The 72,089-nt window shown below is 33.2% G+C and overlaps 4 protein-coding genes across 5 annotated transcripts; 2 read left to right on the forward strand and 2 right to left on the reverse strand.

Annotated features, from left to right (window-relative positions):
• Nucleotides 1-7,001: 7,001 nt before the first annotated feature.
• On the reverse strand, nucleotides 7,002-41,764 carry LOC135137297 (uncharacterized). The gene is made up of 3 exons (XM_064066919.1): nucleotides 41,719-41,764; nucleotides 41,588-41,659; nucleotides 7,002-7,480 (listed from the first exon to the last, which is right to left on the reverse strand). Exons 2-3 carry the CDS (start codon nucleotides 41,607-41,609, stop codon nucleotides 7,002-7,004), a joined length of 501 nt encoding a protein of 166 aa, XP_063922989.1. The 5' UTR covers nucleotides 41,610-41,659; nucleotides 41,719-41,764.
• LOC135137705 (ATP-binding cassette sub-family C member 4-like) lies at nucleotides 28,942-33,626 on the forward strand. The gene is made up of 7 exons (XM_064067423.1): nucleotides 28,942-29,079; nucleotides 30,379-30,535; nucleotides 30,591-31,802; nucleotides 31,855-32,179; nucleotides 32,234-32,384; nucleotides 32,441-32,671; nucleotides 32,722-33,626. Exons 1-7 carry the CDS (start codon nucleotides 29,010-29,012, stop codon nucleotides 33,624-33,626), a joined length of 3,051 nt encoding a protein of 1,016 aa, XP_063923493.1. The 5' UTR covers nucleotides 28,942-29,009.
• LOC135137520 (ATP-binding cassette sub-family C member 4-like) lies at nucleotides 41,631-47,141 on the forward strand. Of its 2 annotated transcripts, XM_064067205.1 has the most exons (10): nucleotides 41,631-41,823; nucleotides 41,883-41,982; nucleotides 42,033-42,257; nucleotides 42,315-42,745; nucleotides 43,865-44,021; nucleotides 44,075-45,295; nucleotides 45,342-45,675; nucleotides 45,727-45,877; nucleotides 45,934-46,164; nucleotides 46,213-47,141. In XM_064067205.1, the coding sequence occupies exons 2-10, from the start codon at nucleotides 41,903-41,905 to the stop codon at nucleotides 47,106-47,108; spliced, it is 3,726 nt and encodes a 1,241-aa protein (XP_063923275.1). In that variant the 5' UTR covers nucleotides 41,631-41,823; nucleotides 41,883-41,902; the 3' UTR covers nucleotides 47,109-47,141. The 2 variants fall into 2 exon arrangements, with proteins under 2 accessions (XP_063923275.1, XP_063923274.1); XM_064067204.1 differs by having other exon boundaries at nucleotides 41,631-41,982.
• A 19,301-nt stretch (nucleotides 47,142-66,442) lies between these two features.
• LOC135137298 (ATP-binding cassette sub-family C member 4-like) lies at nucleotides 66,443-71,003 on the reverse strand. The gene is made up of 9 exons (XM_064066920.1): nucleotides 70,835-71,003; nucleotides 70,562-70,786; nucleotides 70,076-70,506; nucleotides 69,532-69,688; nucleotides 68,256-69,476; nucleotides 67,875-68,208; nucleotides 67,673-67,823; nucleotides 67,387-67,617; nucleotides 66,443-67,338 (listed from the first exon to the last, which is right to left on the reverse strand). The coding sequence occupies exons 1-9, from the start codon at nucleotides 70,912-70,914 to the stop codon at nucleotides 66,443-66,445; spliced, it is 3,726 nt and encodes a 1,241-aa protein (XP_063922990.1). The 5' UTR covers nucleotides 70,915-71,003.
• Between the last annotated feature and the right edge of the window lie 1,086 nt (nucleotides 71,004-72,089).

Consider the following 72,089-nt stretch of genomic DNA (forward strand, 5'->3'; position numbering starts at 1 on the left):
GAATATTCCCGCTTCATTCAATGGACAAACGACAATTCAGTAAAGACCGTAAATGAAACCGTTCTGCTTGCTTATTTTCAAGAGCTAACTGCGGATTTTTCTCCGAATTCGTTGTGGACTAAATTTTCTATGTTAAGGAAAGAATTAATGGTTAAAAAAGTGGTGAATAGTGCTAAAAAGTTTTCCCAATTGGAGGCCTATTTAAAGCAACGCTCAAAAGGCTACCAACCAAAAAAATCAAAGGTACTAACACGGGAACAGGTCTTAACGTTCCTTAAAAACGCTTCAGATGAATCTTTTCTGATGATTAAAGTCGCTTTGGTGATGGGTGTGTTTGGAGCGTGTAGAAGGGATGAGCTTGTAAAAATGAAGCGCAGCGATGTTCGTGATATGGGTGAACACATACCTACTCGTCAATATACCAGCTTCGCCACAGTGGCAGAAGGATACGTGGATGATAGCGCATGTTCCAAACGGAAGAATGCTCGTTTAGTTTCTGGTGTAAACAAGTCATTTGACATCAAAACGTCAAGTCAATTTTCAGGTGTTACAGATTCCAAAGGTGTTAATTTTTCAGGTCACTTTACTAATTGTACTTTTGAAATAAAGCAAAAAGAATAAATTTATATAAAGTACGTTATTGTTTCATTTTTATCATTACTGTTACTATAATTTCTGAATATTGAAAAATAACACCCTAGGACCTATTAATTTCAAAAATAACGCCCTAGACCGTTATTTACATTGTAACGCGTATTAAATAAAGGTTGTTATTGAATAATAATAATAAAGGATGACATAAATAGTATATCATGATATTAGTTTATAATGCAAGGGATTATGGCATGAATGAAAGTTTAGCGCATGAGCGCAGCGAATGAACTAATTTCATGAATGCCAGAATCCCGCATTATAAACGAATGTCATACGCCATTTTGTGGTCGAAGTAGCTATAATGAAACCTCAATTCCAATTTGAAATCTCAATTTTATTTTTAGTTTAATAAAAATACAAATGACAATTCATGTAGGTTGCTAAGACGTTTTTTCAAACAATTTCAATGTCTCGTGAAAAATCCCTAGTGTGCTATTTTGTTTCCATGACACCACTTTATGGCACTATAAATCGTGTAATAATGAAATCGTACTGTAATGTGACGGATTATAAACAAATTTTAGTGTGTCAAAAGGCAATTATAAGACTACGCGACCACAATAGTATATTAAAGAACGAGTTTCATAAGGCAAATATTGAGGCACAAATCTAAGTTTATAGAACGAGCGGCGAAGCCGCGAGTTATATATAAGGATGAGTGCCACAATGGCCTTATGAACGAGTTATTTATACTATTTTTTCTACCGCGCAGGTTTTTTCGCAAAATTTAATTGAAATTTGCATTTTTCTAAATCTGGGGAATTTTGTAATGGTTGGTGATGGGTTGGTCTGACACTAAACCAGGAAATATGTGAGGTGCGAATTTTCACAACAACTGTGTGAAGAAGTTAGTGAAGTCCTTACGCCTCCGGAAATATGGGAAATTTTAGTTTGACCTGACCTGACCTGACCTGACCTGACATTACTCGTCATGGCTACCAAAAGTATCACTTTCAAAACTAGTTGCACAAATAACTATTTTCTTCAATCGTCAGAAAAACGGACCTTTGTATGCCACCATACAGATAGGTAGTAAAAGACGCATTTCAATGTCATGTCTATAAAATTTTATATATAACTTTTTCTGCTGCCTTTGTTTCTGCTGTCAATAATCGAGATTATCACGCGTACTATAAAACGCAGAGACGTACTTGGAAGATTTTGTATAAAAAAAAAGAAAGTACCTATATACGCAATTAATTGTACTTTTCTCTGAAATCGAATATAGATCCAACTTCTTGAGTTTCAACAAATTTATTGTAATACAGAAAAATATTTATATTGTAGTGTGTTTTGCTTTGTTAAAAGTATCGGGTTGTGCAAATGATTTATGGAGGTTAGGGACGCACTCCATTATTAGTGGTTAAGAACTGTCTTGCTGCCACATAACCTTAGAAAATATGTTTTACTTACTATACAAGTTTCTGTTTAATAGGGAAGGTGTGCTAAGCAAATAAAATTTCTAGAAAATGTAAAAGTTAATGAAGGTGCGGTGTTTATGTATGCAACAAGTCACAGCATAAAAGTTTCCTAAGTGAGTCTCGTTGTTTGAGTTATTAACTTTGGATTTTTAAGGTTTTCAAATTTTAAATGTGATCTAAACGTAGAAACACAGGACGTTACATACCTCGGTGTACATTAGTGATTCAAAATGTATGTATATATTTATTTCCTACTTTTATCTATTATTATCGCGGAATTTCCTGTTCCAGTTCCAGACTTGTTCGTTTAAATATGTACATATTTGTGGCGACAAATTTAGTCGCACTTTTTCCGCGGTCGTTTTGTTTATATTTGAATAAACACACGAAATATTGTAATAAGTATGATAAAATAAGTCTCCCGGTTCCGTTTGTCTATCGTCCGTCTGTCGTCTTTGTCAATATTTTATTAGAGGGATAATTTCCGAAACTACTGGAGTGATTCTTGCGAAATTTTATGTGCATGATAGAAATATATAGATAGTAAAACGCTAACCGAAACTTTTCTGATCGTCTCCACCATCAATTTGATGACGTCAAAATTTTACATGGTACATGTTATCTAAATTTTATAAAATAACATAATCTTGTACTTGTAGTTTATGAAGTCATCTTGATTTTTTTTAAATGATTATTTTAATTTTTATTGTTTAATCGATCTAACTATAAAATTGTTCTGTACATAGAAAATATGAAGCAATATGAAGAGTAGCTTGCACTTTGAATATGAATATGAAATATGAAAATTGAGAAACCGAAATAGGCCAAAATCGAAAAGTTAAAAATGGAAAAATAGATAAATCAACAGCTTGAACAATCAAAACACCAAAACATCCGAATCTCGATAAAGCGGGATTTCAAAAAATTGAAAAATCGAAAATTTAAAAATTGAAAAATTAAAATATCGAAAAGTTGAAAAATTGAGTAATCGGAATATAAAACGGTCGATAAATTGAAAAATCGTAAGTTTAAAAAACGAAAAACTGAAAATCCAAAAAATAAAAAGTCCAAAAATCCAGAAGTAGAAAAATCGAAAAGTCGAAGGATCAAAATACTGGAAAATCCCAAAACTGAAAGAAATAGGCAAAAATTGAGAAATTAAAAAAATTGAAAATTGAGAAATCGAAAAACCAAAAAAGCAAAGTCGAGAAATCGGAGAATTGAAGAACTGAAAAATCGAAAGTTCGAAAAGTCGCGAAATGGAAAAATCAAAAATAGATTAATTGAGAAATCGGAAAACTGATAATTTAGCAACGTCAAAATTTGAAAATTTGAAAAATAGAAATACTGAAGAACTGAAAAATCAAAAAATCGGGAAATCGAAAAATCTAAAATTTAAAACATTGAACTATTAAAATATCGTGAATTGAAAAATCGAGAAATCCAAACATCAAAAACTCAGAAAATAAAAATTCAAAAACTTAAAATTTAAAATCGAATAACTGTAAAATCGAAACATCGGAAAATTGGAAAATCGAAAAATTGAAAAGCTCGAAAGTAAAAAATCGAAAAACCGAGAAATCCAAAAATCGAAACATCACAAAATTCAAAAAGTGAGACATCGAGAAATTGAGTGAGGAGTCGGAAGCCGAGAAGAAATAATGTTCAAAATTGATATATCGAGAAATTGAATAATCAAAACATCGAAACATCTATATTCAAGACCGAGAAATCAAAAAATTGAAAAATCGAAAAATTTTATGAAAAAAAAATAGGAAAACTCGAGAAATCACAAAAACTTAGAATTTTAAAACGTGAAACATTGAATATAGAAGAACCGAAAACTCGAGAAATCGCAAAAACCTAGAATTTTAAAAAGTGAAAAATTAAAACATGGAAAAGTTGAGAAATCTAAAGTTTAAGGAAACATTGAAAATCCAAATAGTAAAAAATCCAGGAGTCCAAAAATCGAAAAGTCGAAAAACCGAAATATCCAAAAATTTAGAAATTAAAAGATTGGAAAAGTACGAAATCGAAAAACTAAAAAAGCAAATTCAAAAAATCGTAAGCTTAAAAAATCGAAAAATTAAAAAATCAAAAAACCTGAAAAATTGAAAAATTCAAGAATTAAAAAAAATCGATAGTTTTGGAAGTCGAGAAATGGGAAAATAAAAAAAAGATTAATTCAGAAATCGGAGAACTGAAAATTTAGAAACGTCAAAATTTGAAAAATTGAAAAATCGAAATAGATATTTAAAAATCGTAAGATTGAAGAGGACAAAAATTGAGAAAACCAAAAATAAAAAATCGGAAAATTGAAAATTTCTAGAACGGAAAATTTGAAAAAGCCCAAAACTGAAATATTGAAAAATTGAGACATCTACACAGTTGAAAAATTGAGAAATTGAAAAGCCGAAAAATCTCAATAGCGTATTTATAAACCACAAGTTCAGGACTATGCTACTTTTTAACATTTAAATAACATTTATTCAATCAAATTGTAAGATGACATCATTCAATTCCTGGGGGCATGGACAGATAAATTTTAATAAACAAAAATAACTATAACTTGGAAAATGTTGATTCTTTTCATAAACCGTAAACGGAGGATATAAAATTTAAATCACATCTACTATTGTAAAATTTGGAAATGACGTCATTTCATTGTTGGCGACAAATTTTGGTGAGCGTCGTACCATTTGATAATACAATTTGAAATGTAAATTTTGTCATTCGGGAACATTATGTATTAAATCGTTAAGATGTTCAAGAACTTTGTTCACTTATTCGTCGTATAGTCTGACCAGATGCTTGAAACGATATAAACGAGATAAATCGTTTAGAGTCGATATTGGCCTGAATGCGCTTTGGTCTGTGGATCAAACAAGTTCTCAGGCGACGAAATGACATTTCGTTACCTTACCGATTTTAACAGCATACAGTTATGGCTTTCCTACCAGCTAACTTTTATAAATGTAAACAGGCATTTAATAGACAGAAACTGATACAATATTTTATCGGTTTCTGTCTCTTAAGAAGTATTTCATATGCACAAAAATAGTCTGGTGACTATGGCATAACCTAACAGTACCTATAAATTATTACAAATATGTCAATTTTACAATAATACCAAATTTCACGACAAATCAACTGAAAAAATTCTTCATTGCTTAAACAAGAGCATTTACTAACATTTCAATATTTATTAACATTTATTCTTTCTTAACGTATAACAATTTCATATATAATTTCTCGATGAAAAGACAAAACAAAGTCGTAAGATATCTAATACAAATTAAGATGGGAATTTTCTTTGCTATTATGATAAAAGTTAACGACGGTGCATCCGGAAAAGTGAATTCCCGATGGTGGTGTCATCAGTTCGTCATATGTTATAGCAATAACCTAAAAATTATTTATAAAATTACTTTCGAATTAAAGAATCATAATTACAAACCTCGCATAAATACTGTTCGTCGTCTGCTTCAGATAAAAATCGTCTAAACTCCTCTGCAGTTAAAACTTGAGCCTACGGTTTGCTTTTTAACAAAAGCGAATTCTAGCTTATTAAAAATCGAGTAATACGTCCATAACATGAGGCATTGTATTGTATTTCTGCGACTAAAAGAAAGAAAAAAAAACAAATAAATACACTAACACCACGCATGAAGACTTACCAGTTCATTGAAATATGCCATCATAACATCTTCATTAATAATTGAAACTTTATTTATACAAAACTCATTACATACACCTTGTGAAACTTTTATGACTTAAGCGACTTAAGCTAAATCACCAAACGCAAGGATTATTACTGTCGTTATTATTATTGTTGCCATAATGGAGCTGTAAAGTTTTACTAGGTACATGTGAACTGAGTTAAGTTATACAATAGCTAGTTTGACTTATAAGGGTGCTTTGGCTTAAGCCGGTTTAGTCATAAAAGTTTTACAAGGTGTATGTCAAGTGAGTTTTGTATAGAATCTGCCACTTTTTGAATGTATCGTAGCATTTTCGGTATCTGGCTTCTGACTTTTCTATTATTGAGCTTTTCAAAGCTTGTTTTACATTATTTAATATATTTTCCGGTAAAAAATCGCTCGGAACACCGTTTGAACTCATTTTACAAATTTTGATAATCTCCCGGACTGACATTAAATCTACAGGATTCACTTTTGCGTTTATGTGACCAATTCTAGAAGACATACTTTTCTTGTATCATAGTCACTTAAACCTGGACTTTTTTGTAGCCTGTAGACAGATTTTACCGAAATTATCAATATTTCTGCGGCCAGTTCTGTCTTCCTGTTTTTCTTAAATTCCTAAACATCTTGGTTTCTATCAAGATAGTCCACCACGTTTGAAATTATTTGTTTTGTTTGGTGGCTTCATTTTTGACTGAAGAATTCAAAATATTCGATTTGCAGATTCAAAATTAGATTGCTAAGTAAATGTTACAAAATTTTGATTTTTTTTCCAAAAATCTAGATATCTTAGTTATTTTATACAATTTAAAACTCATTTACTATGTAGAATTTTGAGGTGAACTCATCACATTGTTGTTGGGGATGACCAAACAAAATTTGGTTAGCGTTTAACAATCTACATGATAATCGTAACATAAAATTTGACATAAATCGGAGATGATGGGTCTAACAAAAATTGACACAGAGACGTAGACACTGAGACAGACAGATTGACAGACAGAAACGAGAAACCAATGTTTTTGTATTCTAGAAATCATGACACATCGAGAAAATATGAAAGTAGCCAGTCGCCCAATGGACGTAAAAAGGGCAATGTGTGACTCGATTAATATTTTTATGCGAATACATTTATTAAGAAGCTAAGTTAAGGTAAAATCAACATTGTTACTCAAAGCACTTTTCTTCGATAACACAGGATCTCAGTACTAAAAGACTGCGTTCATTTATTCCAGCTGTAATCTCCAAAGAATTGTGGCATCGACCACGCATTGGAACCATCAGAGAAGTCTTCGTCACTTTCACCAAAAATTCGGTTTGAAAGCAGTGCACTTGGAAGTTTAACTAGTGATGATAGTGCTGAGTTTTGGAAAAAATTCAAAACATGCCTTATGAGCGTATCGCCGATCTTTGACCAACTTGTTGGTGCCATTCCTAACATTCGTAGAATTGGATTTATCAAATCGACAAATAAGTTCTTTAATGCCTCTGTCAAACTGGTACTAGTGGTAACGTATTTTATAATTTTTACAACATCTTGAAATATTGGAATTGGACTTTCAGTATCTTCGGAATCAAACGAACGCATAGTTAGTGAGTTTTTCTCTGGTAGAATCCAACGTTCTCCATTCGCGTCGCTTTCATAATATGTTGGAGGGATTATCCGTTTACTGAACAAATCCATAAAGTTTTCTGGGATTTCTGAAACATAGCAAAATTTACCATTACGTAACATTTCTTATTATGATAGGATAATTTTAAGCAAATCAAATGTCATTTATAAGAAAATTTCAAAATTGTGATTCTTAAGAAAAAAAATCAGGGGTACCCGTTCACTTAAGTTTATGCTTCCGTGTGTTATTGTTTGCGATTTAAAAAAATTAATTTAAAAACCACCCCCTTCTGAAGTGTGCATGTTACGCTGCTGATTGACAGTCCGTTGTCAGATTCTGATGACTCACCATGTTGAACTTAAAATAATCCATCTCTAACAACCCTTGTCCTTCAATACTTGTGATAGCAATCTGACGGCCAAGTGTTTAGTTATGTTTATACATCGAAAGAATGTCACGTGGAAATTAGTTTGATTTGAATGAGTTTGTCTTCTCAAAACACAGTACTAAAATTATTAATTAAACCACAATCGAACAAAATGTTCTGAATATTATAATTCTTATTTTATAATTATTATATAAAGACGTGCGTATTCTTCACATTTTCGAGAAAATGGGGTGACTCGTTCTTAATATGACCAATTAAAAATTGGAAGTGCCAGGATCCGTAACCTGGACTTCCAATTGCAATGCAGACTTCACCTCCACTGAGCCGCCGGCCACGCTTGCTGAGCCACGTATTAATTATATTTATCGTATGAACGATTTTAAACAATAACAATAAAAATAATAATAAAACACAAGTGTCGGAATATAATATTTTATGCAATTCAAGTTCTATTTTTGGAGAAAATTTTGAGGGGATGTCATCACGTTGTTGATGGGGATAATTAGAGACATTTTGGTTAGCGTTTTACAATCTACATGACAACTTTAAAACATCTTCAAGATTTTAAAGCGTTCGGTTTTGCAGTTTCTGAATAAATCAATAAAATAAATTCACTACAAGATCATTTTCTGGGTTGGGACCGTGTTAATTGAGTTTTTGGGCTCAACGTTCAAACACTTTCGTAAGTGGCATCTTCAGGAGCAGGGTTGAGAAATTAGGAATAAGTCAAAAGAGCACGGTAACTCAGTATGTTAACCATAACAGAGACGAAACTCTTCTGCACACTTACGAAAGTGTGCGAAACTTTGAGCCCAAAAACTCAATTAACAAAGTCTCAACCCGGAAAACGATCATGTATTGACTCCGACCGTGGAAGCCTCCGAAATTATTTCCAAAATAAATTCACGCATTCATTAATTTTTTTAGACACCGCGTGTAAGCAAATCTAAAAATAATAATGCAGTGATAAATCACTAGTATAGACTCAGCATATTTTGTACATTTTAGATAGGATTTATTCAGCAAAATTTTGGGCTGACGTCATCAATTTTTTAGGGAGATGAGCAAATACATTTTGATCAAAAATATACCATGCTTATGATAAAGTTACAACATCTCCAAGATTTCAAAGCATTCGGTTTTATAGTTCGTGAGTAAATCACTAAAATAAATTTACGGATTCATTAATTTTTTTGAGTCACCCTGTATATGCAAATCCAAAAAATATGAATGAAATGATAAATTACAAGTACAATCGGTGGACATATAAAACTGGTACAAAGACAATTTTCCTAGTGTGCATCAAACTTGATTTCCGGAACCGTTGCCGGCCAAATATGCGTTATCCATCTGTCATGGCACATAACATCAACGTCATAAAGATAGATTTACACAAGACAAATTTTTCATTTTCCTTATAATTTTTATGACAGTTTGTACCAGTTTTATATGTCCACCAATTGTACAGACTCATCATATTTTGTACATTTTAAATAGGATTTATTCGGCAAACTTTTGAGCTGACGTCACCAATTTTTTGGAGGGGATAAGCAAATATATTTTGAGTAAAAATTTATTATGCTCCTTATAACTTTAAAACATCTGCAAGATTTCAAAGCATTCGGTTTAGCAGATTCAAAATTAAATTGCAAAATGTCGTCTTATAATTTTGATTTTTTTGGCTGTTTCGGGTAAAAACTCAATTCGGAGTCATAAACTACATGTGTAGGACTCCGTTATTCTATACAATTTAGAACCCATTTACTATATACAATTTTGAAGTGACGCCATCGCATTAGTGGTGGGGATGATTAGAGAAATTTTGGTTAGCGTTTTACCATCTACATGATATTCCTAATGTAAACACGAAATTTCACAACAATCGGTCCAGTACTTGCGGAGATTACCTGTGTAATAAAACACCTTGACGGTAGACAGACGGACAGACGGACAGAAACGGCAGACCTATTTCTTGGTCCTGTAGGGGTCATGAAAGGTCGAGAAAACGTAAAAGTAGAGAGTCGGCCGACGGACTTGATTACAATACTTCCTTTGGAAACACACACTATACAGACAGATAGACGGAAACGGAAGACTACTTTTTTCGTAATGTAGGGGTCATGAAGCGTCGAGAAAACACAAAAGTGGCCATGATTACTAGACTTACGCTCGGGAAGTAAAAAAAATAAGAACTACACTAAATTATACAGAATTATTAGAAATCAGAACAAAAAGTTACCAAGCGTACAGATCGAGAATAAAAACTGGAAAGAACTTAAAAAAATTACTGGGGGAAGAAAAGGAGTCGGAATGGTAGCATAACATTCGAAAAACGATGAAGAGGCAGAGGAGTAAGAAAAAGAAAAACACTGGAAACTGATGATTTTATGAACGAAATGATAAAATACCATGGCAAGGAATTAAGAATGAAAATGCAGAAGCTAGTCGTAGGCTTATGGAGGAAAAATCGATGGTAAAGGAATCGGAAAAATGTGTGATAATACTGATATTCAAAAATTTATCTGTATAATAAAAATCCGGGACGGCAAACAAATGGACAGACCGACGGACCGACGCTTACGCTCTCTTAACTCTAATAAATAATAATAGTATGAAAAAACGTAGTTACTACTGAAAAATATAAGTATGTGTTATGATAGATAAAACAATTTTAGGTGTACAGATTCTATTCGTTGACTCCAATCAAGCTTGTGGTAGTTTGAAAAAGAGCAGAAGAAAGAACGCAAAGTATAAAGAAAAGAGAGTTCGACTTCCAATCATCAGCCGACAGCTTTAGATATGAAGGGGTGGGTATTAATAATAATAAACAACACGCACAGACGCAAAATGGAAACCATACGGAGAATACATTCAGAGCACAGAAAATATTATAAATATTTTAAAAAACAAAACAAAAAAGTAGGAACCTTAAAACGAAAATATATAAGTCAGCCCTTAAACCAATATCAAAAAAGTGAGTGAACAAACTTTGAGGAAATTTAAACGAAAGATACTGAGAAAAATAACTATGCGGCCCGAACCAGATTAAAGAACGAAAATATAAAAAGAATAATATGGGAATGGGAATAATACGAAGAAAGGAAACAAGGGAGTGGAACCAATCCAAAGGGGCGACAAAGGAGTACGTGGAAGGACCAAATAATATAAGATCTGAAGAATATGGCCATAAAGATGGAAGCAAACTGACAAGACGTGATTGAGGAGAATAATGGAAACAGCCAAAACGTATCGTAGGCTGGAGCCTATTCCTTCTAGACAAGGAAATAAGGAGAGAAAAGATTTGGAGTGACTTTATAATTCCTATTTAGTTATGGATATTTTGTTGCACTTAATTTTAAAAATTTTATAATCCTACAATTACTAACGTCGAATAAAATAACAGTGTTATTTTAAAAACTAGTGTGTAGTACTAGTTTAACATTTTTACAGTGTTTTAGTGTTTTTTAGAGTATTAATTTTCCATGTTGAATAGAAGTTATATTATCATTATTAATTCGAAATGGCTTACCTCTTGCAACAGATAGATGAATACTTACACTAAAAACTATACAAATTACAATAAAAAACTTCATCTTGTATCTCTAAAAGACACGCACTGTTATGCTTAATGTACTTTTGATTGGGTTTTAAACTCTCTAAAAGCAATGGTAGATTAGCTTTACACTGCTCTTATATAAATTATTAATTGTATTATTTAAGATACGATAACAAGCTCAATTGTAAATTCCAATTAAGCGTTACAGTTTACAGTCGACACTTTTATGGTTATATTTTTAGTGTCTCTCCGTTAAGGATGCATAAATTTACAAAAATGAATCCATAAATTACGCGAATTAAACTTCCTACAACAGCTTTCTACTTTAATAAACTTAGTTTCGTTTGGTACATTTCCTAAAAATGTATGTTTTGCGATTTTTTTTTTTATTATTCAAAGTCGCTGAACATTTTAACCGGGACTGTAATTGCATTTTCTTATTTAAATAATAAATAAATATATAAACAAATAAATTTATTGCCCAACAGAAATTATTTCCAGTTAGAGGACAATAGGTATAATAAAAACTGCCTTACAAATAATTGACACTGTTTTAATAAACAATCAAAATAAAAGTTTAAATTTAAATATTTTTACAAAAAAAAATACGATTTAATCCGGAATTACTCTGAAACCATTTTCATAATTCTAAAATAAAAATAAAAACTTTACCTATCTAACTACAATAACATCTGTGTGCCGTTATATTTTAAAGGGCAACCTAAATGCTCTGCTGCTTAAAAAGTTTGGGTCCAAATCACTTAACTCATTAACATAGTTTGAAATTATAGAAAATGGCGTTTTTAAACCTACATTAGTCTTCGATACATAAGGGGATAAAATTAGTCTATTTCTAGAATTTATTCTAGGTATAGCAAACCTTACTAAATTTAGCAATGTTGTACGATCAATTATCTTATTGATAACTTTGTGAAAAAACAATACAGCTGAAATTATAATTCTGCATTGCAAGGAGTCCATATTGAATATCAACAGCAGTTGTTCTTGAGAATAGTTTCTAATAAACATGAGTAATAAAATCGAGTTTTGAATAAAATATTACTCCTAAAGCCTCAAAAGATGTTTTTTCACTAGCAACCATGAAGCATGCAAATGTTGACTTATTTAGAGGTAGCAAAGTTCAACTTTTGCGACCAAGGTTCAAAAAGAAGATTGAGGTTATGTACGAAATACTTGATGTGATTATTTCTTTAAAAATGAATAAATGTGTGCTATTAACATTACTTGAGTATACGTATGGTAGTTGGTAGACGGTGGAAGGTAAAATGATTAATTCAGCGACAAGTGTAAACGGTTTTCTTTGTGTTGAAGATTTAGATTAAGTTTGATTAGAAAGTAAAACAAAATCATATTGCGCCAAAAAATTGAACGTTCATTTTTTTAATTTATTGTCTTATGGTTTCTGCTAGTGAAAAAAATAGTATATTAACCACGGTTGTAAACCTCGCGCTTCAGAGCCCTCGACGCTGCGCGTCTCGGGTTCTAATTTGCGCTCGGTCTAGCATGCTTGGCTCTGCAACCTTGGTTAATAATATACCATTTCCTAGCAACGGACAGATTGTTTATCTTATAATCAAAAAGATAAAGAAAATATCTCTTGAAAACTTTTTAAAAACTAATTGACACAGAAGGGCTTTAGTTATTAAAAAAGTTGAATTCGTATAAAAATAAAGGCAAAGTCGCCAAGAAAATTTATGAAAATTATATAACAGAATCTTAGAATCATTAAATGATTAAAAAATAATAACAACGCTATTAGTGTTTGTGCGTCCTATACAACGCGCATAATTCAAGGCAATTAAATTAAGCAGATTAATGCTTTTTATGTAGGAAGTGTAATATTCGTTTGGTACGTTTAATAATAACTGTAAAACATACAATCAAATCAGAAATGATTTAGGAACCATAAAATTGTATTTTGAAAGCAGTGGCGTAACTACCGGTGTTCCATGTGTTCGCTGGAACACGGGCCCGCTTCTTCAAGGGGCCCGATCCGGTCACACGAACATTTTTTTATTGGATTTTTTATAATATTGGTCCAATTACATTCCGAAATAAAAAATTCGACAACGTGCGGTGATCCCAGGATCGATCGTTCATTGCTATTTACGATTTTTTGCTGCAAAGCGCTGGACCTCTGGCGGCATCTCAGTATCATAGACTCAATAAACTCGGGTTTTAGCGACCGGCACCAGCGGCTAGAAACGCAGCAGCATCTGTTTCTAATAAACCTGTTGGACTGTCGCAATCCCATTGTGGCAAATATAAACACCCCATTAAGTAAATTAGCAATCTTTAGCCTACAAAAGTTTGACTAATTTATGATTCAGGACAACAAAATACTTAAATTTTGTCTTCAGATCTTCAGTGAAACTTTATGCTGTAGACGTAAAAAAAAATTCAGTTTTAGTTGTGTTTTATGAAAACTTTCGTATTTTCAAAACTATTTAAATTTTGTGTTTGTGGTGCTTTTTTGGAATAATAAAATATATCTAATGTATGTTACAACTCAATTTTTAAGTAGAAAAAACGCTGGACCGCCAAATTATTACAGAATGAGTACCTAGTACCTGCACTAGTTTCAGTGAAATTATCACAACATGTTTCACTTTTCTTACAATAGGTACCTTTTTCGCCGGCTTCAGCGGAAAGATCTTTTTTGAAACTAAAAATGACTAAAATTTTTTTAAGTAACACAATGGGCCAATGCAGATTATCTTCACTGACTATTATCTCACTTCAAAATCAAATTGCCAGAAGCTTAGATGTGTCAAATCTTGTATCAACTTGTGCCCATTGGAAAGCAAGAAAAAAACAATTTTGAGATAAAAAAAACGGGCATTTTTATTTCTAATATACATTTTAATTGTATGTAAGTAGGTAGTTATTATATTTTGTTTTTTAATTCAGTGTTTCAGGTAGAATGATTTTAATAAACCGTAAACCCTAATTGCAGTATACTCATACTTTACTCATTATACTCGTATTTTTAAATAATTTTTATTTCGCTGTTCATTAGGGGCCCCATACAGTGTTGTAGAACACAGGCCCATAGATTGATTGTTACGCCACTGTTTGAAAGATGTTGTTTGAAGTTATTCAATATGACGAAGACTGTGGACTGTGGTCATTTTGTTTCCAGAGGAAATATATATAGTTTATTAAAGGTATGTGTAGCGTTTACATACACACAAAAATACAAAGTTGATTTTGTAAATTACACAATCTAAGAATACGTTGTTCTTAGTTTGTGTTACTTATTTCTAGGCATATACAGGGTGTACATTTTATCTGTTCACGCCTGAATGTGTCAGCTTTGATTAAATTTTATTTTGAAATAATAATGAACGCATAATAAGCATTCACGTTCGGTAGAAGTAGCTAACAGAAACTTTTCTGTGGTTAAGTTGCAATCTTAAGATCACTATAAACTAAAGATTGGCATCAACTGTCTAATTTTCTAATTCAAATGTCAAATCTGACTTGTGTGGAAAAAACACAGTTTTTCTAGTTTCAACACGCTTCGTTTCAAGAAAATCCTTAAATACAGCGTGGAAACAATTTCCACAAAAGTAGTCACAAGAAAGCCCATTTTAAAGGAAAAGAGACAAAAAATATTTCGTGGTTATCAAAAAATTACAGAGAAAAATGGACAACGCTTGGGTAAAACGGAAACAGTTAAACTGGTGGCAGAAATATTTTCCGTAAAGTTCGCTGATGTTGACGAGTGATTTTCGAATTTTAAAATAATACCGATACAATGGCGCCGGTGCCGTTAATATTATAATCAGAATCAGAAAGACGACTGCGCAGATTTATATACCTACATGCTTTGTTGGTTCCGCTCTACAATTGGTTTTTAAGTTTTATATAATCGTTATTGTTTTGTAAGAGGGAAAACATTCGGCTTTGAGAATAATTGTACGTAATACACGTATAAATTTAGGTTTCCGAAGGCAAAGTTTTTCACATTTTAAACACGTTATAGCTACCACGCTCCCAGAATCAAATTTCTAAGGCGGTATCTCCAATTGCGTGATAGTGATGAAGATTTACTTTTCATTTCCTTGGATGAGACATGGATATATCAAAACGGATCTGTGGTAAAATTGTGGATTCATGATGATGACATCAAATCTTGTCCTCCTAAAAAAACTAGTGAAGGGAAAAGATTCACAATTTTACATGCGGGTTCCTCTTTGGGCTTTTAGAGGGATGTGATTTTCTCCTTGATTGAAAAATAGATTCAGCAGATTACCACAAAACCATCACATTTTCGATGTTTTACATTTACTTACTTACATGTCACATTTTTGATACCTACTTTCTGATACATTATACACTAGAACAATTATGTCCGCAGTTACACAGCTTAAAAAAAAAAGTTACCAAATCTAGTTACATCTACCGAACGTGAATTCCTTATAGATAGGAATGATCAGCACCAAAATTATGACAAATTATTTCTGTCAGCCAAATATTTTCAATTTTCGTTTGCGTTAAAATGTTTTCGAATTCTGAAAAAAAAAACAGACATGCGATTAATATTGGGAACGTGTGACACAAATTTTGATGTTGCTGTTCGTCTCTACGCCAGGCAATATCCCAATAGAAGAACTCCCTCAAATCAAGTGTTTAGAAAAAAAAAAAATTACGAGAATTTGGGCAATTCAGGAAAAATAAAGTTAGAAATCGAACTGTAACAACCCCGGATAATGAAGCTGCTCTAATTGAAGTTATAGCAGAAAATCCCCACGTGAGTTAAAGCCAGATTGAGAAAACAAATGAAGATTAGTTTGGCTTCGATTTTCAACCTCTTAAAGCCAAACCGATTTTATCCATACCATGTGACAATTATGCAACATTTAACAGAACGCGATTTTATGCAACGGTTAGTGTTTTTTGGATTTATGAATTCATTCAATTACGAGACAATCAATATTTTTTATTGAACGTTTTGTTTACGGATGAAGCCACATTTACCAATAACGGGTGTGCAAACAGACACAACTCACATTACTATGCCCAGCAAAATCCCCATTTGTATCAGGAAAAGCCCTTCCAAGAAGTTTTCAAATGCTTGGTGTGGAATTGTTAGTAATCACGTCATTGGTCCACGTTTTTTTTTTTTTTTGAAAGAAATTTAAACGGACCAATGTATCTAAATTTTTTAAAATATATTTTATCTCAACTGATGGAAAACGTAGAGCTAGACGTACGAAGAATAATTTGGTTTCAAAATGATGGCACTCCCGCTCATTATCAGAGAGATGTTAGGAACTATTTAGACATAGCGTTTGGACCAAGACTTATTGCTAGAGAAGAAGAGTACGCTTGGCCTAACCCAACGCCATTAGATTTTTTTCTTTGGGAGAAGGTGAAAAATGACGTTTATAGTGTCCCAATCGAAAATGAAAAAACCACTTACATGAAAGGATACACTGGTCAACAAAATTCAGTTTTTTCTCTCTAACTTTGATATAATTATAATGATTTCGTTTAATTTGTCTCTGTGTTTGTAACAAAGCGCATAAACCTTACAACTTAGCTCAATTAAAAAGAAAAATGCATATTTGATGTTAAAAACAAAAAATCAGGTAAAACAATTTAATTTTTGTATCTTTAACGGCAAAAAGTGATGTATTAACAAAAGAACAACCATAATTAAGAAAAAAATAACGATTGTAGTTTAAAAAACGAAAAAAACAAAAGAAACAGCTAAGACGGACGTTTTTTCGGTTGCCTCCTATAGATTTCATTGGAGATCTCTCGCTTGATGGTCCCGCAGTATTCTGCGAGCATTTAGGTGTTCCATCGATCTTGGTAACGTTTTTCTATCGACAAAATGCCCAGCTGGAAGCGTTCTCCATGTCCGTCACTCACGTCGTCATAATTTTTGGGGAAAAAATCAAGATGCGAATACATAAAATGCACTTTTAAGAATATGTTAATTTTAAATTTTTTATATGATGATAACATGTTTTCTACTTACTAAACATAGTTTTCTTATTGTCTCCCAAGAAGTTTGTAGCAATTTGATCACAAAAAAATACACCTTATAGAAAGTTTCCTATTACTTAATAGTACGATTTTTGTATTTTTCAAAGGATAATATTTTAAAATTACTTTTAAATGAGAGCTAAGTTTTGGTTTAGCCGTTTATAATATCATTTAAAATTGTTAATTAAATGATAATTAGCTGCTTTAATAAAAGTTAGAGCTTAGCTGTTGACCAGTGGATATTAGCGTCATGCAGATCTATAACTCCTGACATGTTAGCTAGAGTTCGTAGAAATTTTGAACGTAGGATAGGACTTTGTGAAGATAGTGGAGGCAGGCATTTTGAGCATTTATTATAAATTGGTTTTCGTTGTAATCTGATCCATTAATAAATTCAAAGAAGCCCTAATGCGTCTAGTCTGTAGGTCGTCAAAACCAAACCGTGTCAACAATGTGGAATGGGATGAGCCCCTTGCAGGATACACGCCAGCAATTATAAAAACCAAGAATTTCAAGAATCGCCGCTTCCTAGAGTACGAAGAATTAGGTCTCTCTTTTCCTTATGTCTGTCTGTCCGTCTGTCTGTCTATCTGCCGTCACGGATTTTTATTACACTCATAATCTCCGAAAGTACTGGGCCGATTGTTGTCAAATTTTTTAACATGACTTACGTGTAAAAAACAAACTACTTAAATATAATATCAGAATAAAATATATTTTTCATAAAAACAACAAAAAAATATTTTCTGTATTTCCTGTAATAAAAAATAAACACAAAACTCTCAACAAAAACAAACGATAACCTAAAATAATGAATTAGCGAACCTAAATTATTAAGCAATATATTTTTTTCTTGCTTTCCTCAAAGCAAAGTTTTTTTAATAGCCTTGATCGTCACACATCGCGTCATCGTGAACTTAGGTTATAGATTGTGCGCTTGTGGTCTCCAACGCTGACGGAGCGCACATAAAAAAATATAAAATGCGCAAGCAAGTAACATCATGGAAGCTACCACCGCATCTCAGAATAAAACCGAGAGATTTATATCCACGTGCACAAATGTCGTTAATATGAATAACAAAGGTTAATCTTGAATCAAAAGTGACTCCCATCTCCCGAAATAAATTAACCCTGGATAAAACAGAGTCATCAATGGTATAATTGTACAATATCTCTAAATTCTTATTGGTAAATGACATTACAAAACATTTCCTTAAATTCGTAGGAAGTAAATTAGTATTACTCCACTTACAAAAACGGTTCATATCATTCTGTAATAGGTAATCGACAGTCGTTCAAAGAAGAAATCTGCATATATAAGTATGCTACAATTAATATTCTTCACAATGTCATTGATATAAATGTTGAAAAAGAGAGGACCAAGAACTGTACCTTGCCGTACACCTGATGGCACCAAAATCTTATTAGACACATGACCATAATATTTAACACACTGGGATCGATTAGAATGGAATCAGAAAAGCCTAAATTGTGCAATTTAGTAATTAAGATACGATGGTTTAGTTTGTCGAATGCTTTGGAAAAGTCGGTATAGGTAGGTATACCACATCAACCTGCAACTTAGCATCCAAGCTATCCGAAACAAACTGAGTAAATGAACATAAGTTTGAAGTAGTTAGTAGTAGATCGACCACTGAAAAAGCCATGCTGGGAATCGGTAATACTACTGCTAACATTAAATAATAAAAATTTATGTAATACTATCTCAAAGATTTTACCTAAATTACATATTAAAGATAGATTAAATATTATGGCCAAAGGATAACACAAAACCGAAGCAGCCGTAAAATTGAATTTCAACTTTTTTAGAGCACCTAACACTTCAGACCACGGTTGTAGAATAGATAGGTTTGTACACTAATGGCTTGGGATGGCGACGCTTCTTTTCGATCCCTATATCCATGGAAAGGACACATACAGCTAGCGCCTCTACCTTGTCGAGCGGAAATCATTCTAGTTATTTTGGGGATTTTTGTTTACATTGCTTTATGAACAATACAAAATTTGTAAATGACATTTGATCGGAGTCGATAAGTACGATTTCTTTTATTAATTACATCGGTTATAGACAGATGCCTATAGAGTTCTGTGTCCCTAAAACGTCAAAAACCAGGCGACGCGATCGGCAATTGGCGTCGCTGACCAGGGATATGCAAATGTATGCTAGTGTATCAACCTATCTATTCTACAACCGTGCTTCAGACTTAGATATATTTGATAGGCTGATAGACACATTAGGTGTAGAATCAAAATAATCCTCAATGTTGGTGACAGCACAATCACTGTAATTGTTGGTAAAATACGCACTAAAGGCATTGAGAATCTGTTCTGGACTATTAAGCAATTCACCTGAATAAGTCATTTGCACAGGGATCCCAGAACACTTCCTCAAACTGTTAACATATGACCAAAATTTTTTAGGATCGGATTTAATCCTAGATTCCATATCAAGCAAATGGTGGCGCTGTGCACGCTTAATGTCATATTTTAATTCAGGTCGTAGTCGTTTGAAGTACTTGATCATCCCATAGTTATTAATGTTATGACACGACCTTAATTTTCGTAGTAGGCACCATTTAGACTTGAGTTTGCAAATGATAGAAGGTGTAAATCATGGGGGAAAAAGACTTACGGAGACGACGCACTTTAGGAACATACAAGTCAAGAGCTATCTTCAACTGACTATATAAAAGAGAACAAGCCAGATTAACATCTGTAATATCAAGAATAAATGACCAATCAATACGAGATATATAACTGTATGTATCTTCCGAACTGTTCCTATTTATCACTTTTGGTTGAGATTCCCGAGAATCCAGTGAGATGGATGATGAATATCCTCATCCAGTAAGATGTCCATCGACTTCAGGACAGAGAAATGACGATTGGAGATAACCAAATCAAGGAAAGGACCATTAGCATTTCCCACGTTGTTAAACTGTTGACAGTCGCAGAAATCAAGGAAGTTGAAAAGGTAAGACAACTTTTGTGCCACTTATAAGAAATATAGTATGAGATGGAAAATTGCAGAGTTAACAAATTTACCGGAGATTAATAACTGCCACACTTTATCAACGGTTCAAACAAAGAGTTTACATTATGTCAAATTATATCATGATCTAAGTGATTGGTTACTTAAAAAAAAAAACAATTTACTTTGAGAGTTTAAAATACTACGAACTGGTTACCCCAACAAAACACATAATAAACAAACACAAAAATATCCAATCATCGCTCCGAGGAAAAGGCGTCTCGGGGATGTAAATTTCAAAATCGTTGCGAAGAAAAAGCGTCTCGGTGATGTAACTTCCAAAATCGTTGCGAGGAAAAAGCGTCTCGGTGACGCAAATTTTCTGTAGCGTGGGGGGGCATGCCTTCATTAATTAACCAATCTGGCGTTGTGAAGCATGCCCCGATGAATTAATCATGATAATGATGATAACCACCTAAGGGGAGAAAATATCATAACCCTCCCGCCAGTTCGCAGTATAATGAACTTGTTTAACTGCCGTAAATGAACTATGAGCAATCTTGTGTGAAGAATTTAGAAGTGTTATAATGTAACACTTACGTATATGCATCCAGAGACCTATTCGTAATTAAACATAAGGCGTTTTTCCGGACTAATAAGTGAATTTCATGAAATCTTCTAGCAAATGCTTTATTTAAATAATCCTGATTGTTAAATTGTGTTTGCTCTAGCTGAGTATTAAGAAAAACTAGCTTGATTGGTGAATTTACAAACAAAGAAACAAATTTTACAGCACGTGTTCGCGTTCGACCGGAAGTCAGCATTTCTCTGATTAAAAGGGCGCAAGAATTAACCACGCGGGTTGGGGACAACTGTATCATTATGAAAAATACGTTTGATTGTCGTTAAACAAAGGCTTCTTCCCGTTTCATTAACTACCAAACCAACTAATTTAAACCTATCGCTTACCACGTGATTACACTCTCACCGTCACATTCATAATGAACCATTCTACGCCATGTAGCTTCCCTCTACCAACTCTCAAACTGAAATCACCCTAGTGCTACGTGCTGCCATCTAACTCAATGATCATGCAAACTAACCCCTAAGCGCTACGTGCATTAGACCAGACATGCATATTTGGTTGCCTATGTTTAACGATTTCCTTTTCGTGATTGAATTTTTTTTTTCAAATTATTCAAATGTGATTTCGCGCCGCTGTTAATTAATTTCAGCGCGAAAATTTTGATTTAAATTCGGTCACCACAATACATTATAATATAAAGTTATTGGTACTCTACAACTTAGTCGTGGAACATAAAATTGTACCTCAGTTAATAAATTAGTACACGATATATCTCCTTATATTTGGCAACTTAATTTACTTCTTGACAACATAGAGTATTCATTAACAATATTGAGAAGAGCCTGCTGCTCATAGTGTCTAACAGGGTACAAACCAAACATCTTATAGTAGGAGTATTTGGGTGAAACATTCTCGAGATTGACGGGAGGGTTGCGTAATTTGAATCGCCTCCTAATTTGAACCCAAGTCATTTTAGCTAATTGGGCATATATAAGTGACATCTGTTGGTATGGAACAAAAGTTTTAGTTGTAAGTCAACTACTGCATTAGTAAAATTGAGGAATCCTATTTTCATTATTGTAAAATAAAAGTAAAAATTTTTCCACTTCATGATGTTATACCTACGTAATTCTAATTTGTTTGTAAAGTGATAATTTGTTGTGATTGTAAGGTAAGTACTTTTGAATTTTTCTACATAATGTTTAGAGTATTTTAAAGTATTGTGGTGACCGAATTTAAATCAAAGTTTTCGCGCTGAAATTCATTAACAGCGACGCGAAATCACACTTGAATAATTTGAATTTGAAAAAAAAAAATTCAATCACAAGAATTAAATCGTCAAACGTAGGCAACCAAATATGCACGTCGGTTTTAATGCATGTAGTACCCCAGGCACCAAGGCTGTTCTGTAGGGTTTAGTTATAGCGCTAGGGAGTTTTTAGTTAGAGGGTTGGTTGGTAGAGAAGATGCATGGCGTAGAATCATTATGAATGTACTTGTGAGAGTGTAAACACGTGGTAAGCGCTAGGTTTAAATTAGTTGGTTTGGTAGTTAATAAAATGGGAGGAAGCCTTTGTTTAACGACAATCAATGGTAACTGACGTCACTCTTGTTGTCCCCAACCCGTGCGGTTAATTCTTGCGGCCTTTTAATCGGGAAATGCGGACTTCCGGTCAACACGAAACACGTGCTGTAAATTTGTTTCATTGTTTGTAAATTCACCAATCAAGTTAGTTTTTCGTAATAGTCAGCTAGTCCAAACACAATTTAACAATCAGGATTATTTAAATAAACCACTTGCTAGAAGATTTCATGAAATTCACTTAGTCAGGAAAAACACCTTATGTTTAATTACGAGTAGGTCTCTGGATGCATATACTTAAGTGTTACATTATAACACTTCTTAATTCTTTACACAAGATTGATAATAGTCCATTTACGGCAGTTAAACAAGTTCATTATACTGCGAACTGGCGGGGGTTATGATATTTTCTTCCCTTAGGTGCTTATCATCGTTATCATGATTAATTCATTGGGGCATGCCTCACAACGCCACAGATTGATTAATTCATCGATGCATGCCATCACAACGCTACAGATTGATTAATTAATCGAGGCATGCTCTCACAACTCTACAGATTGATAGGGGTCCGTCCTCGCGACGCTAGAGATTAATAACATCACCGAGACGCTTTTTTCCTCGCAACGATTTTAAAATTTACATCACCGAGACGTTTTTCCTCGCAACGATTTTAAAATTTACATCACCGAGACGCTTTCTCCCTCGGAGCGATGATTGAATATTTTTGTATTTGTTTATTATGTGTTTTGTTGGGGTAGCCAGTTCGTGGTATTTTAAATTGTCAAAGTAAATTGTTTTTTTGAAGTAACCAATCACTTTGATCAGCAGTTTTAACCTCACATAATATTTCTATTTGTACAAGTTTATTTCACACCAGATCTTTTGTTTAATAAATCCTTGCTAAGTTTTGTTTTGTAAATACTTTGTTGATGAATGTTTCTGTCATATAAATTATTTGATGTCCCATTTTTAATCTCACATAAGAATTTTTTGTTGCTAAAAATTTCACAAGATTGTATGGCGAATCTAAATGTTGTTTATTGCTCTTTGAAACTTTAACACTTGTTCAGTTGTTGTTAACATCAGAGTTATAAGAGATTGAATATTTAAAAATGGAATTGAGGTTAAATAACACAGAAAACGTGGCAGAAGCGAAGTTCGGTTCCTAGTCGGGCTGGCGAGATTGATCGTGTCACCTGTACAAGTCCACAGGTTTGGATAGATTCAGGGGCGGCCGCCGATGTTGTAAAGTTCTAGGCTTCGTGCTAGCCTAGATCCTCTTGCGGGTCGAACGACCATAATGGCCTAGTTCCGCAGGGCACGTTCGTAATGGAGATATGCGTGTGGGGTAGGCTTTGTGATAGGTAGAATCACCGTCGTGGGGGGAGAACAGCCCCAGACCGGTAGCCCCAAACTCCGCTTATGCTACAACGCCCCAGGGGTACTTTTGTTGTGCTCCTGTTAACTGCCGTAACTTTAAAAATCTGCCGCCACACGCTCGTAATAACTTGTGTATTTGCATCCAGTTACTTAATTCAAAGTTTGCTTTGTTTTATTAAATTTGTGATATTCAAATATGTGCATTGATCCCAAACAGATGTATAGAATTTTCCGTTTGTTCGTTTTTCATATGTGTATGTCTGTCAATTCGCGAGTGTTTTCTTTCATATATTTTAAGGTGTTTGAAATGTAGTATTTCGGTGAATAAAACCACAGGGGGTTTTTGGGAATGAAGACTGATGACGCCGTGGCCCTGCGGAGTCACCAGACGGGCACGCTGAGTCACTGTCGCTCTTCGTTTCTTTTCCTCCTAAGGAAGGATTTCGACCTCCCTAATTTTGTCTATTATTTTTTGCGCTCTCAACTCACATGCAGTATATGCTCACTTGTATGAAAGAACGTCTTCCCGCCATTTTTCAAAAACAAAAAAAAACACACAACGTGGGTTCCTATTTGTTAGACGATCACAGCCAAGGCCAAACTTTGAATTTTTAAATTTTTCGCGGGCCTTTCAAACTTTTTCAAGGTCAATTTAAAGGGGAAAGTTTGGGTTATTACAGTATCTTACTATATATAAAATAAACTTGTTAAGTACTGAGATAAAAAGTGGAGGTTAGATGGACAGAAAATTCGGAAAAGTGCCTAATTTGAACCTGGTTTGGCATCTCAAATTGGACCGGTTCAATTTAAAGTGAGTTGCCACGGTTGGCTCTTGTCGTGTGTTAGGTATATTCAGAATGTAATATTTCCAGTATTAACAGATTTATTGTTATGAAATTTTAAATATAACTTCTCCATGACCAGTAGGATAAAACGCAACAACTGATTATCATCTTTTTCTAAATTTTAGTGAACTGTAGGTCAATACCTTTATTATTTATGAAAATTTCGGGACGCGGTTTTTACCACTGTTTTCAGCTTACAAAAGTATATAACTGTTTCTTTTTCTTTTCACTGACAAAAACGGTCAATGCTTTTCCTAGGATTTATATAATTTATAAAATATTTTATAAAAATAAAAATAAAAATTTATAAAATACAAGAGAATATAACCCAACACGTCGAAAATTAACATATTGCAATTTAGAGTTTATAAAAAACCTCAACAAAATATATAATATTTCCAAAATCATTTTAAGTAACATTACCTCGGCAAATAATATTAAAATCAAAATTTTAACTGTCCTTCGATATCACATTAATTTTTTATTCACCTGTGAGCACAAAAACAAAATTGAAGAAGAAATTATAGACAAAATGGTTTCTTTAACAATATTTACTTATGTTAAAGGGTTGAATTTAATTTTAAGCGGTAAAGATACGCGAACAAAAATATTTACTAATAATGTTTATAAAAAAGCCTCGGAATTGTATAACAAAAGGTTAAAAATAAAAAATCGAAAGTATTCGTAGCATTTTCTTTTCTGTAAAAGTGCGAAAAAATAAAAAAAATAAAATAAATGTAAAGTCCTGGGAGGCCGTGGTTTTGCACCGTCACCACGCCGATAGGTGGCGCTGTACCCAAAATTTCTTAGGGACTTTGCGTTCTATATTATGGTTTTATTTTATCTATGAACCCAGTCGAAAGGTATCGACATCTGTTAGAATCATTTGGAGTTAACAGATAATTGTGACTGTCAAATAATAGCAGACAAATAATTAGCAATAAATTAAAATTGCGACTATAATTTGAGATTTAAACTATCATATCTCTCAAGTTGGATCGAACTGCACATGGTGTGCGAATTTTATTATAATCGGTTAAGTGGTTTAGGAGTCCATTGAGGACCAACATTGTGACACGAGATTTATATATATTAAGATATAAAAACCACATTAAAAAAATTTTCGTAAAAAAAATAAAAAAAAACAGTAGGTAATTCTGTTAATAATAGAGATATTGCATTCTGAAAATGTATTAAAAATCCCACGAACCAAAAGTCAGCCTTTTAAGCAATTAGAGATCTTGTTGATTTCGAGAATGTCCAAAAGAGGAAAATACGGGCGTTGGACTCAGGAGGACCTTGAAACGGTTGTTGAAGCTTATCAGTCTGACTTAATGAGTGCCAAAGAAGATTTGTACTGCCGAAAGCGACTTTAAAGAGACACTTAAACCACGAAAATAAAGTAGCCAACGATATCAAAAAAGTCGTGGGGGATCTACTATGTTTACCAAAAATCAAGAAGAAGGATTAGCAAATTATCTTCTACAAATTGAAGAGAACCTGTACGGTTTAACCATTGCAGATGTAAGGAATCTGGCTTTCGAATGAAAAAAAAAATGGCTGAGACAAAATGGTTCTATGAATTTATGAAAAGGAATCCCAAACTATCCTTACGCCAGCCAGAGTCAACTCCGATTGTTCGGGAAAAAGGCTTTAATAAACAACGAGTCATTGAATTTTTTGATATTTTAGAACAATTTGTGGATAAATATAAAATTACATCGAACACTATTTTCAACGTAGATGAATCAGGTTATAGTACGGTTCAAAAAAGAAAACCAAAAATCATTGCCCAACGCGGTAAAAGACAGGTTGGGGGAATGATGACTACGGTAGTATATGCTGCGTAAATGCAGCCGGCCTTTACATTCCACGGATGATCATTTTTAAAAGAAAGCGACGTGTTCCAGAACTAGGAATTGGAGCTTCTCCAGGTAGTATTTGCGAAATTTCTGACAGTCGATATATTACTTCGGAGTTTTTTGTTGTGTAGTTAAAACACTTTCATTCAATAGTTAAATCCGGTCCTGAGAAACCCGCCATGCTTTTATCAGATGGACATTGTACGCACGGCAAAAATTTAGAGGCCCTGCAGTTTGCAAAAGAAAACAATATCCATTTGCTCCAGTTGTCAGGTGATACATCGAATTCAGCCTTTAGATCAGCCTTTAGACGTGGCTTTCTTTAAAGCCTTGCAGGATTATTATTTGCAAGCCCAAGAATCATGGATGGGTGCTAATCCTGGAACTCTGATAGCTGTTTATAATGTGGCAGCATTGATAGGAGAGGCGTAAGGTCGTGTAGCCACTGTTGGAACTGCAGCAGAAGCCTTCAGGGAAACAGGCATTTGACCAGTAAACCATTATAAATTCCAAGATGATGACGCAGCGGAAGGCACAGAGTCTTCCACAGCAATCTTACCCCCACCAGTTGTTTGTATGGTCACTTCTTTCCCTGACCAATAGCAAAATCGCTCCTTACTTAGCTTACTCTTTCCATCAACTAGCTATAGAGATACTAGTGTATATCCTATTTTAACCAGAAGTTCGTCATTATGTGTTCACTGTTATTTTCGTTGTGTTCTTGTAGACATTGGTTATTAACTGATCATGAATGGTGCTATAACAGAATAAATTTCTACTTCACTGTTTCACTTTGCTCCCTTGATATATGTAAAATAACTATTAATTCCAGAACGAAAATTCCACCACCATACCCCGGCCAGAGACATAATAAGTCTTTATGAATTTGGGGTTGTTTAATCTAGCCAAGAAGAGTTGGCCGAATGAGCATTCTTTATTCTGTAGATGTACAAGACTGTGTCCACTGAGTTTCTTGTAGGGGAATTAATATCACCACTACAGATATTACAATTGCTAGTGCAAAACCGATATTTTGATACTTGTTCCAAAATGTTGTAATAATTACGACACGTCTACTCCATGTTCATCCCTGAAGCCCAAAAAAAACTGAACGAATGCGTTGATAGTTCTAGAAATGAAACTAGTCATACTTTCAAGTGATGTGTAACGTAAACGACCTGCTGGAAGATTAAGATGTCAATTTCAAATTACTCTTGCGCCAATAGTTACCGTACAATTTCAAATTCAAAATTTCCATTAATGCAAGGAGAGCGACCGCCATTTCCCGAGTTAATTAAGCGAAGTACCGCAACCACTTGCCACAGTTCGGTGCCATAAATTGCAGCGGAAAATAATCGTTGACGCAACGAAGACGCAACTCGGTGCCGTAAAGTTGTGTCAGCAGTGACTTGCGTTCGTGCAAATGGCTAACTTGAAACATACCCTTAAGTAAAAACTCTGTTATAATTATAGCATTTTGTTACAAAAATATTCAAGGTTTTATGTAAAATAAATTTATAATGGGACCAAATACAAGTAAAACATTATCATAATTGCTAAAATATTCCACATTAACTGAATTGTCAAGTACATATGTATTTTCATTAAATATAATACAGCAGTAGAAAAACGTGGATAAGAAAAATGGATATCGAAAAGAAAAGAAGAAGACGTACTAATCCTAGACAAAATGCTAACATTTTTTCCAAACTAACATTCTGGTTGGTAATTATGTATCTATGTATTCGTTTAAACTTTATTTGTAGGTATACCACTGATTTATTTAAGAGAGGCTTCAAGCGTGAACTAGAAGAAGAAGATCTCTATGAAGTTCTTCCCGAATTCGAATCGCGTAGTCTTGGAGACCGTGTGGAACATGTATGGGAGCAGTGCAAACATCGGCAAAACGGAATGTTTTGGGTGTTCTGGAAAATATTTGGACCGTATTATTGCATACTAAGCCTAAATATGGTCATCCACATAATATTCCGGTAGTAATTTGCTCCCTAGATAAAACGATGTTAGATAATGTTTTCTATTTTAGTGTAGTCCAACCCATGATTATTAGTAAACTCGTCTTTTTTCTTGCTCCTAATCGAAAAGAATTACATAGATCGGACATTTATTTGTACAGTGCGCTACTAATTTTACCACTGTTTGCTGAAGTAGTCTGCAGACAGAATTATTTCTTTCTTTGTGAAAATCTGATAATCAAGTTTCGCACTGCAGTTTGTACCTTCATTTATAGAAAGTTGCTCAAACTTCCAGCAAGTCGTTTGCATCGCGTTTCATTTGGGAACATTACTAATCTTATTACTAGAGATATTAATGCTTTTGATCAGTTTTTTATTAATTTCAGCTACGGATGGAGCGGATTGGTGATAACTATCGTAACATGTTGGAATATGTATCAAGTTATTGGTTTTCCAGCGGTAGTTGTCATTATTATGGTGGCCATACTGATTCCAGTTCAAGGTTTGTAGATTTATGTTGTGAGATAGAGTTTTATCATTTTGATTTATATACTCCTCCACAAAATTAACGCCTTTCGTATTTATCAAACTTTTTTGTATTCGTTGAATTTATTTAAATTTATTTAAAAATTTGACAATGAACATAATAAATGTTTGTTTTATCCATTCGTCAATTTTGTTTCTACGTAAGCTTTTAGAAATGTGAAATAATGCAAAAATTTCATATTGTGGGGAAGTGTATGACATGCTTGTTAATGTTTGGTTTTCTCTTATTAATTTTGGATTTTGAAGCCAGTCTAACATATTGAATTAAAAATTGTAATGTTGTTGTGACATATAACTTCCTAATAATTTTGTTAATTGACATTACACATCTGATACTATGGGAAATTTCAAAAAACTTCGTGCTTCCCACTATGGGATCTGTATGATTTGTCAAAATGAATAATAAAACGTCAAAAATTGATTAAAACATTATATGTATAATATACGTATTATATACCGGGTGTCTGGAAAATGGCGGATTAACTCTGCGCTACGCTCTTAACAATCTACTGGTGAGTCTGGGAAAAATAGTAAAAAAATCCTTCTCACATTTTAGTGGAGTTATAATGATTTTAAAATTGATTCTTTTGCTACGTTTAACAACTAAACAACTCACTCATTATCACAATAACTAAATAGTAATAAAAATTTTAGTTAATATTTTTCTCATCCATGACCATGTTTAATTACCATTTCAGCTAGAATGCACAAAGATATGGCTGTGTTGTTTTTGTAATAGTTTGAGAAGATTCCATTTGACAACAATGTTTGCTTGATATAAAGCAAATGTGGATTTCAGTCACCATCGTTACTAAGAAACCAGAAAGTAAGCCGGAGGTATTCACGCATTAGGGATATGCTGAGTTGCCAATTTTACTTTTATAAAATTACTTTTTTTTCGTAATCTACATCATAAAGAATTTTTCTATTATTTTTTTGGGACTCCCGAAACCCCTGTATATAACGTACTGAAGAGTGAATCCGCCATTTTCCAGATATGCGGTATAGCAAATTCACGAGTTCTTGGACATGTGGAATTTGTTCCAACTTTTAGCTTTTGTTGGCCGACGTTATTTAAACCTTCTTCAGGGATTAAAATCTACCTAAATTTACACTAAAACAGATTAAAAGTACAATGACTAAAATGTGGTAACACGCTATTCCTACTTAACACCACGTAGTTACTTTATTTTTAATGTATTTCAGTGTAACCTTTTAACCCCTGACGAAAGTTTAAATAAATTTTAAATTTTAGTACTATTTGGATTATGGGTAGCTTTCTTAAAGAACGCAAGTTGTGCTAAAACGGACAAAAGAATTGCCTACCTCCAAGAAATCTTATCCAATATGAGAAGCACTAAGATGTACGTTTGGGAGCAGTATGCCGAAAAGAAAATAACTGCTATCAGAAAGTAAGAATTTTGTCTCTACATATGCATCTTTGTAATATCTTTGTTCAACTTGCAGGGAGGAAATCAATTTCTATTTTAAAGTTATTATTACTTTATTCGGTTCGATTGTATTGGGAATAATAGTCGTAAATGTAACATTTTTTCTAGTACTGACGATGTATGTTTGGTTCGATCTGCAACTATCGACAGAAACTATATTCTTTATAATTGGTATCTTCGGAAATTTATCTTTTACTCTCAGTATTTGTTTTCCATACGCAACTTTTTCTTTCTCACAAGTAATTGTTGCCATTAAAAGAACGCAAACCTTAGTGGAACAACTGGAAGTTCAAAGTGAATCAATTAAATGCTGCGAAAAAAATTACCCCAGGATTAGACTGAAGGATGTTACAGTTAGTGTAGGCGATAAAATAATCTTGAACAACGTCAGCTGCACCATGGACAAAGGATTAACTTTAGTTACAGGAGTCGCCGGTAGTGGAAAAAGTTTTTTGTTAGTGACTCTTTTAAAAGAATTTGAAGTGTCTAAAGGTGATTTAGTTGTCGAAGGAATAATATCATATGCTTGTCAAGAATCGTGGTTGTTTCCTTCAACGATTAGACAAAACATAATATTTGGAAGTAAATATGAGCACAAACGTTATCAAGATGTGATAAAGGCATGTGATTTGCAATATGATTTTGATTTATTGGAAAAGGGAGATTCCACCGTGGTGGCAGATCGTGGAATTAATTTGAGTAAAGGACAACAAAGTCGGATAAAACTAGCTAGAGCTATATATAAAGAAAGCGACATTTATTTACTCGATGACTGTTTATCTAGTCTAGATCCACCAGTAGAACGTTTTATTTTCACAAATTGCATTCTAAAATTTCTGCACAACAAAATCGTACTTTTAGTCAGTCATAATAAAAATTTAATACCATACGCCAATAAAGTTCTAAAGTTATCTGAAGGACACCTAGAGTTCGTAAAAAATGACTACCCTGCACAAATTGATGACCTAGTTGTAACTATTTCAAAAGCAAATGTGCACAAAGAAGAAAGTGAAACTAAAGACGAAGAAATTTCTGACGAAGAAAAATTAATTTCTGAAAAAAAATCAAATAAAATTTATGGAGAAAATAAAATTGTGGGAGGAGTATGTTTTAAGGCATATCAAAAATGTGTAAATATGGGTGGCAGCGTGTTTCTATTAGCAATATTTTGCTTTTTTTTCTTAACTCAGTTGTCAGTTAGTTACAAGGACAATCTAGTTCGCAACTGGTAACTTATTAGTGTAAATAAGTCACTTTCTATTATTTTATATAATTTTTAGGGCTAACCTAGAGAACACAATTTCAGAAATCAACAACAGTGGTTTGAATAATTCCACTTTGATACGAGAACGTAATGAGTTTACCTTTAAATTCGCTTTTGCGGTAGCTGCAATATCTCTTACTACGCTAATCAGAGCGGCATCACTTTTTTTCTTCTGTAAAAAAGTTTCGATTAAATTGCATAACAAAATGCTGAAAAATATCCTCAATGTATCTCTGGTGTTTTTTGATAGTACGTTCATTGGGAACATAGTCAACAGATTTTCAAAAGACTTGGTTGCTGTTGATGAATGTATCCCGCTTCCTCTCCATCATTTAACCGCTGTAAAATTTTCAAATTTTAAATTTGCACAAATTGTCACTGAATTTACATTACAGATCGTTTTTGAAACTGCTGGAAACGTGGTAATGATAGCTTCCACAAGCATAACATTCCTAATACCAACTTCACTCCTCTTTACAAGTTTTGCGTTCTTGAGATATGTTTATTTAAAGAGTGGGAGGGCATTAAAACGAATGGATGCTTCAAGTGAGAACAAATCGGTTTCTTTTACGTAAAGTGTTAGGCCATGTTTATTCTTCTAGCAAAAAGTCCAGTGATTGGTTACTTAAATGCTACTATGGAAGGACTGCTATCAATAAAAGTTTTCGGTGCAGAAAATATCTTGAAGGAGGAATTTGAAAAACACCATAATCTTTACAATTCTGCGTCGTTTTCATATTTCGCTTGTACAAAGGCTTTTGTGTTTGCAATAGACTTATGTGTAGCGATGTTTGTCACAGTAGTTATTGTTTGGTTTGCAGTTTTTAACGGAGGTACGTTAACTATTTAGCCTATAGGTACTAACTGAAATTTTACATTTCAGGCGTTTTACCTGCAGACTTTGGACTTGTAGTTTCCCAAGCACTAGTAATGGGAACTGTGTTCTATTACGCAGTGTCTAAAGAAACTGAAATAGAAACTCAAATGACTTCTGTGGAACGTGCCATTGAATACACTGCAATTGAAACTGAGGCAAAAACGGGTTTACAAATAAAAAACTGGCCTAAAGAAGGCGAAATTAAATACGAAAATGTATTCGTTTCAGTGGATAAATCGAATACCTATTTGCTAAAAAATCTAAATTTTTTTGTTACGCCAAAGGAAAAGATTGGACTTGTTGGACGTACGGGTAGTGGAAAATCATCTGTCGTTGCTGCTTTGTTTCGTTTATATGGATACGAGGGCAAAATTACAATAGACGGCATTGATATTAAAACTTTATCGTTAAGTTTTCTAAGGTCGTGTATTTCTGTAATTCCACAAGATCCCATTTTATTTGATGGCACCCTTCGAGATAATATAGATCCCGAGCGAAAACACAGTGATGAAGAGATATGGAGCGTTTTAGAGACAGTAAAATTTAAAACATTGCTGAATATGCTACATTTACATATTAACGAATTTAAATTAACTTGTGGTCAAAGACAACTGATCTCTTTAACCAGAGTCTTGTTATCCAACAATAAGATCTTAGTGCTAGATGAGTTGATTGAGAACGTAGATTCTGAAACTGCAGACTTAATATCTGATATAATCGACAAAAATTTTGCTTCATGTACGATTATCAAAATAGCACACAAATTAAAGTTTGTTATGGACTGCAAAACAATTTTAGTGATAGACAATGGTGAGATCGTCGAATGTGGTAGTCCTGATTCTTTATTAGAAAATAAGAATGGATTATTCTATAAAATGGTTTTAAATTCCACCATGGGTATCGAGGGATAATTTCAACAAATTTAATTAATTTAATTACTCTTATACTATTTATTTATACAAATATACACTTATACAGGGTGTTTCTTTTATTTGATACAACCACTGTAACTTTTTTATTCTTAAAGATAAACCTGTAGTTCTTTGAAAAAATGTATAATTTTAAAAGATCTATGTGATGGCAATCTCACATTTATATTATCACTTCCGGTAGAACCGGAAATGACATCAACTTTATTTTTTTATGGAACACTAGATATATTTTTTCATAAATGGAAAGACTGATTTTTTCTAAAAATCAAAGGCAACCAATATTTTTAAATTCAATGCTTAAAAAGTTATTAAATAAAATACACGAACACTTCATATTAATTGATGACAATCTAGTAGCTTGAAAAATTGACATATATGTCATTTATTCACATAGGTGATCTTTTAAAATGATACAAATTTAGTCAAAGAACGGTATGTTTATTTTTTTAAATAAAAAAATTACAGGGGTTGTATCAAATAAAAGAAACACGTGGTACATATATAAAACTGTATGAGTTGTTTCATTTTTTTTGTTAAAGGTCAAACTTAATTTTTGATATTTTGATTTTATTAATGTGAATAAATTATTATCTTATCAATAATGTTTTTGTGTTCTTATATTTTATGGGCAGAATCGCTTTTACATAGAAAATCAATACTGTGCAACTTATACTTTGTAGACTTGGTGCCCGCCAGTTCGATCTTGGCATTTCCAAAATGAATCATAACAACGAAACGTCTCTTGGTTAAGGGACCCAGAGTCAGTCATAGTCGGCACCTTTACAATCGATTGGAGGCCTTCCCTCCATTTAATCTAGCTCTGGAAATACTGAATAAATTATAGTCTGGAGCTAGCGCTTGTTGAGTCGATTGAAAAATTGCGACATTTTATTTTGAAAACCAAAAATTAAATTAATTTTTTTTGGTCACCTCTTAAACTACCTTATTTGTAACGGAATACTCAATTATAAACTGACTTTTAAAACACGTTGGCATGATTGGCATGGACGACGTGTTTTTAAAACACGCTACCAATAACGACAGCATCAATTGTTCATGTACTCAAATTAATGCAAAACAATAATAAAACTATCATCAACTGCTGATAAAATTTAGCATGAATAAGAAACACTGGAAACGTAACTTTTCATTAATGTGAAAAAAAATCACATTTATTAAAATTTTGCGCTTTGAAGAAGATACGATGATTTTTCTAGGTGTGACACTTATACGAATCGAAGTAATAGCAGTTGCAAAAGTTAAATCATGCGATGTGTCATAAATCTCTGCAACTCCAATATTCTCAACGACATTTGCGGTCACAGTCATGTAGGTGACCGCAAATCTCCTTCTTCATGTAGCATGTCCTTTCAGAACGTTGGTCATCATCATAGCTATTCTGAAGAGTGTGTTCTTATCTACATCGTCAACAAGGTCAACGGCAATACAAAATCCCACAGTTTAGATTAAATCTAGAAATGTAAAGGAAAACTCATCTTCTTGCCTCAGTAGGCATCTTCTGTAACGGAAAAAACTGTGATCTTGGGCAGGGCCGTCTTAACTAGGGGGTTAGGACGTTTAAAAAATTTTATACCTAATAAAAATTGACGTAGTGTCGGAGCGTGGCAACAGTACCCCGTCTAAAACAGTGCGCCCACAGTACGCACGTCATACGAGGGTAATTTGATAAATTGTCAGCCTAAGTTCTTTCCACTGTACAAAACAATTTTTTATTACCATGGTAACAGTCAACAACTTATTAGAAATGTCACTGTCAAATTTGACTTCGAAAAGTTCAAGCATTCCTGTGCACAAGAATTTTGAAAAAGCCATATGTAGTGAAAATGTAGAAATCAGTAAAGTTGAATATAGATAGACTATTAAGTACTTGTGTTTAAAGTGGTTAACGGGTAAAGAAATTTACGATGATATGTCTAAAACACTTGGTGAAGTTTGTCCTTCTTCCGCCACTGTCAAAAATTGGGTTGCTTCTTTCAAAAGGGGAAAAGTTTCGGTTCAAATTGACGATAGACCAGGAACACCGATTTTGGTGAAAATGTTGACGCAGTGAACGATAGGATTTTGTCAGATCGTCGAATTTCCATAAAACAGATATCTAAGACACTAAAGATTTTCTGCGAACGTGTGCATCACATCAATCACGCCGAAATGAACATGAAAAAAATTTCGGCAAAATGCTTGAATTCTGATCAAAAGCGACCAAGAGTGGAAACTTAGCTCTCTTTGTGTGTCCTTTTTTGATGAGGACCCTAACTTTTTAAACCGTGTTATTACCATGGATGAAACCTGGCTATATTTCTACCATCCAGACACAAAGCAGCAGTCCATGGAATGGAGACATTCTGGTTCTCCAAGGCCCAGGTCGCTTACGCTCGGGAAAAATAAAAACAAGCATTGGTGACAATTATATTTGGATCTCCGAGGATTAATTTTTTCATAGGGCTAACTCTCTAAATATACGACTTAATACTTATTAAAAGCACCTATTTGAAGAAACCGCACATAAATTCCTGTCAGCCTACTGGACAAATTACCAACGTTTAATTGTTATTTGTGATAAACTGATAAGTTAGTTTTTTGTTTAATTTTAAAATTTAAAGTAGTGTGTAAGTAATTTGTTTTGAGATATCATGACTCATGATGTAATAAAATCTTTAAACGTAAGTCACTTATTATTGTATATTTACATAAGTGACAGAGTTAGGGGCATAAATCTAGTGGGTTACGTTAAAAGTGTATACAGTTTAGCATAAATTTGCAATATAACATTGTTGAATGGAATAGTTTATGTTCCTTATTTATGCCACATGCCAATTTATCAAGTGTAGCCTTAAAAATGTTACATCACTTTTGATAATATAGTACTAAATGCGTCACTACGAAGATTTCATGAATTTCAAGGAGTTGAATGTTGCCACACAAGGCTAAATAAATATCATTGTATGCTTTTCCGTCACATAACAAAATTCTTTGGGTATATACCCATAAACTCTTCGAATGTATACATAAAGATTTGCAAAATACCTACAAAATGTTTTGTTTACAGTAAACCCCTGGAAAATTTCGGTTCGGTAGTATTGGAATCACCGAAGCAGAACTGCGTTGTATCCATTGCTGACAAAAGAAAAGAAAAGTCCACAATCAAGATGTTAATTAAAAAATTCGCAGCCCTTCAAACTTCTTTGCATATTTTACATCATTGTAAATTGCAGGAAATAAAACTATACAATAAAAAAAATAACCTTTGAAGCACACATTACTCTACTTAAAACAGAATGCCTACAACGTTTTGACATCTTGAAGGTCATCGAACATCATTCATGGAGGGTGCGATGAGCAAGTTATTCTATAGATATTTAGATTACTTATACGGCCTAAACTGGACTACGCAGCCTTTTAAGTCCACACATACTGACGAGAACTTCACCTAACGTCATTCGTAAAGCTAAGGGTGATAATGTTACTATTAAATATATTCGCAACATTCCACAGATTGTTTTTGCATCATCAGGCGATCGCAATAACTTACCTTTTTCTAATAATAGTAATTTAAATTAACAGAGCCCAACAGTTACTCAAAACTTTACCTTTACTATCAAAATGTTCGAGGGTTATGCACAAAAGTTGATGAAGTATATGCTAGCTGTAGTCAATTGGAATATAATGTTGTGTGTTTATCTGAAACATGGTTGAATTCTAGTGTAAGTTCATCTGAAATTTTTTCCAATAATTATACGGTATTTAGGGATGATAGAAATGTAGATACTGGTCGTATTAAAGGCGGGGGAACACTCATTGCTATTAATAATGAACTTAAATCGCATATACTAGATTTAAGTACTGTTACCCTTTCTGTTTCTCTTGTTGATTTGGTAGGTTGTAAAATTATTCTGAGTAGGACTTCGTTATTTATTTTTTGTGTGTACATTCCACCTGATATTTCCGTTGAAGATTTTGAAATGTTTTGTGATTCTTTTGAGCATTATCTCATTAACTTAAATGGCACTGTTATTATCGTTGGTGATTTTAATGTTCCCAACTTGGTGAAGGATTGCAGAGGTAGAAAAAGTACAATTATACGAAATTTAATGGCTTACACCAATCTTAAACAAGCTAACACGATAGTGAACAGTAATGATAGAATTCTGGACCTTGTGATTCATAGTGAAATAAATTGTGCAGTTTATCGTGACTTTAGCCCTTTGGTGCCAGAGGACCCTCACCATCCATCATTAAGCGTAGAATATCAGTTAAATATAGAAAAAGTGTCAAACTTTTCTGCATGTTCGACACTTAAACAGTATAACTTTAAAAAAGCGAATCTTATAGAATTATATGATGCAATACTTAACATTGACTGGTCTTTTCTTGTAAACTGTACTGACATTAACTCAGCTTGTGATGAATTTTACAAACATATTTATGATTTATTTGATAAATATGTTCCATTGGTTAGATTTGGTAAATTGAAGTTTCCATCTTGGTACTCCCGCGAATTACGTTATCACTTATCACATTAAAACCAAAAATACTCTGTTTTTATAAAAAGTTTAAGAAATGTCGCTCTTTTGAGTGTTACATGGCATACTCTGATCAAAGGAGATATGTTAAACAAATAATTAATCGTGATTATAAATTATATATATTTAACGAAGGTTGAAAATTCTGTTCTATCTGATCCGAATTATTTTTGGTGCTTTATTAAAAACAAAAAAGGTAGAACGGCTGTCCCAGGTACAGTTTTCGATGAAAACCAGGAGTTTAATACACCTCAAAAAATTGTTGATGGTTTTGAAAATTCTTTTTCTGACATTTACAAGGGTAATACTGGTCTAAAAAAGGATAACGATACACTATCTCATAATTCTCCTCCATTGATTACCATTTCTAATTTAAGTGAAGAGGAAATTTATAGTGCTATGAGGAGATTTAAACCTAATTGTGTGTCAGGGTTTGATCAGATTCCTTCTTTTATTGTTAAAGATTGTGCTATAGCGCTTGTTAAACCTTTGTGTTTCATGTTTAATTTAGCTTTAAATTCAGAAACGTTTCCAAACAGCTGGAAAGATGCAAGAGTTTGCCCAATTTTTAAAAATGGTGATGTGTCAAATATAAAAAATTATCGACCAATTTCGTTATCATCAAATTTATCTAAGGTGTTCGAAAGGGTGATTCGTAATCGCGTGTTTCCTAAAATAAAAAATTTAATAACTACATCCCAACATGGTTTCATGACCAATAGATCAACAATATCAAACTTGGTTTGTATCTCGCAATTTCTATCTGAATCGCTAGATAGGAGAAGGCAGGTGGATGTGATATACACTGACTTCTCAAAAGCGTTCGATTGTGTTCAGCATGACATATTGCTCTCTAAAATGTCAAGTCTTGGCTTTTCGGAAACATTATTAAATTTTTTTAAATCATATCTTAATCATAGAACTAACTACGTATCCCTTGGCGGTTACCTGTCTGATAAGTACATAGCCAATACTGGCGTGCCTCAAGGATCGATATTGGGGCCACTTTTATTCAATATTTATATCAATGATGTTGTTGATTTATTTGTCAATTCGCAGTGCCTTTTATATGCAGACGACTTAAAAATTTTCAGAATTGTGTCAAGTAGGGAGGACTGCCTACAACTTCAATCTGACATTAACCAAATTTTCAAATGGAGTGAGAACAATAATCTAAAATTAAATCTAGCAAAATGTAAAGTGATTTCCTTTACTAGGAATGAGAATAAAATTATATTTGATTATAGCGTTAACACCGTTCAACTGCACAGATGTTCCACATTTAAGGATCTTGGAGTAATTTTTGATCAGAAATTGTCATTCATTGATCACTTGTGTTACATAACTAATGCAGCTTTAAGAACTCTTGGTTTTATAGTACGTAACTCCCGAGATTTCCATAGTGTGCCCGTGTTAAAAATCCTGTATTTTTCGTTAGTTAGATCCAAATTAGAATATGCTAACATTATTTGGTCCCTATACTACATATATCAAAAAATCAACTTAGAAAAGGTTCAAAGGAGGTTTTTAAAATTATTATGTTTTAGAACTGATAATACCTATCCCAGTCGTGGTACTAATCAAAAATATTTACTGGAACGTTTCGGGTTTCAGTCACTGCACTGTAGAAGGTTAATAGCTAGCATATGTTTTGTAGTTAAATTGTGTCGTAATAGAATTGATTGTCCACATCTTTTATTTCTAATTCAGTTCTTTGTACCTTCATTTTATACACGGGACAAGAGTATGTTCAAACTTAGACACTACAAAACCAATCTTGGTATGAAATCACCTATTAATGTAATGTGTCAGAACTTTAATAAAATTTCTCAAAAATGTGACTTATACAATGATAGCCTTGGTTCCATTGTTAATTTTGCCAGGGGTTATTTTGATTCAATTGCTTAAGAGCGAATGTTAATTTATTTCCATATTGTTACACACCAGCACACTGTATGTCGAATTTAACTTAATTTCTAAATTAATTAATTAACTGCGGTTGTATTTGATTATTTTAGTAGTATTTTAGTTTTTTTTTATTTTAGTACTCTTAGTTTAGTTTAACATTAATTAACTTGTAATTACCCTGTTAATGGAAAATTTCTGTTGGGTAATAAATTTATTATTATTATTAATATTATTATATGTATAAAGTATGTTTCCATACAATATACTTTATGTTGCTCAGTACGCAACACAGTGCTTCCCCAAATTGAGTTTACAAGAAGATTTTTTTTTATTTAAATAATGCAGTTTTTTTTTAATAAACCAATATTGATCCAGATAGTTTAATTAAAAAAAAATAATTTTTCTTTAAACGTCAGAAAAACGGACCTTTATATGCCATCATACACATAGTAAAAGACGCATTTCAATACCATGTCTATAAAAATACTTTTTTTGCCGCCTTTCTTTCTCCTGTCAATAAATCAAGATTATCACGCGTACCTGGTAAATGCTGACAGTTATGTTAATTAGACGCGTGAAGAAATATATTTGAATCATTTATTGAGGTAAATATAAAGCCAATTATACTTTTTAATCATTTATCACTATTACTACTATTAAAAAGTGATGTTATGCTGTCAAATTATTTTCCAAGGTTAACAACCCTTTGAACTGAAATTGCAAAGGGTTTCCTTGGATTACCTGAATCCTGAATCATTATTTTCCAATTGAGTGTGGATATTTTCTAAGATAAATCCTTATTTCTTTCTATTTTTAATTGCATTTTTGTTTTTATCTATAATTGCCGGCCTCGCGTACTCGGCCGTCAAACCTACAGATTCGCCACGAAAAGTCTCATTTTCGCTCCTAATAAAACAACATACTATTTTGTTGTTTATTTAAATACACGTTGATACTTCTGTAGTTTTTATTGCAGTAATAGTTACCTATATTAAGTAAACAATAAATTTAATTTTTTTGACTTTTTTTTTGAAAACCATAAAAAATTCCTCCTGTAAACTCAACTCACTGACTATCATCAATGCAAGCTTTACAGCATTTTAAGTGGTCGACTTTGTTAATTTGTAAAATCTACAATGTACTTTTGAGAAGCCTAAAATTCAGTGAATTAACGACATCGTGGACTGGATTCCTGCATATCGTGGAATACCAAGAACAGGAAAGTAAAAGCAGATGCTGCCGTCCAGTCAAACTGTCCCCTGAACATGCAACACTTACAGACCATCAAATAAAATACAGTGATCTTATCCCCATACATCGATCGATAGTGGTATAGTACACACTAAATTGCATATACAGAATAGACTCATAGTCATACCAAACTACAAGCCATCCATCCTACAATATCGGGTAAAACCTTCCCTGATCTCCGAAAAAAGAGAATTGTGAGTCGACTTCGCATTGCGCATACAAAAGTTATATATGGCTTACGGCTACCTCCTCGCCAAACCATTATCTCCACTTTGCACTCACTGTCGAACTCCACTTGCAGTGCCACAACACCTGTTACAAGTCAAGTGAACATAATTTAAAGTGTTATAAAATTATATTTTAACCCGTACTGGTGCGAGCTAGTGTAAAATCGTCCCAAGGCACAAATGCACGAAATATTCAAGGTAGTCTGTGCAACAGAATTAAACGAGGCTAACTACTAATAAAAAGTTATCGTAAGTAATTGTTAAAAAATTCAAGACTGCTGTGAGCTAGACATATTAAAAAAAATCAGCACCCACAAACAGCTGAAAAATGGACATCAGCGGGAAAAAAGAAAGAAGACACAGCAATCCTAGAAAAGATGCCAGTTTCTTTTCAAAAATAACATTCTGGTTGGTAGTTTGAAAAAACAAAAAAAAAAGAATTAAACCTATTTTTAAAGGTACACAGTTGAAATATTTAAAAAAGGCTTTAAACGCGAACTAGAAGAAGACGACCTTTACGAGGTGCTTCCTGAATTTGAATCATGTAGCCTCGGAGATCGAATCGAACATGAATGGGATCAACAAAAACATCGACCAAATGCGATGTTTGTAATACTTTTGAGAATGTTTGGACCTTACTACTGCATATTAAGTTTAAATATGTTGTTTCACATCACTTTCCAGTAGGATTGCTCTGTTTGACTAATGTAGATCATAGCTTCTAAGTATTACGGTTGTAGTGTCGTTCAACCAATGATAATAAGCAGACTTGTTTTTCTGTATGTACCTGGCCGAAAAGAACTGAATGTAACGAACATCTATTTGTACAGTACACTTCTGATACTGTTACTCATTGCCGACGTGGTTTGCAGAGAGAATGTTTTCTTTCTCACAGAAAACCTTATCATTAAGATTCGCACTGCATTTTGTACGCTCGTTTATAGAAAATTGCTAAAACTTCCAGGAAGTCGTCTGCAAGATGTATCCTTCGGGAACATTACTAGCCTCATAACTAGAGATATTAACGCTTTTGACCAATTTTTTATTAATTTCAGTTATGCATGGAGTGGATTTATTATAGTTATTATAACGTGTTGCAATATGTATCAAAATATTGGTTTTCCGACAGTAATTGTAATTTTTGCGGTGGGTATATTGGTTTCAGTTCAAGGTATGTACTTGATGTTATATATACATTCGTAGATGAACCAATACGCGCGCTCTTCGATATCTCATTAGTCATTAATTTATTAGACATCGAATAAAATTAAGACTTTATTCGCATCTTGCTCTGTCTGTTAAATAACTTTCCAAGCTAGGTATAAAAAATTCCAGTTTTATTGGTGATCTAACAAAGCGTACCTATACATTTGTTTAACTTTTGTTTACCAAAATTTCAATTATTAGTAATTTTTGTGGGTTTGGCAACCTAATAAGAGGCTACTCAGTAGCAACTTGTAAAAATAAATGGGGAGTTCTGTTTAATTTGGTTTTTTAAATTATTTTGCTCAAAAAGCAGTACAACTCCGGGCGTTGATCTTTCTTCCACCTATAGTAAGCAATGACATGTTGAGGAGCTCGCATTTATTATACTTTAACCAGAACCCTTGTGCGGAGTCTGCCTCAGGCGTCTATTAACTTCCACTAATTTTGATGAAGGTTTAACCACTCACAGTTGGAAACTTGTCTACTTACCCCGATCTCTGCCTTAAGTTATACAGATGTTAAACCAACCATCTCGACTGCGGCAAGAAGTCAATAGACGCCTAAGGCAGACTACGCACAAGAGTTCTGGTCAAAGTATAACTGACTGTACATTTCTAATTATTTTGAAAAAAGTTTGAAAATGCCTGCGTTTTATTCCAAAGTAAGGATTAAATGTAGACAAACTACCTTCACTATTATATATGATACTCGTATGTAATAACTAGAGCTGTGCGGTCGAAATTTATTTACCCCCACTATCGGCCCACAGTGCCGATCGCTACAGCCTTGCCTTGCTCGCTTCTCGCTTTTCAGTTGTGGATTATTTTTGATAATTCACACAAATAGTTTTATTGTCAGCGAGACGGACACCTGAACATTATTAAAATTATTATTACTCTTATTTCGTGGATATGGATTTTAAAATCATCAACTGACATACCGTTAACATTATTTTTGGCGTAATTTTCTTCGCGACACATAACGTCGGTTGCAAGCCTCTGGCCTGCAGGAGTGGGGGTCAATTCGCAGCGTTTAAATTTCGACCGCACAGCTCTAGTAATAACAAATGTTTGTGAATTTTTAGTGTTAGCTGGAGTGTGGATAGTTTTGTTCAAACAGGCGAGTTGTAAAAAAACAGATAAAAGGATTGTCAGCCTGCAAGAAATTTTGCTAAATATGAGAAGTACTAAACTGTATGGATGGGAAAATTATGTGGCTAAGAAATTAATTACCCTCAGAAAGTAAAAAAATACATATACCTTAGAATACCAGCACTAGTTCCAATTAATTCCAGAGACGAAACAAATCTATACCTTAAAATTGTTATTGTTTTATTCACTTCGATAGTGTCTGGAATATCAGTCACTAATGTAACATTTTGTTTAGTTCTGATGATGTACAATTGGTTTGGTCAACAATTATCAGCAGAAACTATATACTTTATTAATGGTGCTTTTATAAACTTATCTTACAACTTTAGTGTGATTGCTCCATATTCAATATTTATGGGCGCACAAGTAATTGGTGCTGTTAAAAGAATGCAAACTTTAGTTCGACAACTGGAAACAGAAAAGAAACCACCAAAATTATTGGAAACTCTTCACCCGAGAATTGAACTGAAAAATGTTGCTGTCACTGTCGAGAATAGAATAATTTTTGAAGACGTTAGTTTTGATACAGATAAAGGATTAACTTTAGTTACTGGAGCTGCCACCAGCGGCAAAAGTATTCTCTTAATGACTCTTTTAAAAGAAATTGAAATATCCAAAGGAGAATTAATTGTTGAAGGAAGGATGTCGTACGCACCTCAAGAACCGTGGTTATTTCCTTCAACTATTAAACAAAATATCATATTTGGAAGCGAGTATAACCCTAAACGTTATCGAGATGTGATCAAAGCGTGTGATCTACAATATGATTTCGATTTGTTAGAAGACGGAGATTCAACCGTGGTGGCTGATCGTGGGATTAACTTGAGTAAAGGACAGCAAAGCAGGATAAATATAGCTAGAGCTATATATAAAAACAGCGACATCTATTTATTAGATGATTGTTTGTCTAGTTTGGATCCACTAGTTGCACGATTTATTTTTACTACCTGTATATTAAAATTTTTGCGCAACAAGATCGTATTTTTAGTCAGTCATAATACAAATTTAATGCCATATGCCACTAAGGTTCTAAAATTAAGTAATGGATGCGTGGAGTCAAATGAAAATACATGTATACAAAAAGTTGATGATTTAGAACAGATTAGTATTTCAAAGGGCAAAATATGTTACAATAATAATGAACCTGGAAACGGAGATTATGGAATTTCTGATGAGAAAACGTTGCTTGCCGCAGAAACGGCGAAGCGAGTGTATGGCGAAAACAAAAATACGGGATCTGTATCTTTCCAAATTTACAAACAATTTGTAAATTTAGGTGGTGGAAAATTTTTGTTAATTATATTCGGTTTTTTTCTGCTAACTCAGTTATCTTTGAGTGTTAAAGAAAATTTAGTCCGTGACTGGTAAGTCGCTAATTAAAAAATATTCGTGAATTAAACAAAAGTTTAGGGCTAACTTGGAAGATGAAATATTGGAAACAAATAACAGTAGTGCAAGTAGTTCTCACTACGTAACTTTACTACAAGAACGTAATGTTTTGAAATTTAAATTTGTTCTAGCAGTAACTGTACTGTGTGCTACTACAATGATCAGAGCAACGACACTGTTTGTTTTTTGTAGATCAGTATCAATTAAGTTACACAATAAGATGCTTAAAAATATTCTCAATGCCTCAATGAGATTTTTTGATACAACATTTATAGGAAATATGGTCAATAGGTTTTCAAAAGATCTGGCTAATATTGATGAAAATATTCCAATTCCTATTCATCATTTAACAGCGGTAAATCATTCAGTTATCGGCTTATACTCTACCTTTTAATTTGTGTTGCAGATTATTTTCGAAAGTGCTGGAAATCTAGTAATTATAGCTTCCACAAATGTGAGACTGTTAATACCAATTTTCCTACTTTTCATAAGCTTTGCACTGTTAAGATATATTTACGTAAAAACTGGAAGACCGCTTAAACGATTAGATGCTTCAAGTAAAAAACAAGAATTTTGACATTATATAGACAACTGTAACAAATTATTCTTGCAGCAAAAAGTCCATTGGTTGGTTATTTAAATGCCACATTGGAAGGATTAGTCTCGGTCAAAGTTTTCCAAGCAGAAAAAGTTTTGAAAGAAGAATTTGAAAAATATCACAATGTTTATAATTCTGCCTCATTTTTACACGCTGCTTGCTTAAAGGCCTTCGTATTCGCTTCAGATCTATGTGTATCCATTTTCGTCACCATAGTCGTTTTTCAGTTCGCAATTTTCAACGAAGGTATCAACAGTTGTTATTGCGTCAGTAGTCACAGAAAACATGTTTTAGGTGTTTTACCAGCAGACTTTGGACTTGCAGTTTCCCAGGCATTCATCATGGGAACAACACTGTATTTTGGACTGTACAAAGGAGTTGAAATAGAAACGCAAATGACTTCGGTGGAACGTGCCATTGAATACACCACAGTGAAAAACGAACCAAAAACGGGTTTAGAAATTAAAGACTGGCCTAAAAGAGCGGATGTTGAGTACGAAAATGTGTCCTTATCAGTAGATAACTCAAAAACTTGCGTGCTCAGAAATATAAACTTTTCCATTAAATCACCAGGAAAGATAGGAATCGTCGGACGTACAGGTGCTGGAAAATCATCTATAATTAGTGCGCTGTTCCGCTTATATGAATTTGATGGCAAAATCGTCATAGATGGCATTGATATTAAAACTTTATCGTTAAGTTTTCTCAGAACTCGTATTTCCGTAATACCACAAGATCTGATACTCTTTGACAGTTCTCTTCGAGATAACATAGATCCGGGACAAAAATACAAAGATGAAGTGATATGGAATGTTTTAGAAACCGTAAAATTAAAAGAATCTTTGGAAACGTTGGACGTGAACATTAAAGAAATGAACTTAACTTGCGGTCAGAAACAACTGATTTGTTTGGCTAGAGTTTTGGTATCTAATAACAAAATCTTAGTACTGGATGAGATGATCGAAAACGTCGATTTTGAAACAGAAAATCTAATCTCTACTGTCATCAACAAACATTTTTCGTCGTGCACCGTCATTAAAATAGCTCACAAGTTAAAATTTGTAATGGACTGCGATAGAGTTTTAGTATTAGACAAAGGTGAAATTGTTGAATATGATAGTCCCAAATCTTTGTTACAAGACAAGACAGGGCTGTTTTATAAAATGGTTCACAGTTCTAACCTTCAATAGATGGCTTTAAATATCGTAAGTGTTAAATTTAGCAAAGGCAATTTTGAAAATTGTCCAACCTTTTATCGATTTTACTAAATAATAATAATAAATATAAGTTGTAAATGTCTATATGAATAAATGTTAGAAGCAAGGTACCTAGTTAGTCGTTTATTCAGACCTGAGACAGACGTGGTGACAGGCAACATCACAAACTTCCCACTTCGAATTCGATTTCCATAATTTCCCAACTGCGAGAAAAATTACCAAAAAATTTCGAAATGTTAAACAGCATTTAAAAGTAAGAGTACACGTAGTGCACGAGTACTTTTTGTATGTCTCGGGAAGCACGAGTGTGTGACATTTCGAAATTATTTGATAATTTTTCGAGAAAGAGGGGAATTGCATGATGATATTTTTGTAATTGAATTGAAATTACAAAGTTGGTTTTGACTGCGGTTACCATGGCACTGATGCTGTTTAGTTTTTTCCTATTTTTTCGCCGTATTGTCAACGGTAGAAATAATGAATAAGCGATTTAGTGATAAATCTTTATCAGATACTGGGGATAGTATTGTAAGCAGTGTTCCGCAGAATTCAAGAAAATCATTCTTCTGTGTGGAGTCAGTTTGAAAATTTTTGTTCTGAACGGAATTATATTTTACAAGCAAGTACTACACCCGAAGAAATCAGCAATATCGTAATGGATGCAGCATGTAACATGAAGAAAGTCGATGGATCAGACTACAAAGAAAGCTGAGTGAAAACGATGAGGAATGTGATTGCAAAACTTGACCAGGAAATGTTTTTCAACGTATATCAAATTTCTATTAATCCATTCAAGGATTTATGTTTCAAAAAAGCCCGAAATGCTCGAGATGCCAAACGTAGAGAACTGCAGGCACAAGCTGATAAAAGGAAAGTTAGTTCAGTAGCACTAACAGAAGAAGAATTAATGAAATTGTATTTAAGTAGAAGAAAATACCGATGGATTGCAAAAAAAAATATTTTTTTAGCGTGTTATGAATTAGCGTGGCGAGGTGGAGAGGCAACGAATTGTTTAATTAAACATTTTAAATATGAAACAGACAACAATGGAAAAAGAACAGGACGTATTGAATGCAATCCGATTTTTAGTAAAACAAAACAGGGAGGTAATCTTCGTTTGGAAGATAGCAAGTGGTTAACAACAAATAAGGCTGATCTTTATATCTGTCCCGTACGTGTTCTAACCCCGAACATAACCTGCGAGAGACTGTTTCTAACTGAATCTATATTGGAAAAATCCAGTTCCTCTGCTTGGTACAAAAATACACTCATAGGACGTAACGAAATTAACAAGTGGACGAGGTGTGCTACAGAAGAAATAGGTGTAGACACGAAGAAAAATAACGAACCATAGTACCAGATCGACAGTTGTTTCACATCTCGTCAAAGCCGGAATTAGTGAACATCAGCTCATTAAAATAACGGGTAAAATCTTATCTTAAAGTGGACCAGGAACATTATAAAAAAATTGTGGATCATATGCAGGGTCGCACTGCTACACAAAATTCTATTGTGACAAGCGAAATTTTTTGTTCTGAGGGTGCAAAAAGAGACAGCTAACAAAATTGTTTACAATAACTGCATATTTCAAGTGACAACTTGCAATAATGTAAAGTTTTAATAAAATTGTAATAAATGTTTTCTAAAACACTTGCAATTTAATTTTTGAAATTTGAATTGTCAACTTTGACAGCACTGCTAATTTTGTGAAGTTGTCAAAAAATTTTCACTTATTAATTTGAGCTACAAGCGTATTATCGATGTCAAAAAGCAACCAGAACGTCAAAATTATAAAATAACTCAGTATCACGTGATCACAATTCAGTGTTCTTATTGGATCAAAAATATCAAAATGCAATTCTTACCTTAATTCATCGTAGCGTAGTTAAAAAAATTGGTGTCCAAGATCGACACCCGAAACTGAATTGCTCATTTTCTCGAATAAATGGTGCCACCAGATCTGTTTACAGTTAGTATAGTTAATAAGTAGTAGTTAAGAACTGGTAATACGCCAAGACTTTACGAATCACTGTGTTCTTCAAAAAATGAGTTGCCTGTAAAATGTTCTTTATACGTAGGTAAACCCCCCCTTTTCCGTGAAGAATTTATTTATTTATTTATTTATTTATTTATTTATTTATTTATTTATTTATTTATTTATTTATTTATTTATTTATTTATTTATTTATTTATTTATTTATTTATTTATTTATTTATTTATTTATTTATTTATTTATTTATTTATTTATTTATTTAATAACTAAAGTAATAAGTAATCAAATTCTTGCTTTTGATTTAATCAATCCAATAAATTACCTCATACATTAATTTTTTTTATCACTCTATATAAGTATTTCTAAAAACTATGAGTGCGTTGATAAACAACAGGTAAGTATAAGAGCCAATTCTGAATCAAACATGTTAAAATTTAAAGGTTGTTAAAAAATAAACGACCATTCAGATTTACGGAAATTTGCAATTTAACACACTTTAAGTTTAACAGGTTTGATTCTGAATTGCCCTTAAACTCATAATATTTTGCCTATTTGAGACAGGATTTATTCGGTAAAACTTTGAGATGACAGGTCATAATTTTTTTAGAAGGGGATAAACGAATAAATTTTGATTAACAATTTACCACGATTACTAAAACCTTGAAATGTTTGTCAAGATTTTAGAGCGTTTCCTTTTGGAGGTTACAAGTTAAATTTCAAAATGTTAAATTTTGAATCTTCTTCTGGACGTCTAGGGTGGAAACGAAACACAGATTCATATACCACCAAGTGCAGGAGCATCTTATTTTATAAAAATAAAAACAAATTTACTATTGTAAATTTTAGAGGTGACGTCGTCAAAATGTTGGAGGGGTTGATTAACCAATTTTTGGTTGGCGTTTATTCATCTACATGATAGTCTTAACATACTTACATATAAAATTTGAGAACAATCGGTCTTGCAGTTTAGAAGATTGTCTTTCTAATAAAAATCCGCGCAGACGGTTGACAGACAGACACACAGAGAAAGACAGATAGACCGACAGACAAACAGATAGACACACAGACATAAGGAAACGGGAGACCTATTTTTTCGTATTCTAGGGATCATGAAAGGTCGAGAAAACATAAGAGTAGACAGTCGGCCGATGGATTCGATTACAATACTTCCTTAGCTTACGCTCGGGACGTAAAAACGGCACACTATAAAAGAGAGACTTAATGTGGCGGACCAGAAATCCCGCCCTTAAATTAACTCTATAACTCTATTACAGGGCCAAGTCGCTCTTTCTTAATAATATCATTAATAATAATAATAATAATAATAATAATATTAATAATCACTGTTTTGTCTTATAACCCGTCAAATTTTTACATCATCAGCAGTACAATAGATACGATAATCATTATCCACCGTCAAACGAGAATTTAAATCATTTATAAAAATTACAAACAGTAATGGTCCCAAGTTTGACCCTTGACACGCACCACTTGTACAATCATATAAAGGTGACTTATAACCCACGTATTCCACATACTCAGGGGCGGCTTGTCCTATGAGGCAGGTGAGGCAGTGCCTCACCAATGAATTTTACGCTTTATTGGGATTTTTATTATTTTTTACCGACACATTTAGGCCAATAATTTGTGTCTTTTTTCTAAAATTTTAAAAATAAATAAGGAAAATTATATTATTATTTTTATCTCGGTAGGTACTCGTTGCTCCCTTAATTAAACAGCGCGCTTCAACACTCGATACAACATGTATTTTGTGACGCGAATGGGGCAGACTCGAAGCTTGCCTCTCTCTACAGCAGATCCAGAAATGATGTCGTTAATAGGCAAGCAACCTGCAATACACTCATAAGCGGCATGAGTTGAAAAAAGGCAAAATTGAGGCTAGCCTCTCATTTCCGTGCTTGCAAAAGAGATGCACAACAATATTTGCGCACGGAGAACGTGCGATTACAATGTAGGCCGTTGATTGTTCTACCATAAATCTGTGTGTGTATAAATTGATTCAAAATTTCGGACACAGAATTTTGTCTTAAAAGTGCCTACGTTTGCGTGTGTCGCGTTAGTGCTTTGTGCTTGTCATAATTTGATTTCGGTAACGTTAAATGACAATGGCAGTATGTAGTTATGGAATTAAAACGACCAGTTCCAGATTTGAGTGAATCATTAATTGATCTATAAAAAAAAATTAAAATAAATCCAGAGTATTTATATTTTATATTTTTTTCGTTTGGTTTTTTGTTATAAATCAAATTAGATTTATTTTATGTTGTATTTGATTTTTTTCTATATGTTTTCTTTAAAGTTTATTTTAATTTTGTTGTTTTCTATTGTGGTTGTTTGTTAGAAGTTATATTAGTTTTTTCTGACCACGTTTCCCTTTCCTTTTGTACTTTTGTCCTGTCATTTCCATCCTTTCCTGGCAAGAGTTCCTTATACCTTCACGTTGGTTCTTGGTGGACAGTTAAATGAGTTTACAAATTTGTTTATTTGACTAAGTAGAAAATATTTATGTAATCTTGCATTATTTATATTTTGGAGCGTTTTGTGTTTGCCTCATCAACTTTTCAAGTCAAGAGCCGCCCCTGCACATACTGCTTTTGATTTACTAAAATATTTATAAACAACTAAGTCAACCTATTCCTCTTATCGCAGGGACCAAAAAGGTCAAATTCTGGGGTCACCCTCAAACAGCTAGTCCACCTTCATTACGTAGTCGAAGGACCTCTCCACCGCGCTTTCCCTGACTATCGACTCACTGTTCACATGGCTCTTATCGTATTACCTACGGGGTGAACCGCGTAGCATTTAAGTTACCCTTCTCACCTCCCGAAGAGGCCCGTTACAGAACCGGAACCTCGGGCATGCTTTTGCGACGGCCACCGGCAAAATTCAGGCGCTAAATTTTAGAAATAAATTATAGAAAAGGCAAGGCCACAACATTAAGTATGTCATGTTAAACAGTTCACAGTTTAGCATAAATTTGCAACATATTATTGTTGTAACTAATAGTTTATATTCGTTATCTATGCTAAATGCCATTTTTTCACTTTTAACATTAAAAATGTGACATTACTATAATATATGTAAGAATAGATGTGGCACTAAGAAGAAGTCATGAATTTCAAAGATTTGAAATAATTTCAGGTTTCCCTAGCGTTAGGGATGCCCGGAGTCCGGTATTCTATAATATATAATTTTTTATAAGATTTATTATCTACAATAATTATAATTACAATATTGTTGACAAAAATAAAACATTATAGCAAAATTGTTGCTTCGCTGATGATTAAAATAACTTTTAGGTGTGTGTTCTGTTTGTGTCATATTTCCAAATTCTTGAGGTAAATTCTGCCTCATGGTCGGTTCTACTCGTACCTCCTCTGTACATCATGGCTCATGAGCATTGTTAAGCGGCCTATGTACTTTTTCAGTGACAGCTCGGCACGCTGGAAAACAGTCAGCTATGCTTAGCATTTCACGGCGTAGCTCCAGCTATTTTCATTCAGGCTTCAGTATACGGCGTATTCATTTTATCTGTTCACGCCTGAATCACAGCATAGATATCATCTCTACTGTGCCTGAATATTTCTGTATAGGCAACCCGTTTTACGTTTCATAAACAGTAATTTTTACTTCCCGAGCGTAAGCAAAGGAAGTATTGTAATCGAGTCCGTCGGCCGACTCTCTACTTTTACGTTTTCTCGATCTTTCATGGCCCCTAGAAGACGAAGAAATAGGTCTCCCATTTCCTTCTGTCTGTCCGTCTGTCCGTCTGTCCGTCTGTCCGTCTGTCCGTCTGTTCGTCTGTCCGTCTGTCTGCCGTCCCGAATTTTAATTAGACAGATAATCTCCGAAAGTACTGGAAAATTTGGGAATACAATAATCTTATTCTTAGTATTACACTACATCTATCCCAACTGACATACGTGTCCTTGCAAAAATGTTGATGACGTCATCGCAATTTTTTTTTAAATTCCCACTACCAAAATGTAATGAGAAAAAAAAAACACAATAAGCATGCAGTCGTCAAGTTTCCAACAGCGAGGGAAGTACTGTCTAAACTCTTTAGACCAATTTTTATTATGACTTTTCAATTAGATATCCGTTACACATAAATCATAATAAAATTATATTTTGAAAATGTTATTTTTTTATGAGAACTCCTATAAGTTCATATACAGATATGTAGGTAATAGTAAACTAAAAGCGTGCTATTTGTATGTTTCAAAAGAGTTTTGACTTTACAAAATTTTGTGATGACGTCATCGACAGTTTTGCGAGGCCACGTATATCAGCTTGGACAGGTGCAATGTAATACTGTAAATAACAGTATTGTATTCCAAAATTTTCGGGAAAATGGAGTAACATGTTTCTGATTTAGCTGAGATGTTCGGTATGTATATTAAATGAGCAACATTAAAATTCATTCTCAAAATCAATTGCATAATTAGTTTTCTTAAACTGTAGTCAAAATTTATATTTTTGTTTGATAAGATTAATTTTGTTTCAATTGTACCATATTGGATAATTAATTACCAGCAGGTTTAATGAATACACTGGTAGACATTTAAGTTTTGCAAATTCTGTTGAAACAGACTAAATCGGCTTTTCTAAAATCAAATTTCGAACGCCAAATTTAATCTTCGGTGATGGATGATCTTCCGGAGTAGTAGAATCAGTTGCTGTTGTTACAGAATTACAGTTCAGGTAGCTAGATCTAAAATGGGGTTGTCATAATTGAGATTATTATTAAATGATTATACTGCACGAGCTCATAAAAATTCCTAATTTATTGCTAAGAAGAACATCACACATTTCCAAAACTTTGCTACATTAAAATCGCCAAAAATAACAATTTACACAATAGATTTGATTTTATTGCTGCCATATAATCTTCGGATAAATGCATTACTATGTAATAAAATAACACACTAAGAAATGGAATATAACATACTCATATATAAAAAGTTTAAAATTATTATATTGAATGTATAGCTTGATAAATTAAGAAACAAAGAACCCAAAGGATTCTTGGCATTTTAAAGGGGGATCTTTTTTGACAGAAAATAGTTGTAGTAACAGAATCAAAATACTTAACGGTATGTTTACACAAACTGTGCGACAATTTTAAAATTCTCAAACTTGGCCTTAGTAGATGTATCAGAATTACGTGACCATCCTTATATTAGAATTCAGAACCATTTTGTAAAATAATCCTGTCTTATTTTTTAGCAAAGAGTTTGGACCACCACATTCAACAATTTCACCGTTGTACATCACTAAAATTTTATGGCAGTCCATAACAAACTTTAAATTGTGGGCTATTTTAATGATGATACATGAAGAAAAATTTGCATTTATAATATCAGAAATTAGTTTTTCTGTTTCAGAATCGACGCCTTCTACTATCTCATCCAGCACTAATATTTTGTTATTTGATAATAAAACTCTAGCTAGACAGATCAGCTGCTTTTGCCCACACGTCAGATTTAATTCTTTGATGTTGATGTCTAGCATTCTCATAAGTTCTTGAAATTTTACTGCCTCTAAAGCCCTCCATATTTCTTCCTCCTTGTGTTTTCGTCCGGGATCTATATTGTCTCGGAGAGTACCATCCAACAAAATAGGGTCTTGTGGAATTATAGACATACGCGATCGTAGAAAGCTCAATGAAAGAGTCTTAATGTCAGTGTTGTCAATTGTAATTTTACCTTCATACTCATACAAACGAAACAATGCAGCAACTACAGACGATTTTCCAGCACCTGTACGTCCAACAATTCCTATCTTTTCCTGAGATTTAATGCAAAAATTTATATTTTTAAGCAAGTAAGTTTTTGAATTATCCAGTGATAAACACACATTTTCGTATTTAATCTCTGTCGCTTTAGGCCAGTTCTCTATTTGTACACCAGCATTTGTTTCTTTTTTAATAGTGGTGTATTCAATGGCACGTTCTACTGCCGTCATTTGCGTTTCTAATTCGACTACCTTATATAGTGCAAAATTGAGCTCAGTTCCCATTATGAGTGCTTGGGAAATAGCAAGTCCAAAATCTGCTGGTAGAACCCCTGAAACATATTTTTTTATCGAATTCTAATGCAACCGTAGGATTCTACCTTCGCTGAAAATCACGAACTGAAAAATAACTACCGCTACGAAAATCGTTACACATAAGTCGGCTGCGAAGACAAAGGCTTTTAAACATGAAGAGTGTGAAAAGGATGCAGAATTGTATAGGTTATGGTGTTTTTCAAATTCTTCTTTTAAAATTTTCTCTGCACCAAATACTTTTACTGAAAGTAATCCTTCCAAGGTGGCATTCAAATAACCAATGATTGGACTTCTTGCTGAAAAATCGAGCCTTTAGAGCAGTCAGGATACTTGAAAATTGTTCTTTACTTGAAGCGTCCAGTCGCTTTAATGGTCTTCCTGTCTTCAAATAAACGTGCCTTAATAGAGAAAAGCTTATCAAGAGTAGTAGCACTGGTATTAATAATGTAACATTCGTGGAAACTATAATCACTAGACTTCCAGCAGTCTCAAAAATAATCTAAAATTTTGGTTGTTATAATGTGAAAAATTAATTGTATTTTAATGATATTTACAGCCGTTAAGTGGTGTATGGGAAAAGGAATACTTTCGTCAACGGTAACCAGATCTTTTGAAAATCTGTTAACTATATTCCCGATGAAATTGCAGTCAAAAAATATAATAGAAGCGTTGAGAATATTTTTCAACATCTTGTTGTGTATGTTAACTGACACTGTTTTGAAAAAGAGAAAAAGTGCTATCCCTCTGATTATTGCACTAAGACATATTCCCACTACTGTAATGGTAAATTTCATCGTTAGATCATTCCGTTTCTGTATCAAAAGTGAATAGTGAGACGTGTTTACGGCACTTTTATTCACTTGCGAAATTTGATCTCCTACGTTAGCCCTGAAAAGTTTGTATAAGTTTGTATGCATGCACTTATAACAGCAACTTACCATTCTCCAACTAATTTATCTTTGTAACTTACTGACAATTGATTGATAATATATAGAAATAGTATAATTAATAAAAAATATGTTCCACCACCCAAATTTAAAAGCTTTTGGTAAATTTTAAAATTTACAGGCCCCACATTTTTATTTTCGGCATAAATCTTATTGGTCTTTTTCGTAGGGATCAACTTTTTCTCGTCAGAGCAATCATCCGCAGTTTCAAACTCTCTTGACCACATTTTTCTTTTTAGGTTAGTAATTTCGGTGGAACAGTCAACTTTTCGGGAAAACGTATTCATGAATGATTGTACACTCCCATTGCGTAGGGTTAAAACTGTAGTAGCATATGACATTAAACCCGTGTTATGGCTGACTAAGATTACTAATTTATTCCGTAGAAAATTCAGAATGCAGTTTTTAAAAATGAAAGTTTCAACTAACGGGTCAAGGCTAGATAAACAGTCGTCTAGTAAATAAATATCGCTTTCTTTATACACAGCTCTAGCTAGATTTATCCTGCTCTGTTGTCCTTTACTCAAATTAATTCCGCGATCTGCCACAACGGTGGAATCTCCATTTTCCAGTAGATCAAAATCATATTGTAAATCGCAAACTTTTATCACGTCTTGATAGCGCTTATAGTTATACTTGCTTCCAAATAAGATGTTCTGTTTTATAGTAGAAGGAAATAACCACGGTTCTTGTGAAGCATACGATGTGTTTCCTTCAACAAGTAAATCTCCTTTAGATGGATTAAATTCCTTTAAGAGTGTCATCAAAAGAAAACTTTTTCCACTGCTCGCGGGTCCAGTTACTAGAGTTAATCCTCTGTCTATATCAAAACTGACGTTGTCCAAAATCACTTTATCGTCCGCAGAAAGTGTGACGTTTTTGAGATTAATTCTAGCATCACCTTCTTTGCAAGGTTTGGTCGGTTCACTTTGTATTTCCAGTTTTTGTACTAATGCTTGCATTCGTTTGACAGCGGCAGTTACTTGTGCCGCATAAAATGTTGTGTAAGGAGTGGCAACACTGAAGTTGAAAATTAAGCTTGTAAAAGCACCAGTAATAAAGTATATAATTTGTGATGACAACTGCTGGCCCAACCATATGTACATCATCAGTACTAAGTATAAAGTAACATTGGCAGCAGCTATTCCAATTACAATTGAAGAAAATAAAGCGACGACGACCTTAAAATAAAAACTAGTCTCCTTTCTGTAATTAATAAAATATATTTTCTGAACTATTGCGTGGACTATAGAATGTAAAATTGCTTACTCTCGGACAGCAGTAATTCTTCTCTCTACATACGTTTCCCAAACATACATTTTAGCGCTTCTCATATTCGACAAAACGTCTTGAATGATAGCAATTCTTTTATCTGCTGCGTCACAAGTTGATTTTTTCAGTGAAGAAATCCATATTCCAATGGATACTAAAAACACATTTTGTTTTATTGCTACATCGTAAGCTACAATAGCGCACTAAAAATACTCTGTGATAAATGAAAAATTTTTACAAATAATTATATTGAGTATCTTGTCATATACTCAAGCCAAAGCCGAATAGCATAAACTCGTTCGTTATGCTACTCGGTACTTTCGACGTTTGTAATGTACTAACTATTACTATCGCCTTGGCTTAAACTATGTATGTCATAAAATTAAATTTTGACATATTTTTAACAGCTTGTCTAATTCAAGCATACGATAAAGTCCAACTTAATGTTTACCACAGCATTCAACGTTACTTAAAATGAATGAGTTACTTAATTGTCATTTAATTCTTTAAGACATTTTTGACTTTGCATGAAGCATTAAACCTAAAATACTTTTAAAACTCTAATTAGAAATATCAAGTAGGCATATTATCAAAATCAACCAACACCGATGACTTCATTTCTATATCTCCTCATCTTCAATGAAACATACTAAGATTTGAAAATATCTTCCATATTACTAACTCTTTCTTTAGATAGGTATGTAGGGTACGTCTCTTAAAAAAGCGAAAAATTGAAAAAAATAAATATCAAATCTAAATATAGAAAATACTTAACTAAAAAGAAACAGAATAAAAACAAAGTATGATGCAGTAAACGAATAGAGTTCTACTTGATATAGCTGAAATAGGTATCGATTTTGCAAATTTATAACATTTTAGATTTCTTTTCTGGACACTGTACATTTGGATTCAGTTTTGTTCATATCACAGTAAGGGATATACCTTTGTTAATCTTTCTATAAAATATTGCAATAAAGATAACCCTATTACGATTTTCTTGAGAACCTTTATGCTGTTAAAAAAATAAAAAAAAGGGTAACGTGGCAACGTCATATCGGAATTTCAAAAATTAATTATGGTTACAAAGCACAAGAAGAAATTAATCAGAATATATATACATATAGTCTGTCCAAAAAAAAAACTAAGTTGTATGTTACATTTCTAAAACACTCTGTATAGTCAAAATTAATTTTAATGCATGCTATTCAAAGAACCGTACAACTTCAATCTTCGATTTGATTTATCCACCTCTATGTGTAAACTTTTGAAGAGGAGAGGTGTACAAAGATATGGGGTAATAATAATTTAAGATTTACATTAACGCTGGGTGCAAATTAAACTCTACATACCTTGAGCAGGAATCAGTATGACTACAACAACAATTACCATCACTGTTGGAAAGCCAATGTTCTCATACATATTACAACATGTAATGACAATTATAATAAGTCCAGTCCATCCGTAGCTCAAATTAAGAAAAAATTGATCAAAAGCAGCCACGTCTCGTGTTATAAGGTTTGTAATATTTCCAAACGATACATAACGTAACCGACTTGCTGGTAGTCTAAGCAATTTTCTATAAACCAGTGTAGAAATTGCAGTACGAATCTTGATTATAAGGTTTTCAGCAAGGAAAAAAAAGTTATGTCTGCAAACTAGACCAATTAGAAGAAGCAGAATTAGAAGTGCACTATATAAATAAATGTCGATGGTCTTTGATTCTTTCTTGTTGGGAGCAAGAAGAGAAACTAATTTGCTCATAATCATAGGTCGAACAACACTATAACAAAAGTATTAATTTGTAAGTGTTTTCTAGTGTGTAAGGACTTTAGTACTGGAACATTATATGAAACAGCATATTTAAACTTAATAAACAGTAATACGGTCCAAACATTTTCCAGAAAATAATGAACATCGCATTTTTGTGTTGCTTTTGTTGCTCCCATTCCCGTTCAACTTGATCTCCAAGACTACATGATTCGAATTCGGGAAGAACTTCGTAAAGATCTTGTTCTTCTAGTTCACGTTTGAATCCTTTCTTAAATAAATCAATGGTGTACCTTAAACATCCAAAGTTAGAAATATTTTTTCCGTTTTAATTACGCACCAGAATGTTATTTTTGAAAGAATGCTGGCATTTTTTCTGGGATTAGTACGTCTTGTTGTCTTCTTTTCACTATCCATTGCGTCCTACTGACGCAACTCTAGAGGACTACAAATGCTAACGCAACTAATACGTCAAGAATAAAATTAATAAACAGTTGCCATACGTATTATTTATATTAAAAAATATCAGACAACACGCCGTTTGCATTTTTTTAGCGTTTACGATAAAGTTTTACTGGCATTTACTTATGCACATATTTTTACTCCTGAATGTAAAACTAATGAAGTAATTTATAATGGGGTTCATTCAAATACTTTCATATTTTTTTGACGTTTATTTCATGACTCTTAGAGTGGGGAAAGAATAAGTTTTCCGTCTCCGTCGGTCTGTCGTCTATCAGTCGTCTGTGTCGATTTTTATTGTATTGATAATCTCAGAAACTATTAAATCGATAATTGTCAAATTTGAAATGTACGCCAGCAATATCATGTAGATTGGAAAATATTAACCAAAATTCGTCTAATCATTCCCACCAACAATTTGGTAACCTCACCTCAAAATTTTGCATAGTACAGTTCTATTCAATGATAAAGTGTACAACATATTATTTCGACTATTGTAAACGTTTTTGTCAATGAAAATTTCATATGCAATTGCAGTTTTCAAATATGTTCCAACATTTGATTCTCCTTGCAAAAGTTCGCATTATAACACGACTGGAAGATGGTTGGTCAATTCAAGTTGTTCTGGCTAATTATAAGGTAATTTAAACAAAGGTACAATTTTAAGAAAAAGGAAAGATGATGGAAACAAGACCAGTCATTATTAAGAAATGTAGCTTCAAACATGTTTTTGCAGTTTAAACTCTGCCCTCTTGGTTCTTGGCGAATAAAAAAAATCATCACAATTGAGATGGGCGGGTGGGCGGGGTTCCATTTTGACTTTTTGTTTCAATATATGTAGACTTTTTTTCACAACAAGAAATTTAGAACATGTTTAAAAAGGAAAATTTGTATAAGGAAATATCGATTTTGCAATTAAGCTCCCCGTAATTCCAAAATCCATATTTCTTTGCAAAAATGTACCATTTCAACCATGTTTAAGTTTCTTGTTATGAAAAAAATTCTACACATGTTAAAACAAAAAGGCAAAATGTAATGTCATGGTATTTGAAACCACAATTTCTCCCAAAATCCATGTAAATTGTATATTTAAGTATTTCTTTGTTAGGCATTAATAATTGATCAATGTATTCCGTCAGAGCCGATGAACAACATAGAAATTGTTTTGCTTTGAAAAAAGATATATGTAGTAGGGGCTGGAAACGGTTCGTACCCGAAGTCTTCATGGTATCGGATCTCAAGAGAAGTAGGATGCCACGAATCATCGAATCATCAACTGTAGGTACCGGGGTGCGATTTTGTTTCTCGATCGAAAAAAACTCGATAGCGATAAAATCTCGTTTGCTGATTGGTTGAGAGGCTGAGTTAGTGAGACATTTCTGTCGCATTTCTCGATTCTGTCACGAAATCAAGTCTTCATGGAGTAATATTTATTATTATTTTCTCGATAGCTCTGAATGAAATGATAAATTTTGGAGACATAATAATAAGACATAAGCTCGAAATTTATGTCAAAATAGAAGTTTAAAATCGTAATTCTGAGTTATAAGTTCTTAAAATTATGGTAATTGTAACCTTATATGCAAAGAATAAATGCAAAACTTTGTATTTAAAAGCTACGCAATGACATTTATCGCAAGTAATAATTTATCACTTCGATTAAGAAACAGAAGGCTTTAGAAGCAACGAAAGCGTTCAACGACACAAATTCCATGAGACAGATTCGAATAGGTTTTGGAGAAGCAGAATGACTTCCTTAGTGGTAAATTCATACTTAGAAACACTTTTCTTTAGGGTTTTGAATTTTGACGAACAATTTTAAGCTTAGATGGATATAAATTATAACTGTGCGGGTTATGAATATACAGAGTGATTTTAAAATTTTTGGCAAAAATCCTATAGCGTACTCTACAATTAAAAAAATATATATATACAGCGTTATGGATACTATGATAAGATAAAATAATGCACAAAATGAACATGGTATGAATATGATACAAAGTAAAATCCAAATAACTAAAAATTGAAACAAACATCTGTCAAAGAGAATCGCTTTTGTCAGTTTCTTAAGTTGGGTTAATAATAATAATAATAATAATAATAATAATAATAATAATACTTTATTTTCCAACGGGTTTACACCCAATAACAGGAAATTTATATATATTAAAATAACTGAAAAAAAACCTATACGTGCGAATACAAAGATAAATAACTTAAATATAATTCTTAGTCTATCAGCCGGTTTGAACTTAATTAATACTGTTGAAAAAAATAAAAAGAAATTGGAAATTGGAATTGGAGATTTAGCCATAACATTTGACTTTGGTGTACAGCAGTAGAATGTAAGAACATGGCGCATATTTAATCTAGGTAAACAAAAAGTAATATTGGCCAAAAGCCACGCACAGTCAACTTGATTATTTAAAAGTTTATACAAAAACTTTACTACTATAATGTTACGTCGCTTTGCTAACGATAAAAATTGAAATTTACTTAACAACAATTTATGATTACATCCCCTTTCTGGATATTGCCCGTCAGTCAAGAAGGACAAAAACTTAAGATAGGTTCTTTGTACGGATTCAAGTTAGACCTTATAAATAGGATACCAAATTAAGACGCCATACTCTAACCTAGACCTAGTTAGAGAAAAATATAATGTGTTTAATGCAGTAACATTTTTAAAGTTTTTACAGTTCCGATAAATGAATACGTACAGTTTAAACGATTTTGAAACTATTTCTTCTATATGAAAGTTAAATGTTAATTTGGAATCAAATAATATGCCCAAATCCTTAACTTTGCCAACTCGTTCCAGTATAGTACCATTTATAGAGTAGCTATGTATCGAAGGGACAGATTTCCTGGTATAGGTAACTATATAACACTTTCGTTTATTAAATTTTAATCTATTGTTGTCACTCCATGTTGTAAGGGAATCTGTATCAAGCTGCAATTTGTTACAGTCCTCCTGACTATTAATCTGACAAAAGATTTTTAAATCATCTGCGAATAAAAGCTTATTTGTTGTTATGACTTCCGTGATGTCGTTTATGAATAAAAAAATAGCAGTGGACCTAGGTTCGATCCCTGCGGAACACCCGATGTGGCAATGTAATGACTGGAAAAAAATTTTGATATTTAAACACGTTGTTTTCGATTTCGCAAATATTATTGGAATAACAGAAGAAGATTGTTTGAAAAACCAAGAAGATCTAGCTTTTTAATCAGTAAGTGGTGGTCAATTTGGTCGAAAGCTTTATGAAAATCCATATAGAGAACATCCAATTGACCATGGTTGTCAATAGTAGAAGCTGCGACTTGACTGATACATGCCAAATTGGACACAGTAGACCTCTGTTCAATAAAGCCATGTTGATGATTTGAAATTAGGTGTTTTATGCAAGGGTAAATACTTTTGTATAGGACTGTTTCGAATATTTTTGCAAAATTGCATATAAGGGAAATAGGACGATAGTTCTCTATTTCAGTAAGATCCCCTTTTTTTAGAACCGGGCAAACACAAGCCATATTTCTGGAAATGTAGAAGTTGTCCGAATCAAATTAACTAATTTAAACAAGGGTTTTACAAATACAATAGCACAGTCCTTAAGTAAAAAACTAGGAATACCGTCAGCTCCTTGCGTGAAGGAATTCTTGCTTTCCTTTAATACCTTTAAGATTAGATCTTCTGATACATTCGTAGAATAAAATAAAAAGCACTTTTTGGTAGTTTGTGACTTGTAAACAATGTGTTTATAATTCTGTCAAAGTCGCATAATAATAGCTCGTTTAATCGAAAAAGAATTTACTACCAAAAAATGTATGACTTCATTTCAAAATTTTGCCGAATAAATTGTACCCAAAATGTTGTGGTGACCGAATTTGAATCAAATTTGTGGGTTGAATTTAATTAACAGCAGCGCGAAATCACATTTGAATAAATTGAATTTCAAAAAAAAATCAATCAAAAATCGTTAAACATAGGCAACCATGTGCACGTTAGCGCTTGGGGGTAGTTCTGCATGGTAGTTGGCCTTGACAAGAGAGCGGCATAGGTAATGCGTGATGCGTCATTGTTGTTTTGGTTTCCTCGGTTCTAATTCGGTTTTATGATAGTATTCTATTGTGTATAAAAGTTAACTTCCTTAACAATAGATTACTACGGCCGATCCTGGCGGCTTGTTATAAAACCGAGTTCCTTGCCATAAATTAGGAAAATCAGCCGAGAACGCTAACAATTATTACTTTATGGTAAACCAGGCGAAAAGGGTTTTACCTGGAAAGTCGCTTCCGTAACTTTTAGTGGCGCTGCTATCGGCAAGGTCCTGAACTAACGGCTCACTTTCTGCCGAATTGATACCCATTTTTTTCAATAATTGGTAGTATTTGTTAAAATTTCTGTTAAGCAATATGTCATTAATTTTCCTCTGAAACTCCTAGTAAAATTATTTGACGTATTTTGCATTAATTTGTCGTATATTTTGATTTTAATAAATACATTATTATTTAAATAAATTATACCACTAACAAACATTTAATGATTTTGCAGTCATCGGGAATTGATAATGTTCTGTACTTAGAGACTGCGCTCATGTTCTTGCTGATCCTCCTTATACTATTTTTACTTTAATTTTGCAACGCTCAGAGTTTCATGGTATTTGGAAAAAGGTCATTATTTGTCCAATTTTTAAAAATGGTAAAACTAATCAAATTTCGAATTATAGACCTATATCCTTGCTTTGGAATTTTGTGAAAACTTTTGAAATCATTTTATACAAATACATCTATAGTTCAATTAAACATTTAATATCTCCTTATCAGCATGGCTTTATGTTAAACCGTTCAACTATCGCCAATCATTTTCACAATTCGTCTCAGAAACGCTCGATGCGAAAGGACAAGTTGATTGCATATATATATCGACTTTTCCAAGGCATTGGATCAAACTGATCACCATATACTACTGCAAAAGCTTCGTATTCTAGGTTTTTCTGATTCTTTACTAAATTTACTTTTGTCTTATCTCTCTAATCCTGAATTTAGGGTCAGATATCGTAACTTCACGTCCTCTGGTTTTTCTCCCACATGTGGGGTACCCCAAAGCTTTAGGGGACCGTTGATTTTTCTTCTATTTATTAAGGACCTTGCAGATGTGGTATTGTGTGACAAATTAATGTTTGCCGATGATTTTAAACTTTATTCGAAAATCGAGTCTTTATATGGTTGTGCATTGCTTCAACGAAATATCGAATATATTTATTGTTCAGTGATGTCGGGAAAATCGTCTCTCTCTGAATAAAAGCTAATGTAGTGTTTTATTCAAGAAAACATGTAACTATTTTTATAACATGCAGGCCTTTTTCCACTGGATCGATTGTCAATCGATGGCGGCTAATCAAATCCATTCCCAATATAAAGTTATCTTCAATGTTAGCCACGAGAACCCGATATTTTATCTTCAGCTGAACAATGCAGATTTCTACCTCTGCGTCGCCCATGATTGGCGTCAACTCTCCAGTCACGGTCTTCAGTGTGATTGTTTCGGGCATAGTGCTTAGATCTGAAGAGTCCTCTACGGAGAATTGGGACCTCAGCGCCAGTATCGACCGTAATTGCACGTAAGTCCTATTAATCTTCCCCGGTATAGCTGGACTTCTGCCTCTGGTGATACTTCCTATTTTCGCCTCCCTGGGGCCTTTCTCTTTGAGATGTCCCTAGCGCCCATACATATAACATTCCATATTTTTTTTAAGAAGGAAACCTTTCTCTCGTCCTCGAGCTAGGCCATATATTATTAGCTGTGAGAATTTTTCCAACAGCTTTACTATCTTATCGTTTTCTTCAGTCTCTAATTTTACCACTTCGACTTTGTGGCTCGTTCTTAAAGAGCTGTATCTAACCTCCACTTCCATTGTCCGAATCAGAGCATCAGATGATATCTGGCTCCTAGATACTTGCAAAATCTTCGTAACTTCGCGAATCCCGTTGACAAAGGTCTCAGCCGTAAACTCTTCTCAGTGGTACGCCAAAGAATGCTAGACTTACCAGAATTTTGATATCTGCTTCGAATTTTTGAAAGATTTTCCAACTTTCTGTGTTCTTGGCTGCAAAAACCTGTTAAAGATGTTCACCCCGAATCGAAGCTCTAGAGCGGCACTTAGATTACGAGCTCCACGCAAGAGCCATTGATGACCCTTTTCGTACTACATTGCGAACGTTCGGTCATCAACAGAGGATCAGAGGTGCTACCATTTGGTTTAAAATGGGTTCATAGGAAGTAAAAATGTCTCACTATTTGCTTAACTATGGTATAAAAACAAAAATATTTCTAGCAACATAAAAAATCAAGTAAATTTTATTGCTACTACCTTTATCTTCTATCTTATTGAATTATTTTTGTGTTTTATCCCCGGTACACGGCAAACGCTTTCCAGCACACTACTGAAACGACTGAAACGATGTTTCCCGAACACGATCTATCAATTTTGTCTGATTTGAACGAGGTTTCGGGTGTCGCTCTTGGGTAATAGTTTTCTCAAACACTTCGATTCACTTTTATGGGTTCGTTGAACTCCGATGAAAATAGAACTCCAAGTGTGACGTTTGTGGTGTCAATTGCCACAACACTGTCTCTCTTATTAAATAAACAACAGCCTTGTCTCAAACTTCTATTGATATACAAATTTACAGCTTATGCTTATTATTATTATCTAGTAAAATCGATAAAAATTTAACAATTATCAAAATTTACTTTGCTTAATTTAACACTTACGATAATTAAAGACATTTATGGAAGGTTAGTACTGTGAACCATTTTATAAAACAGCCCTGTCTTGTCTTGTAACAAAGATTTGGGACTATCATATTCAACAATTTCACCTTTGTCTAGTACTAAAACTTTATCGCAGTCCATTACAAATTTTAACTTGTGAGCTATTTTAATGACGGTGCACGACGAAAAATGTTTGTTGATGACATTAGAGATTAGATTTTCTGTTTCAAAATCGACGTTTTCGATCATCTCATCCAGTACTAAGATTTTGTTATTAGATACCAAAACTCTAGCCAAACAAATCAATTGTTTCTGACCGCAAGTTAAGTTCATTTCTTTAATGTTCACGTTCAACGTTTCCAAAGATTCTTTTAATTTTACGGTTTCTAAAACATTCCATATCACTTCATCTGTGTGTTTTTGTCCCGGATCTATGTTATCTCGAAGAGAACTGTCAAAGAGTATCGGATCTTGTGGTATTACGGAAATACGAGTTCTGAGAAAACTTAACGATAAAGTTTTAATATCAATGCCATCTATGACGATTTTGCCATCAAATTCATATAAGCGGAACAGCGCACTAATTATAGATGATTTGCCAGCTCCTGTACGTCCGACGATTCCTATCTTTCCTGGTGATTTAATGAAAAAGTTTATATTTTTGAGAACGCAAGTTTTTGAGTTATCTACTGATAAGGACACATTTTCGTATTCAATATCCCCTCTTTTAGGCCAGTCTTTAATTTCTAAACCCGTCTTTGTTTCGTTTTTCACTGTGGTGTATTCAATGGCACGTTCCATCGAAGTCATTTGCGTTTCTACTTCAACTCCTTTGTACAGTCCAAAATACAGTGTAGTTCCCATGATGAATGCCTGAGAAACTGCAAGTCCAAAGTCTGCTGGTAAAACACCTAAAACATGATTTCTGTGACTACTGACACAACAACAACTGTTGATACCTTCGTTGAAAATAGCGAACTGAAAAACGACTATGGTGACGAAAATGGATACACATAGATCTGAAGCGAACACGAAGGCCTTCAAACAAGCAGCGTATAAAAATGAGGCAGAATTATAAACATTATGGTATTTTTCAAATTCTTCTTTCAAAATTTGTTCTGCTTGGAAAACCTTGATTGAGACTAATCCGTCCAATGTGGCATTTACATAACCGACCAGTGGACTTTTTGCTACAAGAATAATATATTACAGTGGTCTATACAACGTAAAATTCTTGTTTTTTACTTGAAGCATCTAGTCGTTTCAGTGGTCTTCCAGTTTTTAAGTAAATATATCTTAACAGTGCAAAGCTTATGAAAAGTAGAAAAATTGGTATTAACAGTCTCACATTTGTGGAAGCTATAATTACTAGATTTCCAGCACTTTCGAAAATAATCTGCAACACAAATTAAAAGGTTAAATATAAGCTCATAACTGAATGAATTACCGCTGCTAAATGATGTAGAGGAAACGGGATATTTTCATCAATATTAGCCAGGTCTTTCGAAAACCTATTGACCATATTTCCGATAAATGTTGTATCAAAAAATCTCAGTGAGGCATTGAGGATATTTTTAAGCATCTTATTGTGTAACTTAATTGATATTGATCTACAAAAAACGAACAGTGCGATAGCTCTGATAAGTGTAGTGGCACACAGTACAGTTACTGTTAGAACAAATTTGAGTTTCAGAACATTACGTTCTTGTAGTAAAGTTACGTAGTGAGAATTATTTGCAATACTGTTATTTGTTTCCAATATTTCATCTTCCAGGTTAGCCCTAAACTTTCATTTAATTCACGAATATTTTTTTTATTAGCCACTTACCAGTCACGGACTAAACTGTCTTTGGCACTCAAAGATAACTGAGTTAGCAGAAAAAAACCAATTATAATTAAGAAAAATCTTCCACCACCCAAATTTATAAACTGTTTGTAAATTTCGAAAGATACAGATCCTGTATTTTTGTTTTCGCCATACACTCGCTTCGCCGTTTCTGCAGCAAGCAACGTTTTTTCATCCGAAATTCCATAGTCTTCGGTTCCAGATTCATTATTATTGTTACATATTTTTCCTTTTGAAATACTAATCTGTTCTAAACCATCAGCTTTTTGTATACATGTATTTTCATAAGAGTCAACGCATCCATTACTTAATTTTAAAACCTTAGTAGCATATGGCATAAAATTTGTGTTATGACTGACTAAAAATACTATCTTATTGCGCAAAAATTTTAATATACAGGTACTAAAAATAAATCGCGCCACTAGTGGATCCAAACTAGACAAACAATCATCTAATAAATAGATGTCGCTGTTTTTATATATAGCTCTAGCTAAATTTATCCTGCTTTGTTGTCCTTTACTCAAGTTAATTCCACGATCAGCCACCACGGTGGAATCTCCGTCTTCTAACAAATCGAAATCATATTGTAGATCACACGCTTTGATCACATCTTGATAACGTTCATGGTTATACGTGCTTCCAAAGATGATATTTTGTTTAATAGTTGAAGGAAATAACCACGGTTCCTGAGGTGCATACGACATCCTTCCTTCAACAACTAAGTCTCCTTTAGATATTTCAAATTCTTTTAAAAGAGTCATCAACAGAACACTTTTTCCGCTGGTGGCAGCTCCAGTAACTAAAGTTAATCCTTTGTCTGTATCAAAACTAATATCGTCAAAAATTACTCTATTTTCCACAGCGACTGTGACATTTTTCAGTTCAATTTTCGGATTGAGAGTTTCGAATATTTTTGGAGATTCGTTGTGTGTTTCTAGTTGTTGTACTAAAGTTTGCATTCTTTTAACAGCAGCAATTACTTGCGCGCCATTAAACATTGAATATGGAGCAGCCACGCTGAAGCTGAAACACAAGTTTATAAAAGCACCAGTTATGAAGTATATAGTTTCTGCTGATAATTGTTGAGCAAACCAATTGTACATCATCAGAACTAAACAAAATGTTATATTACTGGCTGCTATTCCAGACACGACTGAAGAGAATAAGACAATAACAACTTTAAGATATAGATTTGTTTCCTTTCTGGAATTAATTGGAACTAGTTTTGGTATATTTAAGGCATATATACACATTTTACTTTCTGAGAGTAGTTAATTTATCATCCACATATTTTTCCCATACATAGAATTTAGTACTTCTCATATTCGACAAAACTTCTTGCAGGATTGCAATTCTCTTGTCCGTTTTTTTACAACTCGCCTGTTTTAACGAAACAATCCATACTCCAGCTAACACTAAAATTTCATAAAAATTTTATAATTTTTAGGTATACAATTATACATATGTAATAGTAAAGGTAGTTTATCCACATTTTAGTTGTTACTTAAAACTAATACGCACGCATGCGAAAATAATTAGAAAATATACAGGGTGAGTTAACAAATGTGCGCTCGTCAAGATTTCATTACTTGTACTGGTTTTTGAGGGTACGTATTTTTCTTTTTAATACTAACAAAAATCAATTTCATTTTTTTTTAAGTTCCTTAACACATCAAAATGCGAGTAAAATCTTGAAATTTTCTATGTCTAATAAATTAATAAGGTACCGAGGAACGCGTGTGTATGTTAATCAATAGAAAATAAAAATTTATCGTAAATGTACTACGAATGTACGGACATACCTTGAGCTGAAATCAATAAACCCGCCACGGACATGACAATAATTGTTGGAAAGCCAATATTTTGATACATGTTGCAACAAGTTATAATAATTATAACAAATCCACTCCACCCGTAGCTGAAATTAATAAAAAATTGGTCAAAAGCATTAATATCTCTAGTTATGAGATTGGTAATGTTCCCGAAGAATACATGTCGCAGACGACTTCCTGGAAGTTTTAGCAATTTTCTATAAACGAGCGTACAGAATGCAGTGCGGATTTTAATGATTAGATTTTCTGTAAGAAAGAAAAAATTTTCCCTGCAAACCACGTCGGTAACGAGTAACAGTATCAGAAGCGCACTGTACAAATAGATGTTCGTTTTATTCACTTCTTTTCGACTAGGTGCATACAGAAAAACAAGTTTGCTTACTATCATTGGCTGAACGACACTACAACCGAAATATTTAAGTTTTGACCATTTCAATTCAAACAGATCCATGTTACTGAAAAATTATGTGAAAGAACATATTCAAACTTAATATGCAGTAGTATGGTCCAAACATTTTCAAAAGAACTACAAACATCGCATTTGATCGATGTTTTTGTTGATTCCATTCATGTTCGATTCGATCTCCGAGGCTACATGATTCGAATTCGGGAAGCACCTCATAAAGATCGTCTTCTTCTAGTTCACGTTTAAAGCCTTTTCTAAATAGATCAACTGTGTACCTTAAAAAATAAAATTTATTTATTTTTGTTGTTGTTGACATTACCAACCAGAATGTTATTTTTGAAAAAATACTCGCATCTTTTTTAGGATTGCTGCGTCTTCTTCCTTTTTTCCCACCGATGTCCATTTTTCATTTAGTTATGGCTGTTAAACTTTTTCAAACATTTCAAGTCCATACAGCGATCTTGAATTTTTTAGCAATTATGATAACTTTTTATTAGTACTTAGTCTCGTTACACTTTGTTTCACAACAACCTTGAATAATATTTTAGAGTTAAAAATATGGCGTTGATAATGCTCAAAACACTTATTTCGGGCGAAAAGAAGAATTAGTCATAGCCGTCTAGCGTGTATAGCAAGTATCGTAATGTTTCATAACCACTACGAAAAAATAAGTGTCCCGTTTCTTTCTGCCTGCCTTTTTGTCTATATGTCTGTGTGTCTGTCTGTCGTGTGCCGTCTGTCTAGATTTTATTAGGTACTTCTATAATCTCCGAAACTTCGAAAATTTGTGAAGTACCTACTTCTTTCCTTAAATATTTTTAAAATTATATTTTAAAGTACAATTTGATCAAGAAATCAGCAGAAACTGATCTTTTAAAACAAAAATTTAATTTTTAGTTTGTGGGACAAATTCAAGTTTTATCTCATTTTTCATCAAAAACATACCATATTTTTGTTTTCAATTGCCTCGATAAGACACAATAAATTTTAAGTATCGAATGATTACAATTTAGAGTTATTAAAATAGCCACAAATAAAATGGTAACCCAAATAACACGGTTTTATAGTAAACGTGTAGAGGACAAATTATATGGTATTTGTTCTTGAACGCCTTTTCGAATTGCTGGAGTCTTATATTTCTGAACACCGAAGTTCATCCCAATATCACCCGAAAACGATTAGTCAATTGATTTTTCGAACTTCCATATATTAAATTTTTATATTGTCCATATATATATAGCAGGTGACTTAAACTACTTTCTGTTTTGGGTTTAATTCCTATAGTAAAACCATAATTCCAGCTGTTCAAGATGTGGAAACGGGAATTATTGCCAAAACAGAACGATGGCGGACTGAGGAAATCGCCTTGAAAAATTCATTTTCTGACTTTGTTGCTATAGGTAATAGAAATTAAGTCGGCCAATATAGTTTTAAGGATAGATGGTCAGTTACAATAAGAATAGGATAAATATGTACTACAGTTGAAAAATTGCTTAATTTTTTGTCTGTTCCCGAAAGAGGTGCAATGTAACAATATAATAAGCCAGTAAATACGGACGATTAAGCGATAAAAGTAGT

The sequence above is a fragment of the Zophobas morio genome, unplaced genomic scaffold (assembly GCF_036711695.1).
Source record: "Zophobas morio isolate AGI-343-1 ecotype UQ-CSIRO unplaced genomic scaffold, CSIRO_AGI_Zmor_V1 ptg000029l, whole genome shotgun sequence".
Taxonomy (NCBI): domain Eukaryota; kingdom Metazoa; phylum Arthropoda; class Insecta; order Coleoptera; family Tenebrionidae; genus Zophobas; species Zophobas morio.

Coding starts and splice junctions, on each gene's coding strand:
- LOC135137705 (XM_064067423.1), top strand. CDS start 29,010: ATGTATCAAGTTATTGGTTTTCCAGCGGTAGTTGTCATTATTATGGTG. Junction 30,536..30,590: donor AAAATAACTGCTATCAGAAA/GTAAGAATTTTG, acceptor TTCAACTTGCAG/GGAGGAAATCAATTTCTATT. Junction 31,803..31,854: donor GACAATCTAGTTCGCAACTG/GTAACTTATTAG, acceptor TATAATTTTTAG/GGCTAACCTAGAGAACACAA.
- LOC135137297 (XM_064066919.1), bottom strand. CDS start 41,609: ATGGTTTGGCGAGGAGGTAGCC. Junction 7,481..41,587: donor GGTTTGGCGAGGAGGTAGCC/GTAAGCCATATA, acceptor GCTATGTTTCAG/AAATCCCAGAAAACTTTATG.
- LOC135137520 (XM_064067204.1), top strand. CDS start 41,903: ATGGACATCAGCGGGAAAAAAGAAAGAAGACACAGCAATCCTAGAAAA. Junction 41,983..42,032: donor TTTTCAAAAATAACATTCTG/GTTGGTAGTTTG, acceptor CTATTTTTAAAG/GTACACAGTTGAAATATTTA. Junction 42,258..42,314: donor TTGTTTCACATCACTTTCCA/GTAGGATTGCTC, acceptor TTACGGTTGTAG/TGTCGTTCAACCAATGATAA.
- LOC135137298 (XM_064066920.1), bottom strand. CDS start 70,914: ATGGACATCGGTGGGAAAAAAGGAAGAAGACGCAGCAATCCTAAAAAA. Junction 69,477..69,531: donor AAATTAACTACTCTCAGAAA/GTAAAATGTGTA, acceptor AATTAATTCCAG/AAAGGAAACAAATCTATATC. Junction 67,618..67,672: donor GAAACGACTAGATGCTTCAA/GTAAAAAACAAG, acceptor TTATTCTTGTAG/CAAAAAGTCCACTGGTCGGT.